This window comes from Barbus barbus (assembly GCF_936440315.1).
Source record: "Barbus barbus genome assembly, chromosome: 24".
Classification (NCBI taxonomy): domain Eukaryota; kingdom Metazoa; phylum Chordata; class Actinopteri; order Cypriniformes; family Cyprinidae; genus Barbus; species Barbus barbus.
Genome location: NC_136752.1, coordinates 6,675,931 through 6,739,474, shown reverse-complemented (window position 1 = coordinate 6,739,474; position 63,544 = coordinate 6,675,931). Strand labels below are relative to the sequence as shown.

The 63,544-nt window shown below is 38.2% G+C and overlaps 2 protein-coding genes across 2 annotated transcripts; both read left to right on the top strand.

The window, feature by feature from the left end:
* Nucleotides 1-13,491: 13,491 nt before the first annotated feature.
* tiam2b (TIAM Rac1 associated GEF 2b) lies at nucleotides 13,492-40,375 on the top strand. Its single transcript, XM_079375309.1, has 25 exons — nucleotides 13,492-13,627; nucleotides 13,771-14,904; nucleotides 15,530-15,965; nucleotides 16,089-16,261; nucleotides 16,356-16,580; nucleotides 16,960-17,145; nucleotides 17,300-17,449; nucleotides 21,188-21,247; nucleotides 24,458-24,625; nucleotides 24,898-24,999; nucleotides 25,249-25,327; nucleotides 25,910-25,999; nucleotides 26,092-26,322; nucleotides 27,902-27,984; nucleotides 34,994-35,182; nucleotides 35,300-35,368; nucleotides 35,474-35,599; nucleotides 35,812-35,920; nucleotides 36,019-36,198; nucleotides 36,346-36,464; nucleotides 36,573-36,681; nucleotides 36,793-36,848; nucleotides 37,522-37,612; nucleotides 38,082-38,169; nucleotides 39,024-40,375. Exons 2-25 carry the CDS (start codon nucleotides 13,777-13,779, stop codon nucleotides 39,577-39,579), a joined length of 4,803 nt encoding a protein of 1,600 aa, XP_079231435.1. The 5' UTR covers nucleotides 13,492-13,627; nucleotides 13,771-13,776; the 3' UTR covers nucleotides 39,580-40,375.
* An 8,872-nt stretch (nucleotides 40,376-49,247) lies between these two features.
* Nucleotides 49,248-50,126, top strand: cldn20 (claudin 20; the record flags this gene model as incomplete). Its single annotated transcript, XM_079375004.1, has 1 exon — nucleotides 49,248-50,126. One exon carries the CDS (start codon nucleotides 49,248-49,250, stop codon nucleotides 50,124-50,126), a length of 879 nt encoding a protein of 292 aa, XP_079231130.1.
* Nucleotides 50,127-63,544: the final 13,418 nt, after the last annotated feature.

Here is a 63,544-nt window from a genome sequence, read left to right as displayed (position 1 = left end):
ACTTTAAAGCATAAAAAAGATTATTAAAACAGAATTATTTAAAAGTATTTTATTAAATATGGTATTAACACAGAGTGCTATTTTTAAAAGTGTTAAAAATAAGCATAACCTCTTTAAGTACACTTAAGTCACCTTTTATTTTAATATTACTGTATTTTGTCTGCAAGTAACGTTTTTTAAATAATACTTAATAGAAATTAAATTTAAATATAAATGTTACAATAGATCACATCAAAACAAAACAAACAAAGAACTGTTTAGCAGTGGGACAGATCAAATCACTCAATAATTCATGATAAGTCATGTTTTATGGGAAGACACAACACAGATTTTTATCATAGTAACACTTTTTAAAATTAATTTTATTGTTTTGTGAATGTAGTGGAGTCTTTGTTATAATAATTATAATAATGTAGGATCTCAATGAAACACAACTAAATATGATGCCCAACAACAACTACTTTATTAATATTTTAGTAAGTAATAATTATCTTACCTTTTTGATGTGTTTTGTATAATTGCATGCATGCACACTTGCGCTATGAAGTCTATGAAGTTTAATAGCTGTTAGGATTACTTATATATGTAAGAAAAAATATATAAATAAAATGTGCATGCACTTTTTCCACCACAGTTCGCTTTCTGTCCCTGTGTTGAAGATACTGAAGGTATAATTTATAGATTTTTCTTGTCAAGCAACATTTATTTTGTTGATGTGAAGGATAATTAACTTACTGCTCAGACTAAATTGCCAAATGTCCATCAAACAAACATTTGACTTTTTGTGCGAATTGTTTGCTAACTAGGTTAGCCAGCTGTTTGCATTTGTTTTGCTTTGGAAAAGGTACTTATTGCCATGCCGTTTAGCCTTTATCGGAGAAAAGGAGAGAGGAGAGTAACAGAGAGAGAATAGAGACTGGACCTGGCATGCGTCACGTGTCTCTCCTGTTTTCATTTTTCCACTGCTAGTCATTGCGGGCTCTCAGCCCTAATCCACCCTCTAAAGTGCCTTGATGCCTTCGTGCTGCGGGCTGGAAGAAGGACCCTCTGTTCCCAGCTGTCAGAACTGCTGCCGTAAGGAATTTTTGCTGGATTTTCTCCCTAATTAACCCCATTTTCGTGTGCAGAGACCCAATTTCTTTGTGATGGAGGAATGCAATAGGCATTGGTGCTCCTTGAGTTCTGTTGTTTTTCGCTAAGCCTGGCTCAAACTCAACATTGGGCCGCTTGTTGAGGCCCAGCAGAAGCATGTAATTGCACAAAGGCCATGGAGACGGTACAACACTGGAGAAGGTGTGATAACATCTTCACAGCTTATTTTAACCCAGCTCAACTCAATTAGTGTCACCACATGCCCTCAGACCAGCGCTGCCAAAATTTATAGAGGCCGGTTACTAGAACACACTGGCTTTTTAAACTTGTGACTAAAAGATTGTGTACATGAGTTAAATGCATCATGATAATTTGATGTTTGCACATAACATCTAATATATCTTAATTTGTGTTTCCTGAAGGAATGTGTCTCCTGCAGGTCCTTAAAATGTAATAAAATATCTAAAATGCACTTTTTAAGGCTGAAAATAGTCTGAAATATTGTAAATGGTATAACAAATTGTGTTAATTGTCATATAACAGTTTTCAAAGCAGCTTTACAGTTTTAAACAGGAAAGTAACTGAATCAATGATGCAAACGTCATCAAATATGAGGCAAGTCCAAAATTGAAGCCAAAGTAAATCTGTATTCAGTAGAAAGTCTGACATCTTATCCCTTCTTCTCGTTCAACACCAGTATGAAACCATATCCAGCTCAAGCACGTGCCCGACCGCTCAGCTGAACACCCGCAGCTCTGGAAGCCAAAGAGCCATTGAGCATCCAGCAGGGATCTTATGTGGAAAGTCAACACATGGTGAAAGGGAATTCATATTAGTCCAAATCAAACAGGGCCGACATTGTCCTTGGCAAACCTGAGCCCCCTTTTTAATTTGTTGGCATGTGCGGATTAAGGTGAATTTGCTGATTCTGGAGTCTGGAGCAAACCCAGTCTAACCACTTAAGTGAAAAGGTGCAAATGTGACAGAATGCAAGAATAGTTTGCGTTTAAGTAGTCGATACCTTTGCTTCTGTTTAACCTCGTAGTTATGCAAGTCCATGTGTTCTTCTTTTTAAAGGGGACTAAGTTTCCTTGAACACAATTAAATCAACAAAAACAAACAAATAACACAACTAGTATAGTCAGTTTCTGAACAAATGAACAAATGACTCTTATGGGCTAATTCTTTTTAACAGTCACAATGTGGCCTGATTCTGAATGCAACTCACTGTTTGTTGCAGAAAATACGTTCTATGAACAACAAAAATGCATGATTCTTACATGTTCTTCATGCTAAACTTCACATATGTACACAACATTTATTAGTTTTGAATACAATCGTCTGAAGAAAAAAAATAAAATTTTACAAACTACACCATGGTTGCACAACTTCAATATCAACTCCCAAAAACTCTTTCAGTCTTTATTTAAAAACATTTTCCCTGAAAGTTTGAGTTAGAATAGTTTACAACATCACAATTATAATTACAATGAGACTGTGAAAGCAATAATGTTTAATATCGTTTAATATTGACAGCAACTTGTTAACAACCATCTTTTTCAACAAGTAAAGACTTAAACAAAAACACTAGGCAGAATTACAGCTATATGTTTTGTTTAATAGAATAAAATGTGAAAATATATTGAGGTTGGCTTAACCACAGACCTTATTTCATGCATTTAATCAATAACCTATTGAAAAAAATCCATTGAATTCAGGATAATGTAAGAAGTAGAAGTAGTGCTGTCAAATGATTAATCGCAATTAATCGTAAAAATCGTAATCGCAATTAATCGTAAAAAACAAAAGTTTTTGTTTACATAATATATGTGTGTACTGTGTGTATTTATCATGTATATTTAAATACACACATATAGAGCATATATTTTGAAAATATTTACATATACATATTTATATTCATGTAATTTATATTATATATAAATATATTTAATATATAAATATAACATTTCTATTAAATATATATACGTGTTTAATAAATATACACAGCACACACATATATATTACGTAAACAAAAACCTTTATTTTGGATGCGATTAATCGCGATTAATCGTTTGACAGCACTAACTGGAAGTGCTAAAATGCTGGTTTCCCAGGTTTTGGCCTACAGAAATACTTCATCCCTGATGCACTTTCTTGAACAGGTCTGTTTTTCTCATACAAACTTTGTCAAATTGACTGCTTTTGGCAAACTCAGGAAATAGAATGCTTTCTGGATAGAAATGTCTTTTCTTTTTTTTTACCTAACTTGAAAACCGTAACTAAAGCAACATTTCTTGTTACGCTGCCTGCTGTACCATCGCTATGCTTCTAGAACTTTTTGATTGAAATAATAGTTATTAGTTTAAATACTGCTGGCATCTAATCTTATTTCAGAAAATGTAATCAATAAAGTATGATCTTCACCTTAAATATTTCCTTTCCTTAACTATAAACATCATATTCTAAATATACATTTAGGGCTAGATTTACTCACAGCTTCCTATAGCATAAACCTTCTTTTTGCATTAGAAAAAAAAAAAAATACTGTCAGGATTTACTAAAAACACACAGTAAAAAAATTAGCGATGAAAAGCATGGACACAGTTATTTTTGTGGATGACTTTATTTTTTTTGTAGGAGTTTTCCCTTTCAGATGCAAATTTTAAATGAGGAGAGTATTGTCACCTGTCAGCACTGATCAGCAGCTCGTTACACTCCTTATATCGTTGCACTCCTCCTGCTCACTCACTGTCTGGTCTCTAACATAGCATGCTTGATTTACCTGACCCTTACCTGTGTTTACTCACCTACCAGTTATCCTGAGATTCTGTTCCTTGTTCTCCACTGCTCCTGGACTCCGTTGCACACTCGCTCCATCGCTCCCTTGGACTCCCTGGAAAGGAAAAGGACATTACCCCATAGATAAGACCAACTGAGACTTTCCCATTCCCTGCCCGCTTACCTGGATTCACTACACCACTTCTCCACCTCTGTGTCATTTCAAGGTTCAATTTCGATGTTTGTATTTCACCTACCTCAGTGTCCCGTGTATATCTGCTGACAGTTGGTAGGTTACCTGCACCTGATCATCATCAGCTCTGCTTGTTTGTGACCTTAAAGTAATTTTTGCACTGCTCTTGGTAGGTTGTGTTGGTCTTTATGGAAATGAGCCGGCTGTGTCTGTTCTTTATGTTGTGCATTTGTGAGCAGATCACCAACAGAACTTTCCACTCCCATCAGTGCTTTTATGCCATGCTTAGTGAATCTGGCCCTTAATCTCATAGATGCACATATCCAGACAGGAGACACTAGCACCTTAGTAAAAATCCCAAACCCGAGAGTTTTCTCATCTGATGCATGGATGTCTTTACATCAGCCTGTATAGTTATGGTTTAACATGCTATTAGTATTATTGTCTCATGTGGACACACAAGTTTCCAAGAAATGGTGAGTTTTAGTCATGTAGCACATAGTAATGAGGAGTGCTGTGTGCCCATGGCTGTAATTTTGGGAGCCGTAGGGCGGTTAGTCTAGGCGTCCGTTTGGGTGAGGGGGGCACTGAGCGGTTCGGGGGCTTACTGTGGTCACACCACACTGGAAACTCAAGGACCATGTCTTTGTGCCCCTCATTATCAAATGATTTGCTGTAAACTCTGAGACGACTACGACTTCTAAGAGAAATGCTTCTGTTTCCAGTCGGAGAAAAGGAACAGGCCGTCACTATTTAAGTTTGTTTTCTCTGGGATCTCTATTCTCTAATGAGATTTACCACAGACTAAGAGATGGTTTTATCCCCAGTGTGCTCCAACCCTCTGGTGATAAACAGAAATGTTTTCCCATCTCTTACTGGACTGCTAAGTAAAACACAGAACACTACATATAGTATAAGCATTTTAAGATGGGCTCCTCATGACATCATTCACTTTTCCCAGACCTTCCCCCCAGTATAATGATCAGCTTTAGCCACAGCTGCTTTTAATTACACATGCAGTGTTTCTCTTCAGTTTCCAAGACCGACAACTTCTATTCTCTTCCTCATCCAGACAACTGTTTATCAGGGCATCAGCCAGCCTGCGGAAATATGCTGGAAGTACAGGGTGTGAATAAGGAAGTTTGCAACAGTATTTTCAAACTAACCACAAACGTTTGGTTACAAGTTCGACAGACTGCATATTTTAACTCTGTGCTAAAAAGAGTCTTGTTTGCCTACCACAGTAATCACAGAAATGGTTATAATGGTATTTTGAATTAGAATTGATATTGAACAGTACATTGACAAAAAATATTATTAATCACTTCATTATAGTTTTTCATAGCACAGATATATCATTAGCATGTTTTAAATCTAAGAGAAATGCGGTTTTAAGGCCAACTCAGCTAAGCAATAGAGTCTTGAGTAGTGAAATGATAAACTGGGAGCTCTGAAATCCTGTGAGATTAAGGATTTAATGTGCATTAAACACAGCCCTTTTTTCCATAAAGACTTTCTGTGTACCTCTATGACCCAAAATGCATGGTTAAACTAGAAATATGAGTGCTGGTTGCTCATATAGAAGTTGCTAGGGTGTTGTAGGTGGTTGCCAGGGTGTTACTAATTGGTTGTGAGGGTGTTCTGGGTGTTTACTTAATGGCATCAAATTTGGCTGAGAAATTACTCCCAAAAGATACGTTCTCTAGGCTCCATCATGCAGTGAGTTGTTGCCCTGCCTCATACACCGCCCGTCCAAACAAAAGTCACCACCCGGATTTAACTAAGCAAATAGGTAAGATCCTCCCATTGGATAATTACTGCATGGATAATTATATTATGTCCCCAAAGAATGAGGTCAGCTGACTACCTGAATGTACTGAATGACCAGATTATTCATCAATGGATTTTTTCTTCCCTGATGGCACGGGCATATTCCAAGGTGACAATGCCAGGATTTCATCGGGCTCAAATTGTGAAAGAGTGGTTCAGGGAGCATGAGACATCATTTTCACACATGGATTGGCCACCACGGAGTCCAGAGTCAGACCTTAGCCCCATTGAGAATCTTTGGGATGTGCTGGAGAAGACTTTGTGCAGTGGTCCGACTCTATCAATACAAGATCTTGGTGAAAAATTAATGCAACTCTGGACGGGAATATATGTTGTGACATTGCAGAAGCTTATCGAAATGATGCCAGGGCGAATGTGGTCCAACAAAATATTAGAGTGTGTGACTTTTTTTTTGGACGGGCATTGTATTTGTCATCGATCAACTGTATGAAATGTCAGATGACCCACGTAGGCCTGGGGCGGGGCAAGTGCGTTAAATGCATTAATAATTTTAACACGTTATTTTTCATAATTAATAATCTAATTAGCATGTTAAATCTCCAGCCCTAGTATTTATGTAATGTGTGGAAGGCTTAGGACCAATCAAAATGTTTGGCCCGAACATTACGATAGGCTGTCCTGCCTGCCTGTCAAATATGTATTTTCATACCTCTGCTCACCCTATATGCGCAGACATCATATGTCATCATGTCATGAGCACATTCCAGCGAGAATGAAAGGTGCTTTTATTATAGTATTATGCGCTTTGTGCTCTAATGTTTTCTCACCGGTGAATGAGATATGAGGTCATCTGACCGTTGCATCTGTCTCTCATCGCGTCGCAGGTTAGATTCTGGTCTATTTGAGGCGTGGATTTGCAAAGTGATTACGCAGGGAGGGTGGAGATCTTCCTTTCAAAGCTAGCTTGCTATCGCTAGCCTTTCTGAAATCGCCTACCCTACCTTTAACTGTAGTTGATGCATAATGTGCACGTGTGTGTGTACATGTAGACACTCAATCAATATGAGCTCATAAAAAGCTGTATTTTTAATAAATGGAGTATAGTGTGTCACACTGCAATAGAAGTCAAAGTATGTCACAATTGTGAATATGCTGTGTAATTGTGACTTTATTTCGTCATTATGACTTTTTATTTCACAAAGTGAATATATCTTCAAACTGCAACTTTCTTGTAATTACCACTTTTTCTCATCATTGCGATTGTATCTCACAACATTTACTTTAATTAATATAATTGCAACTTTATTTCTTGTCATTATGACTTGTCAAGTGACTTAGAATTAGAACTTTATTTCTTGTCATTATTTCTTCTAATTGCCATTTTTCTCATCATTTTGACTTTATCTGACAACATTGCTATGGAAGTCATCATATCTCACAGCTGTAACTTTATCTCATGTAGTTGCAACTTTATTACTCATCATTAGGACGTTTTGTTTCACAAGGTGGCTATATCTCAGAATTACAACTTTATTTCTTGTAATTGCAACTTTTTTCATCATTGTGGCTATATCTTACAATAAGACTTTATATTGGGCTTCCACGCATTGCAAGAGATGTCAGCTTCTCAAAAATATGTCAGTTGCGATGCTTGCTTTAGCAAACAAAAGTAGTATTGCATTCAGATGTGTACAGGGTAGTTGAAATCTGTTCTGATTCAACGTGTTCTTCTCTGATTATGCCTATGAGTGTTTCTCCAACAATATTTTCCATTCTGTCCAGCGCTCGTGCTGTGTTGTGTAAGAGGCACGCCTCTTAAATTCCCGGTGGTGAGATCAGATTTTTGATGTAGACAGGAACCACAATCTGCAGCCCTGTTATGTAAGAGCGAAGGGTCCTTTTGGGTTTGTTTACATGTTCCTTTCAGCCCAGATGAGGTTCTTTTGCAGAAGAGGATGACTGAATGTGAAAACAACTTCAGCAAACGTTAGAAACGAAGCATTTAATGAGCACCAGCCGACAAGGGTGCGGCTGACTCTACAGACATCCATGTGACTCAGAAGATGAGTTTTCTTCAGCCCAAAGTATACTTCCCTTGTCTGTATTTTGCTCACTAATAGTCTGTGTGATGTAATTTACATCATCATTGTACTTTTTATTGATGTTTGGTCTAAACGTGCATCAATAACCTCACATAAATTATGTATGTACTAATGAAATCAGAGACCTCTTTGAAATTGTATCACCAGGAGATACATCTGAGACCCATGTCACTACCAGATTTAAACAGCAAAATGTTTTGCTTGATCAATCGTGATCGGATTACTTAAGAGGGATGTACATACCAGCTGTACACAGAAACAACCAGTGAAAACAAATCATTGTTATTGCTAATTGTTAATTGACATTGTTAACATAAGCAATGAAGTCTAAGCAAATAATAAAACACTTGATTTTTTTGACGAAAGATGCATTGGGAGCTTATTGATTGTGTGTGTTAGGTGTGTTGCAGTGTGTTTAAGGTGTAGGATTGCCGTGTTTACTTGGTTTTAGCTGTGACCGCAGCATCCTGCCCATTAGTGGGCAGCAACTGTGTGTTTGTGTGGTTAGCTGGTGGGAGTCAGGTGCTAAAACATTGCACTGGTCAAATGTTAGTCTTCCAGTGTAAAGCGCACTGTCCCAATGAATACAGCCTAGCAGTGTAAATCTACAAAACATTAAAACACTTCAAAAACTGCGGAACAAACTAGTCATCTTATTGCGTTTACTTACATTGCCATTTTTAAGTATACATCATCTGAGCATCATCATAAAACAGAATGCTGTGTGGTCAGAAGTCAGAGATGCCTTGTGAAAAAGAAGTCTACGTAACTGAAATGAATGTGCACTTATAGTAATTTAGTCATAAAAGTATATTCATAAAACACGTAGTACTTAAAGGTACATTTTAATCATATTTTAATAATCTTTTGTCATGCTTTAAAGAAGTACTGTACACTTATTTGTTGACTAGCATACTAAAGCTCATGGAATGTACTAGATTATAATTTTACTAGTCAATCAGTCTAGTACAATCAATAATTTACAATCGGTCTGTGCAAGAAACTGAATAGTATTTATATTGTTTTTTACCTCTGATCCCAACATCCGGTGCATGACGCGCCTTCTTCTTCTTGCTTTACGGTGGATCGCAGACTTATAAGTGCATTACAGCTATCTATCTCTCAAATGGACCATTGACACTCTTAATTGAGATTGTAGATAGAGTGTCAATGGTCCATTTGAGAGATAGGTGGCGATAATGCACTTATAAGTCTGCGATCCACTGCAAAGCAAGAAGAAGAAGAAGACGCGTCACGCGCTGGATGTTGTGAACGCGCTCAGTTGGACAGTGCGGCAGATCAGAGGTAAAAAATGATATAAATACTGTTCAGTTTCTTGCACAGACGGATCGTTTCGTGTCTTTAGACCTCAATGTATCGTCACGAGCCGCAGGGTTTAATTTGGTTTTGTCTGTGTATGTTTTTTTGTCTCTAAAAGCCGTGGGTCCCATTGACTGACATTATATGACTGACAGACTGCAACAATTTGAGTTAAAAATCTTTGTTTGGGTTCTACTGAAGAAACAAAGTCACCTACATATTGGAGTAAGACAACATCAAATTTTCATTTTTGGGTGAACTATCCCTTTAAAGATATACACAGAATTCAAGCAAGTCATGTAATTCAGAAAAGATGAATCAAAACCAAGACAAATTCCTCATAGACATTTAGTTTGGTTGGTTCTGAGTGATGAATGTTCATTACAAAGCAGAAGTACAGCGGAAGCAGCTGGAAGAACACACCCATCCCAGTGCTGACCCAATGCAGCGCTCTGCCTTTCTGCACACAGGCAGGCTATAAGAGTCTCTGTCTCAGGAAGTGGGAGGAAACAGGTCGAGCCTGGCTTCCTGTGTCCAAGTGCTGTTCCCTCCAGACCTGTCTTTTCCAAGCATCCCTGCATTTGCCCTTGAGAAATAGCCCAGTGCACACAGACATGGTCCCCTACCCATATTTACCCTCTTTTGGCATGGTTTTCCTGTGAACTTGCTCACAGTCGCCTGCAGTGCTTTCCTTCCTCTATGGATTGTTCTGTGACGCACACAACTGCTTTCCTGTCAGGAAAAGGCATGCGACACACCTTCTAGCATTTATTCCTTTTTTTCTTTAATTTCCATTGTATCACATGTATATGGATTTAAAAAAATAATAATTAATCGTTTAAAGAAATTGTGTGACTTTTAGTCCTAGTCTGTTAGCTCTGAGACCATCTGTATGCTTGCATACACTTAAAAGTTGACAGCTCTAACTTTTTACACTTTCACACATCTCTTCCTTTCTCTTTCAGGAAATTAGAACAAAAATAGCGATGACTTGCGCTTATGAGAATAACATGATTTCTAGAATTAGAATTAGAATGTCCCTCTCGCTAATACCACCTGCTGTGACTAGCAATAGAAAGTAGCAAAAGGTTCACAGCTGTGGTGTGAACTAAAGGATTTTGGTGCAATGAGTCATTTGATATGTCCACTTTAACATTTAGGTAGAAATAATATGTTATGTTTGCTAAGCGGTAGTTTTCAAAAACCCTAAGCATAAGTATTAAACTCATAGCTACAGACCTGAAAGGTACATCAAATTGTGTGGCTTGTTGACATTAGCAACCACCTATAATATAAAGGTGGTGAGTTTTATATGGGCAAGCACCATTCACATTGTCATCTTAAAATGTAAGTAACTTAGTGAACCTTTAACTTCAAAGCTAAACAAATTCTTTACTAGTATGAAATCAGCAAAATCTCGGTCATCCTTGCTTTTGCGCAGTATTCTCACAAATTACTTTTGACTGGGCTGCTGTCTAGCACCAACAAAAACAGTTTACTGGAAATTGGCAGCAGTTTGATGCAGTTACAGTATATTCAGTTAGTATTGATGGTGGTGCTGTTTTAGGGAATCGCTATGTCTGATAGCACACAGACCTTGGCCCGTCACATCTCTTTTCAGTTATTGTTGACATTATTATCGTAACAGCAGCCAAAGCAAATGGAAAAGCTATTTCCTGTATTGCCTAGTGTTGTATTATGCTATGATTTCCCCTGTGAAAAAGACGTACACTTTTGCGTACTTCTTAAAAACAGTACTTATTACAGAAATAATATACTTTAAAAGAACTGAATGTAAAGTCTTTGGACACTTGATTGCATGTTATTTACATTTAAATTAAAATGTACTATAGTTTACGTTTAAATTAAATTAGTTGAACTTAAGAGTGCTTTTTTGGCCATTTAAGCACATCTTTAAATATAACTGCATAATTACATTCATGGTTAAAGTGCACTGCTGAATGTACTGACAGAGATTTTTGGTAAACTAAAATATACTTGCAATTTCTATACTCTCTAAAAGTACATTTTTATTTTTTTTGTATTTTTTTTGTCATTAACGTTATATTATCTACATGGCAAAATGCAGTAACACTTTATTTTAAGGTGTCCTTGTTGGACATGTTACATGTACTTACTATTATAATGACAATAAATTATGCATAATTGCATGCAAGTAACCCTAAGCCAAACCCTTATCTTAACCCTAACCATATAAGTACATATAGTTAATTAATATTACTCAGTACTTAAAGATATAAGTACACTGTAACACTGTGACACATTAAAATGAAGTGGAACCCAATATACTTACTCAACAAGTGCACATTGAGTGCACTTCTTTTTCACTCTGCTATGAGCTGTGAAATACCCCTGTGTTTCAGAGAAAATATCTTGGAAGTGAGTGTGTGCTTTCTATGTGTGCAGGGGCAACTCCACACTTCCTGTCTGTTACTTTGATCCAACCTATTACTTTTATCAAGCGATCGCACCCTAACACCTGGATCCAACAATGGTTTCTCTCTCTCCCTTCTCCTTGGTGCTGTGTGTTGCCTTTGGTGTGGTAGTTTGTCTTAAACGTGGTGTGCTGGTAGTTATAGCATGCTGGATCAAACAAGAGGCCCAGTCATAATGGTCTTCAGGGCGGCCAGCTGCCTCCACCACCCAAAACCACCCCTCCCAAAACCGCTTGAGTTGTTCTTTATAAAAATACATACTTTTATAATGCCCTCATTCTTCGAGCCATGAAGACATAATCACTGTTTGCTGGGTGTAATGTGTTTGTAGATGTGCACGTGTTTTATATCAGGCTGTAGAACTGTGATCTCTTATTGGTTTGGAGCAGCAAGACTGCATTCACTGTGTGTCTTAGGCTGTTAAAGTATGCTTATGTGAATGTGCACCTGGTAGCCTTTAAACTGAAAACAATAAATCAATAAAACTGTCCTGCTTTAACTGGTAACTATACTTTTATAGTTTCTAAATTAAATGTGAATGGAACTTGCCTGTGCCAGTGTCAAGAGCAGATGGAAAATACCTATACATAACAAAACACACACATGCATCCTTCAACAAGTGCCTTTGACTTATCACACCGTAGCTCTTGGCTTAGTCTGTTGAATTATAGAAAAATTTGGCACTGCACAGTCTTGTGCTTCTTTTGGGATGAGTGAATTGTGCGGGTCGAGGGTGACTGATCTCACTTCTTGGGGCAGCAGATGGCCAGTGAGACACACAAAGAAGCTCACAATGTAAGCGACTGCCATTCAGATCATCTTTTCTGAATGGGATGGGACACACATCCCACAATGCCCTGGTTCAGCCCTCTGCGGCCCGGTGTCTGGAACCGACAAAGCTCGTTGGCTGCTTCTGTGCTCCGGCTCTTAGAAAGCCACAGTGTTGGAAGCATAACATCACACCGTTTGCTGGTACTTTTCATAATGAAGCAGCCATCCGCCTCCCTGCTGCATCTCGAGCGCACTGTTCCTTGCTTCATTGAAGCTTGGTAGTGTGAAAGAAGATGGTGTTGGCGGCATTCACTGCTCACTCCAGGGCTAGAAGTCATGGTTAGGGTGGTGTGTTTTTAGTCCTTCCCCAACCCCACTCCCCAAACCCATCCATATCCTCTTGAGCTGCTTTGGCAGGATGATTATTCTACCTCTAAATCCCAAAGTCCCTTCTCACCCCTAAATCTCAGTAAAGTTCACAGGATATGAGAATTCCCAAGCACAGGAGCATTTCATCCTGCCACTAATAAAATTCTCATTACAGATCTTTTCCAAATCCTCTTCTGGCTTTAAGACAAAACAATGCTACCCCAGATATATTCAAAAGATTTTGTGTACAGTCCAAACACATTGCTTGGAGAGATTGAGTTACTTAAGCATTATGGTTCAGACAAAAAATAAAGAAAATTGTGAAGAATTTCCTAGTCCGAAAATAAACAGTGAGGTTGTATGAAGTCTGTCCTTGTAAAAGCTTGCGACGGTACGTCATGGAATGTGGCAGCAGGACAGAAGCGTGAGGTCTGTTTAGATTTGGGGTTGGGGGTTGGAGTGGGGCTTCCCACTGCAGACTGCACACACAAGAGCCGACTGTGTGCTACTGACGCATGCCCCTCCCTTCCTCTGTTTCTCCACAGATGAGCGATGGAGAGAGAGAGAGAGAGAGAGAGGAACAGCTGTGGTAGCGAGACAGTGAAGGGAGAAGGATCTCAGTGAGAGTCAGATGCTGCACCAGGCAGGAGCAGACAGAACCGTAGACTACGTTAGGAAAAGAGGATGACAATTGCAAAGGAATACGAAATATGAAGGAACATCTTTGTGTGCTCTTACAACTGGCGTAATAACAGGTAAATAGAAACTCTATTACTATATAATACTGTTGTTTTAAAGTGTGTGTAGGTGTGTAAATGGGTGGTTAAGTGGATAGTTGAATGGATGGATAGAAAGTTAGATCATCACGAGTGATATTTCTTTATCATTTTTCTCACAGATCACAATGGGAAATACAGATAGTCAGTATAGCAATTTCATCATCCCTGGTAAGGGGAAGTCTAGCTCTCTGAAGCTGCACACTTCTAAAGAGGAGGCACTCTCTCCACACTCTTGGTGGAGGAGCTCACAGAGCACCTCTGGATACAAGGCCAAAAATGTTTTTTCACCACACAAGAACAGCCAACCTTACATCTCCCGCCATTATGACTGCATTAAGGGGGAATCTAGTGACAAAGTACATCCAGACAGCCACAGAGACTATGACAACCTTTTATTCCAGGGAAATGGATTCTTTGTAGGCTACAGACAACAGACTGGAGGCCTCCAGGCCCCAATGAGGAGCACCAGTTCTGAACTTAAAGACAATAAGAGCAGTCCCAAAGTTCTTTTTCGTGAGGATGGAAGTCTGAGGGTTGAGTTTACCAATGCACGGCGGGAGCCGGATGTTGAGCTGTCTTTGGGCAGCTGTCTCAGTGGACCTGTTGATGCTATCCAAAGGGCCAGTAATGGGAGCTCTCTTAGCTCTGAGGGTTCATGGTATGATTCACCATGGGGGAATGGGACAGAAGATCTGTGTGATAACGTCTTCACCACCGGCCAACCTTCGGACAACAGTAGTGGATATACCACACTCTCATCCACACGTACTGTGGACTTTGCATGTTTTAATGGTTACAATACAGAGCAATCTGAGAACCATATGGGTAACCTCACCTGCCAACCCACAGTTCATGCCAGTCAGTATGCAAGCAGTGATTGCAATAGTAATGGGTACAATGCTAACCGTGCTGAGGAGGACAGTGGCATTGGAGACTCTGTGCTACTTCATTTGGAACATAATGGACTACCTGACCTTTACACAAACCCCAAAATGACTGTGCCATTCCCTACCGTGGGCATCCTTGCAGCGGATCAACTCGAGGACGCTCCTCACCTCCAAGCCTCACTGACCTCTTCCCTGGATGGGAACTCCCAGGATGAGAGTCAGAAAACCCAGAATTACACCTCACAAACCCTGCCATGCAGAAAAGCAGTTCCAGATGGGAACACAAGGAAAGACTCGCTCAAGAGTCGCATCCGTCGCCTCAGCGATTGGACAGGAAGTCTGAGCAGGAAGAAGCGAAGGCTGCAGGTGAGAAAATGATTTTTTTTTGGTGTATTGGGGATTAGTATGAATCTGTCAGCATTGCAGGCCTTCCTGTTTGAATTATCACGCAGATGCTATCATATTCAAATTCCATTTCCGGTTCAGTCTTCTGGGTGTAAAATTATGTTTTAGTTGAACTTGACATTCTTCCATGTTGAAAAAAACTGCATATGCTGGTTAGTTATGTTTTGAAGCATGGCAGCTGGTTATAAGTTGGTTATGAGCTGGTCCTGAGCAGTTGCTTAGGACCAGCTTAGGACCATTTTAGGACCAGCGCATGACCAGCTTAAACCAGCTCATAACCAGCTTATAACCAGTTTAAACCAGCTCAAACCAGCTGCCATGCTTCAAAACATACCTAATCAGCATATGCTGTTTTTTTCAGCAGGGTTCAGTGCTGTAAAGCATTCTTAGATGTTTAGACATTCCTCTCTAAAACAACAAATTACATGTTTTGAAATGGTATGCTTGTTGGCCTGACCATAATTTGCAGAGTTTTTAGGAAGAGTAAAGACTGAGCAAAGGGTGTGAAAAGCTTCACAGCATTGTGCCAACCTTGTAAAACATGTACATGCCATTCTCTTCTCACTTCATGTCTACCCAACCTCAGGAACCTAGTACTCTGGACTTTACAGAGGTTGTCAGCTGTGGAACTGGGGTAACACTACAGGAGTCCAGACCGTTTTGGAATCCAGTGTCCTCCCAGACACAGTTGGACTGCTCTGGTTCCTCAACGGGCCCATTTGGGCAACAGAACCAAAGTGCGGCCTTGAGGCAGAACATCTATGAGAACTTTATGCAGGGCTTAGAGACTGGCAGCAGCAGTGGAACTGCTGATGGACTCCAGGTCTGGGAGGGTGAAGGAGAAAGCAGCAGTGGCTCAATGGGCTCCTTGGAGCAAATGGACTTCCTGTTTGAGAAGGAGCAAGGTGTTGTGCGGAGGGCTGGTTGGTTGGCTTTTAAGCCCCTCATTACCCTCCACAAGGACCGCAAACTGGAGCTGGTAGCAAGACGCAAGTGGAGGCAGTATTGGGTCACGCTCAAAGGTAAGATGGTAAAACATGCACAGCCAATTCAATTTTTCAGTTATAAGTCTTCAGAATTTAGCCGCAATGGATAATGTTTCTTCATTGTTAGAAGCTCTATCTTTGTTGTCCTGTCTTCTGTAGGCTGTACACTTTTGTTGGGTGAATCCAATGGAAAGACCTCGCCTGAGCAGGAATGCACACCACGTTACGCAGTGCTTGCTGAAGATAGTATTGTGCAGGCAGTTCCTGAGCATCCCAAGAAAGAGCATGTCTTCTGCCTCAGCAATGCCTATGGAGATGTCTATCTCTTTCAGGCATGTGGCCTTTATCATAATATATAATTCACAGTTCAGTATTTCCACACTCTTGGCTATAAGTTGTCTCTTATCTCTCGCCTCTTACTTGCAGGCTGCAAACCAAACAGACCTTGAGAACTGGGTGACGGCCATCCATTCTGCCAGCGCTTCGCATTTAGCTAAACGTCAGGGGAAGGAGGACACTCTGCGTTTGCTGAAGAGCCAGAGCAGAGCTCTCCTGCAGAAGATCGACATGGATGGCAAAATGAAGAAGATGGCAGAGCTGCAGCTGTCCGTCATCAGCGACCAGAAGAACAGGAAGGCTATTGAGAGCCAGGTGAGGAACAAAACAGATGTGTGTGTGGATGTTTATGCATATGTATGTGGTTTGTTTCAAAAATTAAAGACCAGGTAGTTCAGATGAGTGGTTTGCTAAATTGGGCAATTATGTCATTGATGTTGGTGTTTGAACAGAAACCACACTACAGGGCCTTCAGAGCATCCAATTATATAGTACATGCACTCAGACTTGACCCCCCATATCCTTCTGATTCGCATTATCTACATTTTATCTGAAATTTTAGGTTTTCAAAAGAAAATTTGATGGGTGTGGGTGCTTAAATTATCTGAGTCACTGCCAATGTTTTGGGTTGTTGTAACTATAATATTTATGTCTATTAATGCATTTCTCTCTCTTCTTCATCTCTGACCGACAGATTCTGCAATGGGAACAGAACCTGGAAAAGTTTAACCTAGAGCTCTTCCGCATGCGCTGTTACCTGGCTAGCCTGCAGGGCACAGAGCTGCCCAATCCAAAAAGCCTGCTAGCCACTGCTGGACGCCCATCTAAAATGGCTCTAGGTCGTCTGGGAATTATTTCTGTCTCGTCCTTTCATGCGCTGGTGAGGATCTGTCACGTGCTTTGAGGGAATTTTGTAAGATACCAAAAAAGGACCTCATTAAAACAATCTACCTTTGAGAAACGCAACAGAAATTAAATTAAGATGATGCAGCATTAAGATGGAAAATGTTTTAAATGAGCTTGTGTTTATGCAGATATGCACTCGTGATGAGGCCACCCTGAAGAGACGATCTCGCTCTCATCCTCGAGGTATGCGGAACAAACGAGGACTACTCTTTTCTTCACAGAAGGGATTAGACAGTCTGCCCAAACGTAACCGGGAAAAGAGACAGTCCTTGTCCCAGGTAAGAGTTAGAGCATGATGTGCTCTTATGCCACAACTACAAAGACATAAACTAATTTGTAAACTGTATATAGATCTAATCTGTCACAGGTGCTATAATGTGATTCCTTCCACTTTCAGAACTTTAATATTGTATAATACATTGTACAATACTGTTTTGTAGTAGGAAAAAAATGGTACACGGGCATTTTTCTTTCTTTTTTCCCCCTTGTCACATCAATAAACATGCTGTCTAAACAGGAGCACAGAGTCCAATTTCAGAAATATTACAGAAAGGCCAGATTGCATAGAGTAAAATTAGGGCAATTTTAGCCACTCGCCCAATTATTGCCAGATCAGTTTATTTATCTTTGACCGTTATCAGTCACATCGATCATTCACGGGAACTGCATTTTAACAATGATTGCCAAATGCTTTGTATTTATTATTACAAATTAAGTCAAGTATCAACTGAAGGAAAATCAACAGCCTGTAAAAGAATTTAATAATTCTAAATATTTTATTGGGAAAAAGAATATTATAGAATTTTAAAATGTCATGGAAATTTCTATAGCCAATATAAATCTTTGTGTGTGCAACCTAAATAAAAATAGTTAGTTCATTTATCCAGTAATCAGTAACAACTGAAAAATAATGGAAATTCTTTGGCTAGACAGCTATATATTTTGCGACCTGCCAAACCCTAACAATAAGGAATACACTTAGGGAAAATAAAAATAAAAGCAGCAGTTTTCCTTTAATTAGTGTTAATCCTAATTGACATGAATGAGTACATACTAAAAGAGCTGTGATTTCAAATTAGGAGTCTTACTCTGAGGTTCACCGGCCAGTGTTTATGACTGCAGCACTGAATAGTCATTTCAGACAAGGGCCTGTTTTACTCATTTAGTCTCAGTAGTGTGTTAATGCTGTCTACAGGTGTCAGGGTGGGAAACACCGTCACACTCGCCGGATAAAACAAACAACCACTGACTCACTCATCAAAGCGTTCTCTGGAGGTCAAATGGCAGGAAAACACTCAGCAGTCCTGTTCCTTTCTCTCGTCAAAGTGTTCGGGGGCTGTTTTGGAAATGCTGTTTCTGGATCAGTTCTTGTAATTAAGCCCAGATCAGCATTCCTTCTCTGAAGGGCTTTTGTGTTAACACAGAGCATGAGCTCTAAATCCACATGTATGATTATGTAGACGACCTCACGTGAGTTTGGAGCCAATCGCTCAGCGTTTCCAGCCTCATAATCATCCATCCTTAAATGGACCAAATCTGGTCAAAACAGCCCCTAATAGTGCATGATTCCAAAGACGGGAATTACCATGAGCTGCATGCGGTTAATTGCTGCAAGCTGGAAGCAGTCTGAGAGGAGCGACAGCTTCTACTGCACAGATGTAGATTCTGATGCTGTGTGATTCAACAGGGTTACGGGGGGCAGTGTGATTGTTTCCAGAGGGCTTAGATGAAGTCAGAGTTGCTGTCCCCAGATAAACCGCTCAGTTGTGGTGTTGCTACTGCTCTGTTGATGTCTACCTCTGTACTTTTGTACAACCTCAGCTCTCCTACAGAATAGTCAGTGTTGGGGAGTAACGGAATTACGGAATTTAATTGCAAAATAAATGTAACTGTAATCAATGTGTAATTAAATTAGAGTTACTTGGACAACGTTAATGATTACAAAGTGGGTTACATCTGTACATTTTCATACACAACCACATACAGATTTAATTGATTTCTTTCCCAAATTTCAATGATTGAAAGTGTTGAGTAAATGTTTGAAAACTATTATCAGTTGAAAACATTCATTAGAGATTTAAAAAAGTAATCAAAAAGTAATCAAACGTAATCAGTTACATTACTTTAATAAAGCAATTAAAATAGTTTCACTACTTATTACATATAACTTAGGGTGATCTGTAACCTATTACATTTGTGACCCTGGACCACAAAACCTGTCTTAAGTGTCAATTTTTTTTCAAAATTGAGATTCATACATTATCGGAAAGCTGAATAAATAAGCTTTCCACTGACGTATGGTTTGTTAGGATAGGACAATATTTAGCCAAGATACAACTATTTGAAAATCTGGAATCTGAGGGTGCAAAAAAATCTAAATACTGAGAAAATTGCTTTTAAAGTTGTCCAAGTCCAAGTTCTTAGCAATGCATATTACTAATCAAAAATGAAGTTTTGATATATTTACGGTACGAAATTGACTAAATATCTTCATGGAACATGATATTTACTTAATATCCTAATGATTTTTGGCATAGAAGAAAAATGGATAATTTTGACCCATACAATGTATTTTTGGCTATTGCTACAAATATAGCCCAGCGACTTAAGACTGGTTTTGTGGTCCAGGGTCACATTCTCAAAGTTACCTTCCCAACATCGAGAATAGTTCACTTTGCAACTACATGATTAGTCATTAGAGAATTAGTAGACTGTTTAATATCTTCTAACATTTTATTTTGATGGTCCCCAACATTATAAGTAGCTTTGTTGGTTGCTTGTTTTCCATGGTGTAGTGCTAAGTCAGCCAACCAATAGCGAAATTCCAGTTTATTGCATTCATTACTATAAGGCAGGGGTGCCCAATCCTGCTCCTGGCAATCGACTGTTCTGCAAAGTTCAACTCCAACTCTAATCAAACACACCTGAAGCAACTAATTAAGGTCTTCATGATTGCTTGAAAATTAAAGGCAGGTGTGTTTGATTAGAGTTGGAGCTGAACTTTGCAGGACAGTCGATTGCCAGGAGCAGGATTGGGTACCCCTGCTATAAGGGATTGTTAAAATAATAGGTTCATCTAATTAAAATGAATGGGCTTCTCAATTTTTGTCTTTTCACTGCTGAAAAACACCAAACAAAACAGCTAAAACCAGCCTAAGATGGTTGGCTGGTCTTAGCTAGTTTAAGATGGAAGAAGCTGGTTTTGGCTGGTCTCCCATCCTAGCCAAGCTAGCTTTTAACTGGTTGTTTCCAGCCTGGCCAGATAAATAAGTGGTTAAAACCCCTCTAAGACCAGCTATGTATGACCAGGCTTGAAGACCAGCTAAAACAGCTTATGCTGGTTTTAGCTGTTTCTTTTTCAACAGGGGTTGTTGTGTTGTTAGCTTAGCAACATGATAATCATATTCTATAGTAACCATAAGTCGAGTTTCTTGTGCGCGTCACATGAGTAGCACTGTTAGTGACGGTAACTGCATTGTTGCTCATAAAAAATGTTTCCATTCTGTCATGATTTAACTCGCTGTAAGATAGGATGCTGCTTTAGCTAGCTGCCTGTTTACAGTGAGGAGTCCGCCTCACTGCAGGAACAAAGCTTATGTCAGTTTTTGGTATTTTGGGTTTTGCCTTTTCAGTTAATTGTAGAGGACACACCATACCCTTGTCTGTTTGCAAAGACTATATCCATGTAATGAGTATGTTCATGAGTTAGGAGGACGTTGAGTGCACTGGTGTCTTGGGTGAGGGGAGGCCTTGTCTGATTAGGGCTGATCCATCTGTCTGCTTTTATAGACCTATAATTTTAGCATCTTCCAGACCTCTCATTATTTCCCAGCAAACCTCAGGGTTATTTCTGCTGTGATCTACAATCAGAATAGTATCAAAGCTGGTGCCTCAGATCGATGGTTTCTAATTAAGGCACATGGATAGAAACATGTTGCTTTTTTTTGAGCCTGGATGCAGCTCTGCAATTCTTACGAAGCACGTTTAATGTTTCTGTATGTGTGTTTGTGATGCAGATATTTGAAGGATATTCCTCTGGATCATTTGGTCATCCATCCACGCAAAGCAGCTCAGAGGTAATTACACCACTCTAAAATGACTACATATCATAATGTAACAAGTAGTGCTGTCAAACGATTAACTGCGCTTACTCATCCAAAATGAGTTTTTGTTCAGATAATGTGTTCAAGTTTTTGTGTAGTGCTTTTTACGATACAAATTGTAAAAAGCTCTACAGGAAATGAAGTTTCCACAATATATTTATATATTGCAGAACCTTAATATATTTAACTTATGGCAAAATTTGGTAATTCTGTATGTTTTCTGAGCGTTGGCATCCTCTGAGGTCCTCTGAGGGGTTGGCATCATCTTTTCTCAGGTGTTCGGTCATCTCAGATAATTTAAGGGTTGGATCCAGACTGAAGCTTCTGTAATTCCTAGTTACCACGGGATGTTAATCAGAAACAGAGAAACAAATAGAGACATAATTAGCGTAGCTGCTGTTCCATCTAAGCAAAAATGATTTGTTCAACCCAAGCTAAAGAATAATAATAATGTACGTTTGATCAGATATAACTGCAGTACAAGATTATAAGATGCATTATGTGAATGTTTGGCTAAAGAGATGTGTCTTTAATCTAGATTTAAACAGAGAGAGTGTGTCTGAACCCCGAACGTTATCAGGAAGGCTATTCCAGAGTTTGGGAGCCAAATGTGAAAAAGCTCTACCTCCTTTAGTGGACTTTGCTATCCTAGGTACTACCAAAAGTCCAGAGTTTTGCTTAATTCATTTAGGGCCTTATAGGCAAGTAATAATATTTTGTAAATGATACGGAACTTAATAGGTAGCCAGTGCAGAGACTGTAAAATTGGGGTAATATGATCATATTTTCTTGACCTGGTAAGAACTCTAGCCGCTGCATTTTGGACTATCTGTAGCTTGTTTATTGAAGACGCAGGACAACCAGCTAGCAGTGCATTACAATAGTCCAGTCTAGAGGTCATGAATGCATGAACTAGCTTTTCTGCATCAGAAACAGGTCGCATGTTTCGAAGCTTGGCAATGTTTCTAAGATGGAAGAATGCTGTTTTTGTAACATGGGAAATATGATTTTCAAAGGACAAGTTGCTGTCTAAAATAACACCCTGTGTACACTTGTGTGTACTGTGTATATTTATTATGTGTGTATATATAAGTACAAACACATTAATGTGTTTATATTTAAGAAAAATATGTAATGTTTATATTTATACATGTAAATATTTTCAGAATATGTACTGTATGTGTGTGCTCATATATATATATATATATATATATATATATATATATATATATATATATATATATATATGTGTGTGTACATAATAAGCACAGTACACATGTGTAAACACACTTTTATTTTGGATGCGATTAATCCTTTGACCGCACTAAAATCACGTCCTCTTCCATGTTAGCTCTTGTGAAAAAGTGAACTTAATTGTATTGTGAGCACTTTAAATCCAAAAAGTATATTGAGTATTATTGCAGATAATATGAAGTAATTAAGTAAAGTACACTTGTTGTTTTACGACTATTTCTTAACACGCTTAAGTGCAGTTTCAAAAAGTGGACATTATAATGTGAAATTAAAAATCGTGTATTAATATTTTGTTAATATTTTTTAAATGTTTTGTTCTTAATGTTTTTGTCCATTTTAAAATCCTTTTTTTTTTTTTTTTTTATAAACAAACAAATGGCAATAATTAATTGTATCATTGCATACTTATGTCATCTTAAATTAGCTGCATTTTGAATAACTGCTCTTAAAAACAATAGCTTGACTATTATAAATTTATCAGTAGATTGTCCTTAGCAACCTACAGTTTAAAAATAGCTTCCTAAAGTCTGCTAAGACATCTTATATTGTTCAGCAGCTTTTGCAATGTCAAATCCCCATATTGAGGATGCAGCTGAAGGACAATAGAATTGCACTGAACGAACCTCCCCCATTCTGGCCATTTCTCCACCCCTTGTTCTGTTTGCGCTGCATAATGTCAACAGATCAGCAGGTTGTTGTGACAGCTGTGTGAATTGAGTCAGTGAAAAGGGACATGAACCCCCTCCCACACACACACACAGAATAAGGAGCGTGCTAAAGATTCATATTAGTGTTGCTGGCACCTGGCTTTGGCTCAGAACAAGAGCAGAGGAAAGACTGAGTGGATTTTTTCCTCACGTTTTGTTTGCTAAAAAGGCAGCTGAAAAATTAAATGTCATGTTCCAGCATCAAGTACTTTAAATGTGCTTTATGTTAGTCACACATCAAAATAATTGTACTTTAAAATGTGACGGTGTTTAAAAAGTGCACACTTTAAAAGTGTACTTAAGTGTGTTAGTGTGAAAGTAATCTCAATCTCTCAAAGTACACTTAATTCATGAATATTACATTATTTTCAAGTACAGTTTTAAAAATGTACTTAATGGTTCTGAACGTGCACTTGTAGTGTACTTCAAATCTTAAGCATACACTTCTCTCTTTTTTTCTTTTTCACAAGGGAAAACAATATACATTAAAAGAATACTGTAGTGATATCATACTGTTATTGGAGAAAATGCTATTTTGATGCTGTCAAATTGATAGCACTGCTTCTTTCAGGTACTTCCCAAAACTATATCCTACTAATTTGTGTATTAATTGCATTACATGTAGATGCAGAAACTGAATAGAGTTGAAAATAAGATTGACAGCATTATTTTTCAAGTGTTTGTTTTGCAACACACTGCAGTTTAAACATTTATAATTTCTGGTTGTATATCTATGCTAGTAGCATGTATGTGTAGCAGGGAAAAAAACATGGTTCTGATTTACATAATGAATGCACAGAGACTTTATTTTACCATTTGCAGTGTTAAATAATTATGCTAAGTTATATAAAGCAACTAATATTATAAAGTAAATGATCAATGTACGGTAGCTGAAAGAGCTCAACGTGCTGCAAATAGAAAAAACAACTGCAAATTAAGAAAACAACTTCCTGAGTTTTACAATGCACACATTTTACAATGCAGAAATGCTGCTTTTTGTTTGTGTTGTGAGCATTTGCAGCACCTACTGTCAAATTGATGTTTTCTTGATTTGCTGGTGCTTTTTCTATTTGCATGTGTTTTCTGAAGTTGCAGCGCGTAGAGCTCTCTCGGCCAATGTCATATTTCATACAGAGTAAAATACATAATTATAGCCTACTTGAACTATAGGCTAAACAATTTTTGGTCTTTCTTAATTTCTGTTCTTGCCTGGTGTTAGCAGAAGCTGGACGGATTTATCAAATTGCATGTAACAGCGCCACCTGAAGGTAACCCATGGGACTGCAGTCTGGAAAGCTGGGTGTTTGTGCTCATGCCAGACACTCAGGTCATCAGTGTGCCAGTCAAACAGGACTCTCTGGTTGCTGATGTTCTCTCACTGGCCTGCAAGGTAATTCAGCAGTCACCTCTCGCACACCTACTGACCTGAATTGGGAATAACCAGAAACGTATCAACAACTAAAGTTCATGCATTTGCATGTTCTGTCCTTTTGTGGTCTCTTGTGGCTAGTTCAGACCTCATGAAATGTCAGCGTGCACAATAGCTTGAGGTTGTCACAGGATGCATCTGCTTTAAGATCATTCAGTAACTCATTACACATTTTGTACACCATATTGATTTACATATGAATGTGATTGTGGATATATCACTGTTTTTTGTAGATAAAGCAGCTTGACCCAGCTCTGCACTGCCTGCACCTGAGACATTTGGGACAAGATGTGGAGAGAAGCACTCCAGCACCCACAGACCTCCTAAAGACCCTGGTGAGACAAACACTTTATAAAGCCAATTGTTCAAGCTAAACTCTATTTAGATCAGTATTGCCTGTATAATAACCATCTTAACCAGTTTGTTCTATTAACCTACTAACATTGCTCATATAAAATTAGTTGGATTGGAATTTAAGCACGTCTAAGCAGTTTTTTTTTATTTTTAATTTTTTTTCCCACACTTATTTCACTAAAACTTGCTTTATCATACAGCAACAATGATGCTCTGCTCTTGTTTAACAGGTCTATGATGAACTGGAAGTTTGGCCTGTCAATGTGTTGACCATAAACATGTCACGACCAGACACAACCGTAGACTTTGGTGAGTTACTATACAACAGGATCAGCAAGAAAATAAATGGTTAATTGACAAGTGAATATTTATACACTCATCATTTACATAATTTCCTCACTCTTGAATTGTTCAGAAACTGAACCTGATTATGTTTTTCAGAGGAACAACAAAGTTTCACAGAATATCCAAGCTGCTCTATTTCATAGTGTATTTATGTGTATAGTATATTTTTAAAAACTGTACTTTCATGTAATATTAATGAAAAAAGGACACTTGCGTGTATAGTGGGAGGGTCAGAGAGCTCTTGGATTTCATCAAAAATATCTTAATTTGTGTTCTGAAGATGAATGAAGGTCTTACGGGTTTGGAACGACAGGAGGATGAGTAATTAATGACAGAACTTTAATTTTGGGTGAACTATCCCTTTAAAGAAAGTACAATTGAGTTGTAGGTGCTAAGATGACTCATTGTCTGGAAAAGTGCAGCTTGGGCATCCTGCTGAACATCTGCTTTTGTGTTCCCCAGAAAAAATAAAAACTTCCTTAAAATTTGCCAACATGTTGAAAGAATTCTGGCAATGATTGATTTGAATTTTACATCTCTCTGCAGGTTTTGCGGTCACCGGTTATGTGGATGGTGCCAGGAGAAGTCATGTGTTTGTGAGTGAGGTGAATCCTGAAGGCCTGGCGTCTATTGAAGGTAACATTTCAATATTTCTTATGCTTCGATTTGAAGTGTTATGATCGATTGAATGTGTTGATGCATTTGTATAATGTGTATTGTTTTTGTAGGTCTGAAAGCTGGAGATGAGATCTTAACTCTAAATGGCGTGAGTGTGGCCTCTCTTGACCTCGGCCTCATGCAGAGCTTCTTCAACCAACAAGAACTCCATCTTGTCCTCCGACGTGAGGATAACAGCATAGATGACCAGAGCTCTGTCTGGCCAGACTGTGACCCCAGTGAACCTGATCAACCCCAACCTCCTCGGGCCAACATCATTCACATGGAGCAGTGGACCACAGGTAGAAAAGCATAAAGTGTTTATATTGCTCTACTATTAAACACAACCATTCAAAAGTCTGGGGTCAGACAAGATTTTTAAAGTTTAAAATTCTGATTTTTTTTTTTTTTTTTAATTAAAGATTATTTAAATGTAAAGCTTAATGTTAAAAATTTGCATTATTTTTGAAGTGTCATCAGGGCTGCATTTATTTGATTAAAAATACAGTAAAAACGGTATTACTGTGAAATATTATTACACTTATAAATGGCTGTTTTCAATTTTGATATTTTAAAATGAAATGTATACCAGTGATGGCATAGTTGAATTTTCAGCATCAGTCTTCAGTGTCGCACAATCCTTCAGAAATCATTCTAATAAGCCAATTTGGTTCTCAAGAAACATTTCTTATTATCAATGTTGAAAACAGTCGAGGCGCTTAATATTTTTGTGGAAACCGTTACTTTTTTTTTTTTTTTTTTTTCAGGATTCTTCGTCCAATTGAAACTTCAAGCATTTATTTGAAATAGAAATGTTTGCAACAATGTAAAAGCCTTTACTGTAACTCTTGAGTAATTTAATGCGTTCATACTGAAAAGTATTAGTTTCTTAAACAAACATTCAAATAAATCTTACTGACCCCAAACTTTTGAGTAGTATTATATTTTACCATATCTTTGCACAAAATTGGATGTGCCCTGCTTTTTCTGCATTAACCCTACATACCCTGCAGAGGGCAACAAACTTTGTGTTTGACTCTTATTGGTGGTCTGGGTATATATTTCTGCATGCTATTTCCAGGGGTGTCATGTGGCTATTTTCTTTGAAGGGGCACCAGTGGTCCTGGCTCATACAGTGCCCTTTTTATGAAAAACAAAAACGCATTAAATGAATGAAAGTTAGAGTTTACTTTTTTTGTGTGTTTTAGCACATTTTTGCATAATCATGCATTTACCCACAGTAGACATAAGAAAACATTAATCAACTTAAAAAAAAAAAAACTCTTATTTTGTAAATGGCATTCATACCACCCATCAGTTTGAACGGGCAGTAGTGAAGAAACTGCCTACAGGGTTACAGAGGGCCGCGACTGCAGGCGGCCCCTGGCTCTTTAGACATACTGCAAACAATTAAACGACTCCCGCTGTTTTTATGATGAGAACCAAATGAAGGACAGCTTGTTTCACAGCATGACGCTGTCAAAATGCACAGAAACTATTACACCACAGGGCCCTTTGCAGACAAGACTGTTATTCCCTACAGGACGGTGTTTCCTGTAGAGGGGTTTGTAACATTATTCTAACGGTAAACCTAGTACATATTAGGTTTTATATTTGATGCAATGCCAAGCTTTGTAGAATCAGAGACTGGAGGCCTGCTGAAGTGGACCTGCATGCAGAGCTGGTGAGATCAGATCGATGGCGGTTAATAAAGGTCAAATGCTCGCACGGGTCAGTTTATGGTGAGCCATTTCTGGAGAGACCGCTAATGAGCCTTGAGTGTGTTTATTTCACTCTCTATCACCGTGACTTAACATGTCTTTCTTTAGTGATCAGCCCACACTTTCAATAACATCTTTTCCACCTCTTTCTCTCCCTCAGCTCCAGCTCAGGAGCAGGAATTTCCTGAGGGCTCCGTGGCGCCTGCTTTGGAGCTGAACGATAAGGCCGAACGGGGCAGAAAGGTAAGCCGAGGGAATGAGCGGCTGTGCTGTGAGAGATTTAGGAGGTGTGAGCTACTTGTGTTGAGAGACTGGCTGGTGTGATCAGGATTATGCTGGGTCTTGTGAGGTCGTGCTCAACAGAATTCCACAGTCTTACTGCAAACAATAATATTTGACTTTAACTGCTTTGGCAAGTTTAAAATGTAAAATGCATGGCACTTAGGGCTAGGCAGTATAGTATGTATTCAATCTATATCATTTTCAATATTCAAGTTTACACAATGTTTTTTTTTTTCTAGTCAGCAATTTGTTTTTTAATGAATACTTTTAATTACCAAGGATGTATTAAATTGATCACAATTTTTTTTACTTTATAATCACCAAAGAATACTGAAAAGTGTATCACGATTTCCACAAACAAACCATGAAAACCAAAAATGTTTTCATCACTGATAAGAATAAATGTTTCTTCATCAATAAATCCGCATATTAGAATGATTTCTGAAAGATCATGTTACACTGAAGACTGCAGTACTGATGCTGAAAATTCAGTGTTTTCTTAACATTTTACAATATTAAAATTATTTTAAATTGGAAAAATATTTAACAATTAGCTATTGCTGTATTTTGGATCAAATGAATACAGCTTTGGTGAGCGTAAGAGATTTTAAGAACCATAAAAATGTGTTATGGTGTTCAATCAAATTGAATTTGTATGCCTCAAAAGAACTATGCATGGTAATAAAACACTGTTTACAAATATCATTTAAACACTATGGAAACATGTCTTGCATTAAACATTTTCAGTCTAGTTTGGTCAAATTTATTTCATCCAATTGAAGCGATCACCATTGTAGGGAACTTCAGGGCAAGTACACTTAAAAATATTTTATATACTTCTGTTTTTAATGCTTAAGTCTCAAAATAGTTAAAAGATCACAGCTCTGATCTTTGCTATTTTTTTTTTTATTTTATAAGTTTTCTGTAGGATGTCATCTCGGTGAACAAAATGTGTAATTAGCTTTCGCTGCTGCTTTAAGGGAGGTCAGTAACGGTTCCGCGTGTGTTCATTTAGACTTAATCCAGGCTTACAGACACTGGGGGGGGGGGTTAGCATTTACCTGCAGTAGACAGTGTTTCAGTGTCTATAGTTTAGTGCATGTATAGAGGAGAGGTCATGTGTCGGGTGGTGGGACAGAACCGTGCAGGAGAAGATGAAGAGGAATTCTGTGTGCTCTTCCCGCTGTCATCGCTCCATCAGACCCTCAAAGAGATGTTGGTGGGACTGCTGGATGACGTGAGCGCGTGTGGGATCTGTGAGTGCGTCTCACTGGTACTGACATTTTCTCAGGCTTTTTTTTTTTTTTTTATGTGTGGTTATATAGTGATTGTTTACATGTATTTATAGTAACGCTTTTGTAGCCATTTGTAGATTGCATGCAGCTGGGGCAGGACTATCCGCTTTACCGACCGACGGCAGATCTTTGAAAATTTTATATTTTCATATTTCATCGGATGTATATAATCAGAAATATAATTTCATCAGATATAATCATAATCTGATTTAAATGTCATGATTATAATGTTTATTTTATAAAACTTTAATATTTAATAACATTAACTTGCCCCTTTAGGTTGTACATTGAGGGGGGGTTTCACTGTGCCTTAACAATTTTTGAGAATATATGGCATTACAATTTCAAATAATTTATATAAACTACTTTTTATATTATATACTATATGCTATATATTATGTATTACTATCATATGAATGCATATAATCTTGTTAACAACTTGTTTAATATGACTTTACATAAGAACTTTAACACTTACCCGTATCTAAATATTTAATATTTGGTACAAAACATATTATTCCTGGAATATTCGCCTATTTGCATTGATTCAATATTGTACATTAAGTTTCACTGCGCTTAACTATTTTACAGAAAATATGTAGCCTATTTATTATATAAACAAACAGTTGTATATAATTATGTAAGCTACTTTTTATTTGTCCTTTTCTGGCAGAAAGAGTTCATTGAAGTTATTTAAATAAAAACATTTAGCTTCATATTTAAAACTTTGTGGTGTTTTTACGATGTACAATCTGAGGTGCAAGACATTGTGTGCAATTAAACATTCGATTCATACATTTTGTACAGAATAGTGTCATCCTTAAATGATATTTTCAGTATGAAATAAAGTAGTTCCACATTTACCACCTCATATTTTTTTATTTATTTTCTGAGAGATTACGTGCCCTGAATCACTGTCCTTCAAATGACCTCCTAGAAAGCAGAGTAATTATTACAAGTTATAATGGTGTTACCTCTATGGTTGTATAACTACTGGATGCGCACCGAGTCTGCGGGCTGCTTTATCTCATGCTGTTGTGTTCTAGTGGTCTATAATTACTGTGGACATTTGAAATGTTCTTACTTGATTGTGCATTGTCAAAATGGGAGATTTGTTCAGAAATGCGCACTTATCTATGACCTTCAAACACTCAATTGCACTTCATTATGATTGTACACACTATGATTGTACGGAGTTAAAAAAAAAAAAAATAAATCATATTGGTTTTTATAGGGATTTTTTTTTTTTTTTTTCATCCTGTGTTGAAAGCAGCTCTGCAAAGCCGCCCAGAGGGATTTATCAGTTTGTCAGCACTTTATTACCCTCTGACAGCATAGATTACGATGACAAATGGCTTGAATTTTCAACAGTGATGCTGTTTTTAATGCAGCCCGGTGAAAGCGCACCACATGCACTCTGGAGATAAAGCCTTTCGGAGAGCGTTTGCATTTGAATCAAGCTTTGAGTCAACATTTCTTGCCCTCGAGCACCGCCGGAGCCTGTTTCTAATGGTTCGGTTGTTTTATCCAGCAGCGCTGGATTGTATTGATTAAGAAGCAGGTCATTGATTCAGCATTCAGTGAGTGAATGTGGGTGAGAGCAGCATTCATAAGGCACAGGCAATGCGTTAATCCCTTTGATTCCAATAGAGTTTGATTCGGTCAATGTGTAAAGTTTGAAACGCACTTTAAATGTGGTGAAAAACACTTTTTAAACATTTACTTCTGGTGTTTGTAATATTCTTAAAGACAAACAATGTGCTGTCAGTCAACACCATTGTACAGCATTTTCTACTTAAAATTTGATGTATTTCAGAGTCTCAAACTTGGTTTGAAACTGCCTCCTGTCACAAACATGTAACCTTGAGCATTGTTAGTATATTTATGGATCCACATACTATATGTATATGTGACCCTGGACCACAAAACCAGTCTTAAGTTGTTGGGGTACAGTGGGGCAAATAAGTATTTGATACACTGCCGATTTTTTTTTTTTTTCCAAGTTTTCCCACTTACAAAGAAGGGAGAGATCTGTAATTTTCATCGTAGGTACACCTCAACTGTGAGACAAAATATAAAAATAAAATCCAGAAAATCACATTGTATGATTTTTGAATAATTAATTTCCATTTTATTGCATAAGTAAGAAATAAGTATTTGATCACCTACCAACCAGCAAGAATTCTGGCTCTCACAGACCTGTTAGTTTGTCTTTTAAGAAGCCTTCCTATCCTCCACTCATTACTTGTATTAATAGCACCTATTTGAACTTGTTACCTGTATAAAAGACACCTGTTCACACACTCAATCAATCAGACTCCAACCTCTCCCCTATGGGCAAGACCAAAGAGAGTCTAAGGACACTATAGGGACAAAATTGTAGACCTGCACAAGGCTGGGATAGAATACAGGACAATAGGCAAACAGCTTGGTGAGAAGGCAACTGTTGGCACAATTATTAGAAAATGGAAGAAATTCAAGATGACTGTCAGTCTCCCTCGGACTGGGGCTCCATGCAAGATCTCGCCTCGTGGAGTATTAATGATCCTGAGAAAGGTGAGGGATCAGCCTAGAACTACACGGGAGGACCTGGTCAATGACCTGAAGAGAACTGGGACCAGTCTCAACGGTTACCATTAGTAACACTATTGAGGGGAGGATGGATGGGGCCATGTATCGTGAGATTTTGGGCAACAACATGCTTCCATCAGTAAGGGCATTGAAGATGGGTCGTGGCTGGGTCTTTCAGCATGACAATGACCCCAAACACACAGCAAGGGCAACTAAGGAGTGGCTCCGTAAGAAGCATTTCAAGGTCCTGGAGTGGCCTAGTGTAATGAAGTGAACAAGATGTGAGATGTGCTGATCCATGTGTAAACTTTTAATTATACAAGCAGAGTCCAAAGTGGCAAGGCAGAGAGATAATCCAGGTACACGAGCAGTAGTCCAAGAGGGGTACAAACAGAGTCCAAAGGGGCTAGGCAAAGGGTGAATCCAGGAAACACGGGCAGAAAACAGGAAAGGAGACATAAACAAAAACTAAACTTAAGACTTCCAAAACACAGAATGGCTCGGTGAGGCAGCTAACACGTGGAGAGTGTTATACGCAAGACAAGACTCAGAGCTAGACATACACACAGAAAACACAGGACAATACACAGGCAGGATAAAACACTGGTAAACAGAAATGGCACGGGCAAGACACGAGAGAGATCAAAACACAGAAGGGTGAACAGCATACGCAGGACAATGCTCTGCAGAGAGGAAGAGGAAGTCCATGGTTTAAGTAGAGTGTGTGATTGTGTGATAGTTCTCAGGTGTGAGCGTGATGCAATCAGCTGTATGTGTCCTCAGTGCAATGGATGATGGGAATTGTAGTTCAGTGTGCTGTGTGGTGTGAGAGTCAATATGATGGAGAGGCGACCTCTGGTGGCTATCGGGTGGAAGGTCACAGACCGGATTCGTGACACCTAGCCAGTCTCCAGACCAGAATCCAATAGAAAATTTATGGAGGGAGCTGAAACTCCATGTTGCCCAGCGACAGCCCCAAAACCTGAAAGATCTGGAGAAGACCTGTATGGAGGAGTGGGCCAAAATCCCTTCTGCAGTGTGTGCAAACCTGGTCAAGAACTACAGGAAACGTCTGACCTCTGTAATTGTAAACAGGTTTCTGTACCAAATATTAAGTTCTATTTTTCTATTGTATCAAATGCTTATTTCATGCAATAAAATGGAAATTTTTCAAATCATACAATGTGATTTCTGTATTTTATTTTTATTGTCTCTCACAGTTGAGGTGTACCTATGATGAAAATTACAGATCTCTCCATTCTTTGCAAGTGGGAAAACTTGAAAAATCGGCAGTGTATCAAATACTTATTTGCCCCACTGTATATTTGTAGCAATAGCCAAAAATACATTGTATGGGTCAAAATTATAGATTTTTCTTTTTATGCCAAAAATCATTAGAATATTAAGTAAAAATCATGTTCCATGAAGATATTTAGCAAATTTCTTACTGTAAATATCAAAACTTAATTTAATTAGTAATATGCACTGCTAAGAACTTAATTTGGACCACTTTAAAGGCGATTTTTCTCAATATCTTTAATTTTTATGTGTATCCTCAGATTCCAGATTTTCAAATAGTTATATCTCGACCAAATATTGTCCTAACAAACCATACATCAATGGAAAGCTTATTTATTCAGCTTTCAGATGATGTATAAATCTCAATTTTGAAAAATTGACACTTAAGACTGGTTTAGTGGTCCAGGGTCATGTGCATGTTGTTATATGCAAGCCATTTTAAGATACTTAACTTAAACTTTTAATGGGGGAAAGTCATTTTGATGATCAAAGATGAGTTTTAAGGGATAAAATTAGTGACTGCAAAGGTACTTTAACATTAAAAGGAATTCTTTGTGTTTTTTTTCAATACAACAAAACTAGATAGAGACTGAGGCAGTGTATTTCCAAAAGTGTCATTAAAGCACCATAATAAATAGTCTATAAGGCTTGTGCACTGTCATACTACAGGTTTATGAGAGGAATAGACTGAAAGTGTAATTATTTGCTGAAAATCTTCCCTTTTGCCATAGCTCTCAAATTTGATTCTCCCTTTAGTATATTCAAACTTGATTTGTTGCTTGTCATTTTGTCATTTACATAACATCTTGCCATTTTTAGAATGAGATTTGTAAGGTGCAGTTTGAATGATTTTCAGTGAAAGACAAAAACACCATTTAAAATAAGTTTGTTAGAGCAGTGTGAAGATGCTTCAAAACATTTACATAGAATAATTCAGGAGAGTTCAGAGCAGTATATGGTTAAACTATTCTTGACAAACCAAAATATTACTGATGAATGACGGTGTCACTAATAATTTAGTTTCTTGGCGGTTTATGCACTTGTTTATTTTTCTTCAGTAGCCGCTATCTTCAAAACTGACTGAAATTATATTTTAGTTGGGGAAAAAAAACTCTTGTCACTTTAATTTAAATGACAATAGAGTGCCGAGTCCTAAAAAACCTGGAAATGTTTTTGGTTTGGTATGAAGTCGGTGGGTTTTGTGAATGAAACTTTCCAACTTGTAGATTTTAAATGAAGACCGAAACACTTGTGGAAAGCTAAATGACAGTAACATTAAGTCATGCAACTGTGTTGTAGTTTGTTTATAACCTTGATAAATGTTGTTCATTTGCAAAGATTATCTTTAGTGCTGTCAAACAATCGTGATTAATCGCATCCAAAATAAGTTTTTGTTTACATAATGTGTACTGTGTATATAAAGACACACACAAACGGCATATATTTTGAAAATATTTACATTTTATATTCATATAATTTTATATACTTAACATTTTTCTTAAATGTATACATGCGTGTGTGTATATACATAATATATTGTGTATATTTATTATGCAAACAAACTTTTATTTTGGATGCAATTAATCATTTGACACCACTAATTATCTTGATCAACAAAAGCTTATGATTCTTAAACATCTGTTTGTCACTGAGCTTATTTTCTGCAATCCTAAAGGCGGTGGAAAAATCCTGTTGGCTTTGTCGAGGGAACCTGTTGGCCTATACAAAAATGTGTCATCCCTGCAGCACTCTTTTGAAAAACAGAACTAGAAGACATTGATCTTCTGCTTTCATTAACCTTGCAGAACCCAGAGACTGTGTGTAATCCCTACCAGACGTTCCCTGAAAGCTCCATACTCGTGCCGGAGTGCCACAGGAACCCTTACTCCACTGAAAATGCCCTTGCCAGATCCTCTCCTCGTCACATGTCCGTCACGGAGCGCCTGCTCATGGTCATTCAAGAGCTGGTGGAAACGGAGAAATCTTACGTCAAGGTACCAATCCACAACTGTGGTATTTAAAATGTGTTCATTGTTTGTATGGAGACATTAATGCATAATACCTTCTTTATTATATTTACACTGTCATTTCACTTGTGTCCAATTGTTTAGGACCTTGGATCTCTGTTTGAGATCTATCTGAAGCCATTACAAAGAGAAACCTTCCTCAGTCATGATGAGGTATGTTTTGCGAAGTAAAATTATGTCTTGTGGAGTTCACATAAACTGAGTCAGACTCGAGCTAATTTTTGCACGTCCATAATTGTAGTTTTCCTTTTCCTGTAGATGGAGTCTCTGTTCGGCAGCCTGCCAGAGATGTTGGACTTTCAGAGGGTTTTCCTACAAACTCTAGTGGAGAGGACAACTTCCTCACCGGAGTACCATGCACTAGAGACTCCAGAGAAACTCAAGGTAAAATATGGTTGTGAAATTATAGATTCGTATGATTAACCCTCAGATGCAATAAATATTCAATACCTAGTCTGGATCACCGGTAATAAAAGACGGCATTAGATATTCCAGAAGTACTTTGTCAACCTTTTTTGCTTTTTTGTTTTATATCTGATAAATAGTTTTTCAGTTTGAGGCATATTCTGAGTCTTTTCTTTGAATCTCACATCCAGAAACTCCTCTTCTCCCTGGGCGGATCGTTCTTATACTATGCAGATCACTTCAAGCTTTACAGCGGCTTCTGTGCCAATCACATTAAGGTGCAGAAAGTTCTGGAAAGAGGTAAAACATAAACACAAGCCTCATCTGACATGTCTCATGGCATTTTGAGCTGAAAGATGAGCCTGGTTTATATCATTCTTTGGTTTGTCTGATGGCAGCAAAAACAGACCGGGCGTTCAAAGAGTTCCTGGAGGCGAGGAACCCCACCAAACAGCACTCGTCCACTCTGGAGTCGTACCTCATTAAACCCGTGCAGAGAGTTCTGAAGTACCCGCTGCTGCTGAGGGAGCTGGTGTCTCTCACCGACCCCGAGAGCGACGAGCACAGCCACCTCACAGGTGGGGGACCACCTAAAACCAAAATTCTGTCATGATTTACTCATTTGACTTTCTTTTAAATTCAGTCAGCCATTAGTGATTCAACATGAATTCAGTGGGTCAGTTGACATAAATGGTCTCTTTTTTTTTTTTTTTTTTCTGGTGCAGAGGCATTAAGGGCTATGGAGAAGGTTGCCAGTCACATAAATGAGATGCAGAAGATCTACGAGGACTACGGCACAGTGTTCGACCAATTAGTGGCAGAGCAGAGCGGCCCTGAGAAGGAGGTGCATACAATTTTAGAATTACTTTTAAAAGCATGCAAGGATCGTATTATAAGCAGTATATTTTCCCTTTATGATTTCAACATCAAGCCTGTGTGTTGTGTGTTTCAGGTTACTGAGATCTCCATGGGAGAGTTCATCTTTCACAGTTCGGCACTCTGGCAAAACCCTCGGCCCTCTTTGGGCCGCATGAGAAAAGACCCTGAACTCACCCTCTTCCGTAAGTCTGATCTGATTTACTGTAACTTTAAAAACCTTGCCGTTTATGCGGTGCAATATATGTATAATATTAAAGGGTCAGTGCACTAAGTCAGTGTTTTTATTCCTCTAGTCTTCAAGGGAGCACTCATTTTGGTGTATCGGGAAAGCAAGTTAAAGAAAAGAATGGTGAGTTGTTGAATGTAGCACATGGTGTATTTTTATTAGGTCTGTCATTATTAATGTACATCAGTATTTGCAGAAAGAAGTCCCCTAATTTAAAAACATTACATTATTAGATGGGTCTATTCATTAACAAAATAGACGATAAACAATTTAGATATCAAAATATACATTACGGCATAAAATTTGGGGTCTGTAAGATGTCTTTGTGCTCACCAAGGCTTTATTTGACTAAAAACAGCAATATTGTAAAATATTACAATTTAAAATAACTTTTATATTTTAAAACGTAATTTATTCATGTGACACACAGCTGCATTTTCAGCATCATTTACTCCAGTCTTCAGTGTCACATGATCGTTCAGAAATCATTATAATATGCTAATTTGATGCTCAAGAAATATCTCTTCTTATCAGTGTCTGTTTGTGGAAATCATGATCTTTTTTACAAAAGTTATTTTTAAACTTTCTATTCTTTCTCAATGTAAATGCCTTTGAATAGAGGGCATGTATGAATATATGTGTATATGTTTTCTTATACTTCATGCATAAATTACAGAATTTACATACAGGTTTGAGGGCATGATTAATAGTATTAGTAACATTAACAGCTGGTTTGGCTGCTGTTCATAAGTTTTATACTGACAGCTAACAGAAATTTCTCTGTTTTTCCAACTAGACTTCTTCACGGCCCGGGGATCTGGATCCTTTTAAATTCCGCTGGCTCATTCCCGTTTCATCCCTTCAGGTCCGACCTGGAAATTCAGCAGGTGTGTGTAACATGACCTTCCTGTGTAAACTAAGAGATTGAACATGAGTCTGACATGGATTAAATAAGAGCTTGGTTTCTGTCAGAGTGTAGACCAGGGGTGTCCAAACTCGGTCCTGGAGGGCTGGTGTCCTGCAGAGTTTGGCTCCAACTTGCCTCAACACACCTGCATGGAAGCTTCTAGTATGCCTAGTAAAGAGCTTGATTAGCTGCTTCAGGTGTGTTTAATTAGGGTTGGAGCTACACTCTGCAGGACACTGGCCCTCCAGAACCGAGTTTGGACACCCCTGGTGTAGACGGACCAAGAGAAATGGTTTTCAAATGGAGGAGTTTAAGAACCACTTGAACATGTCACATCAGAGCTTATCATTTACAAAATATATATCATCGCAAAGCTCTTTTAAAAGACCAATTGACAATTAAAATCCAGTCCATAACTTGCTTAAACTCCCTACTCTTGCCTCTTTCAGGGTCAGAAAACCCTTGTGTTTGGGAAGTTGTTCACACCAAGTCTGAAGTGGAGGGACGACCAGAAATGTCCTTTCAGCTCTGCAGCAGGTAAAAAGTACTAGCCATTCAACATTACAGTATAACTGAGAGCTATCAATTTTAACATTTATTAGACTTTAAAAAATAACTAATTAGTGAACTTAAAACAATCTTCACATAAACCCATTGTAATAAAAAATATTTACCTGTGCCCTTCAGCAAGTAGGAAATATACAGAAATTGAATAAACTTATCAAACATTAAATTCTAAATTAAATGTAGATGAATCAGAGGAAATCAGTAACTTTTGTAGCTCTTTTTTTTTTCTTCTTTGATTAACAGACATCACAGCAGCTGGGTTATAAGTTTATTTTGGCAGCTATTACTTTAAGAGCTGCCGCTGCTGAACATGACGCGGATCTGACAAGCATGCTCATAGTTCCATTCGCGCTTCTAATACGAAATGCTACAGTGTGCACCATCGTATTTGTGTGTGCAATTTGAAGAGCATGTGCTACGAGCACAGTATATAACGGCTGACAGGACAAGAAAATTTGATTTTATTGACACATGCCCTGACAACATCTCATCTGTCCGCAGTTCACTGAAGCTCCTTGTCACCTTTTTCCACGTCTGAAGAGTCTCCCATTCGATGTGGTCGTAAAGACGTTCTGCATCTAAATAAATGCAATTCATGTCAAGAAACCCTAGCTCCGCATCTGCCTTAAATATTTTTAACGCCGTTTAACTGGAAAAATCAATCGCCTGCGTTAACGCGCTAATTTTGACAGCACTAACTGAAAGTCAAAAAAGTGCACTTATTAAAAGTGTCTTTGAAAGCAAGCCTTTTATTGAATATCTGCAAGTACCATTATTTGCGTTATTTTGTTTTTAAATGTTTTTGCATGTTGTTTTGTGTGCAGTAACCTGGAGAACAAGGCTAATGCGGTGAGGGCAATCCGCACTCTTCTGAGAGAGAACGCCAAGCGGACGGCTCCAGTCGAGCGACGATTTAAAGATCTAAATTCTAACTTCACCTTCCCCAGGAGAAGCCACCCAGGAGTGCTTAGAACAAACTCATGGCAGCGGCTTCCGCCACAGTCTGACGAGCCTAAAACTTCAGACTCCGATGAGGGCAGACTGCTTGACGGATACGCTCACTCCGAACCTCCCCTCAGACCCTCTAGAGACCAGAGCTCTACTTTGAGCAAGAGATCCACGTTGTGCTCTCTGACCAGCGCCTTGGAAGCTCAACTCCAGAGACTGAACTTCATAGAGGAGCCACAAGGAATGAGCAAGAGCAGTACCAGCAGCCTTCAGGGCAGTCAGGTGACTCTGCTGGACGACACTCCAGGTCTGGACCTCAACACCCTGCTGGGCAGGGACTACAGCGTGCAGAGTTTTGGTTCGGTGGTTAATGAGGATTGTTTTTACGATACGGTCATGGGCATCCAAAAAGCTGCCATCCCCACCGTGTAGAGGAAGCTGGTGCTATAAAGATTAAATGCACTACAACATGATTATTGTGCCTTGACATGAAGAGCTTTTACACAGCCAGTTTTATCAGTTCTGTCACAAAATCTAGTGAGCTGCCTACCTGAAAGCCATTTTAAAACCTATTGTTGTGGACAATTGGGGCCTTTTTTTTTTTTTTTTTTTTTTTTGTGCGACAGTGTCTCAAAACGGTCCCTTAGGTGAATTTCATCTGGGTAGCCAGCTCGCTAGGGTTTGGGACAGAGCTGCTATGTAGATGAACAAATGGATGATTCGGCCTTAAATTCAGAGCACATTTTACTTAACCAGAGCATTCCATATGAGCTGACACATGTATTATTAATACACGAGCAAAGACTGTTTCACTGTAAGTGAATACTGTAGCTTTACATTTGTATTTGCTTGTTTGACACAGGCTTTTATCAGCTCAAGACTAAAGTAGCTTGATTTCAATGAGCTGGGCAAGTTTTGATAAACCTGAAGTTTGAATATAAAATATTTTGTCTAAATTATGCTTGTATATGTTTCTTACAGAATTGTTGTTTTGTTTTTTAATTCTTATTCAAAGGCATGTTTTACATTGCTCAAGTTAAAAACTTAAGATTTCTTTGTAGTTTAAGCTTGAAAATACTGTTGTTACTGTTAAGATATGAATGTTGATATGCTGTTTTCAGTTATGGCTATTGTAATTTATTTGTAAAAATATACTGTATGACTTAACTAAACATACTTTGTGAAAATAATTGTTTTAATATTTAATAAAGACTGTTCTATAATATGTACTGATATCTCTAAAATCTTGCAAATATCGATCTCCTACTACATAAACCATATCCAACCAGATGGACCGAAACAAGATTTCAGTCACAACTACTTTTTCTGTCCATAAATGAAAGCAAATGCGGTGACAACACATTTGCAGCCAATCAAAACATTTTTAATATGCAGTTATGTGGAGCTGAATTTTTTTTTTTTTTTTTTTGATCACCCTATATATATATATATATATATATATATATTGCCATGTCTTTGGAAAGGTTTAGAGATTATTCTTTCAGTCGTTTCTTTCTGATACACCAACTTTATTTGAAAAGTATTCGGTAGAGAGACAGAAATTAAATAGAAAAAAAATATGCTCAACTGAGTCGTAATTACGAGTCTTTTTCTCTAGCTTTCTTTGTTGAGGATTTTTGTGGGCGATGTTCATTGTGTCTTTCGTAGCACATTTCTTTGTCTCTTAGATTGAAAAGAGATGGGGGGGGGGGTGTTCTGTACTACAAAAAGAGCTTGATTTACATTCTCAGAAGCTGTACCAGTGCTTGCCAGGCAGCTGAGGAATAGTGGTACAGTTTTAGGTAAGCTTAGGTTTTGATCTTTGGTTCTGCGTAAATGAAAAGCAGTTGTTTTGATGCAAAACCTTTATTTCTGTTGACTGTATGAGCGTCGAACAAGAAAAACAACCTGTTAGCATGTTACATGGAGTCGGTCACACTGGCGGCGATTTGCGGCAACTGGAAGTCATTCATTTTCAATACAAATTGCCAATTTTCAGAGGCGTGAAGTTTGACTTTATGCAAATGAGCACTGGGTCTGTGGTGGCCACCAATGGGAGTAAAGTAGGCAGAGCTCATATGATCCATTTCCTTCAAAATAATGTCAAGTTGACTGCAGGATGCAAATGTTATTGTGAGGCAAGGGCTTATTTGTTAGCATTCACAATACACAATTTCAAAGTTATTCTGCTACTTGTAATAGCTTCATGCTTTAACACTGAGCAGCTTTAAGGCTCAGTAATTCCAACATGACATTATACATAATTATAAACCATGATAAAACACAGTTTTAGAACTAGCTATATTGCATTTATTCTTTTAGCAGTTATATCAGTACCACTTTAGTGAATGAGACTGAACACTATGTAATGAATATTTGCAGCGTCTCGGACACACAACTGAACAATTTTTTATTTAAATAAATTTACATATTCAATTTTACGCAAGCTGTCTTCCAAAAATGATTCCTATAAAACGACTGTCTTTTTTTTTTTGGGTGATGTGTTTGTTTACAGTGTTTGCTCCTGAGCGTTTCCTAAAATAAGCCGACCGTTACCCAGAAGGCAACACACTGTGATGTAGATTTCCCACTCTCTATCATGTTCTGGCAACTGAGTGTAAATGTGTAATCAGGTTGACTATAGACAGTTAAATATATGGAAGAAAGAAAAGTTCAAGCGCGAGTCAATGTGCGAAGAACGCAAAAAAGTTGAAAAAATGCAAGTAGTACACAAATATAAAAGTGGTGCCGACCCTGTTGATTAGATCAATGGAAGATTTTTTTTAATCTTAAAATCTAGAAAAATCACATGTATCATCTTTTTATATTGTCATTGCCCAGCCTTTAAACTTAAAGCAGTGGTGCGTTATTGACACAAGCTTACAAAATACTTTCTGTTAGGCTTCTTTAAAATAATTTGTATTGCAAAAAGCGCTATACAAATAAACTTGACTTGACTAGGTCATTATTACTAATACGTACCATAAGTAAACCATTTGTAGATTTCTAAATAAGCCTGGCATTATACACTATGAATATTGCTGGCTTTGTAATGAACTGCTAAAGCTCCTCTTTCTTAAGTCTAAATGTATAAACATAAAAGTCAATTTTATTAAAAACTACTGTACTTTGTATCTACAAATGGTGTGAGCTGGGATTTGTTTGCCAACCAATAGCAAGGGGAAATTTGAACATTTTCAGGAAAAATTTTATTTTATTTAAAAGAAGTTTACATGGAAATCTCTCAAGCCGTTAGTTTAATTAAATGCAGAAAATTGTGGGAACACTGAGTAAACCTTTCTTTCCATGATACATTTGAAATGTGTTTTAAAATCTAACAAACTGAAATGCCAAAGTGTGCCTTTTAAGAATCATGAATATACTGTATGTTCGAAGAGCAAACAGAAAACAAATGTTGGGGAAATGGCAAAGCAGCCCAAGCTCCTGTTGCCACAGTAACACCTGTGTGGAGGACCATAAAGACGGCCCACCTCTCCAGCACATAAACTGTGAATGAGACTCCATCCTTATCAACAGAAGCAGCCAGAGGAAGGCAGCAAACACTACTCTGGGGGATGGATCTTTACAAGCGTGGGAAGTGGCTGTATCTCGCAGTACACAGACCCCAAAGCTGGGCTTTCCCTGCCCTCTGTTTGCTCTGAAATCAACTGACAGAGTGTTGAAGTAATCAGAGCAGACTCGGTACTGCCTAGAGCCTGTTTTCCTCTCTCAAAACCATTCTGAGAGCCCACCGTTGGGTTTCCAGCCCCATCGTTCTCCGAATCAGCTGGTTTGGATCTCAGTCACAGTTTTTGGACCTTCTGGACTCAAGGAGCAAAGACATGACACAGGTTGCATCCAGAACTGGAGATATCCGAGGAAAGTGTTAGTCCAGACTCTGGCTTTGGCGCGGTCTTGACAGGGGCAGTGAAAGGAGTGGGAACAGTCAGGCTGGGCACTATGACTGCCTGCGCGGAGCTCGTGGAATGTGCTGTGCTCAGCCTGAAGTCCACCCTGTGTCACGCTTAGGGCGCTCCTCTCGCCCACTACCTGGACGTCACACACTTTGTGTGTGTTCTTGCTGACTACACATGTGTAAGTGTGTTGACATATTCTGGCTTTAGCGGTCAAGACCAACAGGTTAGTGAGATTTTATCCTTCTTTCTTATTATACAGCAATTTATTGGACACATCTTACAGTATATTAGTTGAAGTAATGCTGAATAAAATAGTTTTTAAGCTATCAGTTTTTTTTTTTTTTTTGGTGGATAAAACATACAAAAACAAAAACAAATTAAAGGAGGGGCCTGACTCGAATTTAGGGAGTGTAGGGCAGTGGTTTTCAAACTAGATCCTGGGGACCCACAGCTCTGCACATTTTGCACATCTGCACAGTGCCCCTAATTTACACACTTGATTCAGATCATCAGCTCATTAGGAAAGGGCTCCATGAACTCAAACGAGTGTGTCAGATAAGGGAGACATGCAAAATGTGCAGAGCTGTGGGTCCCGAGGAACAGGATTGAAAACCACTGCTGTAGGGGCATAATAAGGTGGAATCAAAAGCAAAAATGTACTCATCTCAATAGGAATCTGTGCAATTTGGAATTTCGCATTGGATTCAAGTTTGATATAATTGTAACTAATTTTACACGTTGAAGAAAAAAAACTAAACAACAACAACAACACTATAGACTAAAGTCACTTTGTCTCTTTTGCTCATCAAGGCTGCATTTAAAAAAAAATTAAAAGTACAACGAAAACATTGTAAAATATTAATCCAATTTAAAAAAATATATTAAAATGCATTTTAAAATGTAATTTATTCCTGTATAGCCACAAACAAAAATCCACTTAAACCACATATAAGTTAGGTCCATGTATTTGGACACTAACACAATTTTCATAATTTCGGCTCTGCATGCCACCAGAACAGAATTAAAAATGAAACAATCAAGATGAAATTGAAGTGCAGACTTTAAGCTTTAATTCAAGGGGTTAAACAAAAATATAACAAAATGCTTAGGAATTACAACCATTACACAGTCCCCCCATTTTCAGGGGCTCAAATGTAATTGGACAAATAAATATAATCATAAATAAAAATATTAATTTTTAATATTTTGTTGAGAATCCTTTGCAGGAAATGACTGCCTTAAGTCTGGATCTCATGGACATCACCAGAGACTGGGTTTCCTACTTTGTGATGCTTTGCCAGGCCTTTACTGCCGCTGACTTCAGTTGTTGTTCCTTTCAGTCTTTAGTTTTGTCTTAGGCAAGTGAAATGCTGCTCAATCGGGTTGAGATCAGGAGATTGACATGGCCATTGCAGAATATTCCACTTTTTTACCTTCACATACTCCTGGGTTGTTTTTGCTGTATGTTTTGGATCATTGTCTATTTGTACTATGAAACGCCATCCAATCAACGTTGCTGCATTTGACTGAATCTGGGCAGACAGTATATCCCTGTACACTTCAGAATTCATCCGGCTGCTTCTGTCTTCTGTCACGTCATCACTAAACTCCAGTAACCCAGTGCCACTGGAAGCCATGCATGCTCATGCATCACACTGCTCCATGCTTCACAGATGATGTTGTATGCTTTAGATCATGAGCTGTTCCAAGCCTTCTCCATGTACTTTTTTCTTCCTGTCATTCTGGTACAGGTTGATCTTAATTTTTAATTTTTCAAAGAATGCTTTTCCAGAAGTGGTCTGGCTTTTTTAGATGTTTTTTTGGCTAAATCTAATCTGGCGTTGTTTGCACCTTTATTGCCCTCTTTATTTGCTCTTGTGAAGTCTTCTCTTGATTGTAGACTTTGGCAGTGACACATCTGCCTCGTGGAGACGGAGAGTGTTCTTCACTTGGCTGGATACTGTGAAAGGGTTTTTCTTTACCATGGAGAGGATCCTCCGATCATCCACCACTGTTATCCTCCGTGGACGTCCAGTGCTCACCAATGCGTTCTTTTTTTTCTCAGAATGTACCAAACTGTTGATTTGGCCACTCCTAATGTTCCCACTATCTCTCTGATGGATTTGTTTTGTTTCTGAAGCCTAACAATTGACTGTTTCACTTGTATGGAGAGATCCTTTGACCGCATGATGTGGGTTCACAGCAACAGCTTCCAAATGCAAATGAAACACTTAGAATCAACTTCAGACCTTTTACCTGCTTAATTGATGTAGAAATAACGAAGGAATGGCCCATGAAACAACTTGTCCATGAAACAGCTTTTGAGTCAACTCCAATTACTTATGGTCCCTTGAAAAGGGGGGGGGGGGGGGGGGGGGGGGCGGTACATATTAAAGAGCTGTAGGCTAATTCCTTAATCTTTCCTCCAATTTTGATGAGAATACCCTAAAATCAAAGCTCAGAGTGTGCACTTTAAGCCCATATTCATTATATAACTGTACTCAGAGTACCTTTTCTACAACACATCCGTGTACTAAAAGCCACTGTGAACACGGCAGCAACTGCACAGCGGCGTGCTAAAAAGAACACCTTATTTCTGCACAATGTTGTGTCAAAAACCACTCAGACCACTTTAGAAACCACATAGCAACTCGTTAAAAAAATAACAACACCTTTAGCAACCACATTATGTGCTAAAAACCCACTCAGATGAACTCTACATGCATTGTGATGCCAATTCACTTTTGCATGGGCAAGCAACACTCATGTTTTCTTTAGAAAGTGTAGAAATAAAGTTGGAGTGATTTTTTGAATTCACTACAATGATTTGAAGTTTGTCAGATGTCAAATCAAATTATTTGTGCACAAGCAGCTTTACAGAAAACCATGATGTTAATGTCAATACTATAAAAATGCTGTATAGTTGCATTTAGGATACAAGCATTTAAGGAGTTGAGATTGTCTCTATATAATAACTACAGCTTAACCGGAGTGTACTGTATGTATCTGGGTAAGATGTCTTAATTGTAACCATCTCAAAGAATTTTGTAGGTCTATATCACATTTTAGACATTTAAACAATGCTGCTTCTCATTTGATGGTGGGTGACAGTGACAGCAGCATTGACAGTGGTAAATGTGTCGTTTTTACTGAAATACGTCTGTGACTGTGGAGAAGCAGTGATGGTGCAGGGCTGTGCAGATGTGCTTCCACCACCGGCTGGAACAAGCAGCCCTCATTGTTTAATGACAGATATACAGTCTCTGCCTGTGCCACTGCTCTGTGGGCCGCTATTGTGAGACGTTCTTTCATTACTGACCCTGTTCACCTTGGATTTCAAGATGTTTAAAAAGCTCTAAAAAACTAATTTAGGTTTATTACTTGTATGAGATGTGACAAGTAGTAAGTAGACAAGAAAATAAAACAGCTTACAAATGTCCATTTTCATTTATTGTATTCTATAACAGTGAGAAAGGAAAACCTACAACACACATAATACAAACAAACACATTCTGGACAATCAAAGCCTTTATATCTTGTTTTGCTGAGTGTTTAAACTGCACTTAAAAAGAATAATGAAAAATCAATAGGTACGTATATAGAGACCAATATGAAAACTTTTGCCACCCCTGCTAAAGACTGAATTGAGAAAATGTATCAGCTATAAAATTTTTGAAAACAAACAAAAAAACATGATAAAAAATGTTATGCATGCTAGATTAACTTTGGAAGACAAATCTGTCACTGAGGTGTACAAGTCATGACAGATATGTTTGTTCACAACACTACAGATAAGAAAGGTTCAGAATATTCTTACAAGTAAATATGAAACACAATCTTAAAACTACCAGCTGACTGGTGAGTATTTGTTTTATTTACTCACCAAAGTCATTTTTAGCTTCTTTTTTTAACAGCTATTTCTTTAGCTTTAAAAATGTAAATTTAAACTTTAATAAGTGTGTCGAAAATACAGATTATATAATGACCATAAAAAGAAAAGAGGCAATTATGAGCAGTAACAAGTGAGTTGTGGTGAGTGAAAAACATCCCCATGAGAAAAGTACATTTCCATTTTCTCTTCCCATGCTCTGCAAACAGCCAGAGGCTAAACATGCTGCTAGTGCACATGCTCAATGCTGTGACTCAAAAGAGACTCTGACAATTTGCATGTGCTTATAAACTCTAAACATTTCTAAACTAACTAACTAAGTGTGAGAAGGACTTCTGCAGCGATTTCTGCAATGTCACATTTACTATAAGATGCTTGTTTGCTGAATGCCACAAATCTAAATGTCCCACTGTTTCTCTTTTTAAACATTTGTTTGCCAGCAAAATTTTATTAAAAATTGAAATTCGGTGCATTATAAACATTATAAACTTCTGCTGCTGTGCTCTTTGTACAGTGTTCAGTTGTAAGGAATGAGACACATAAATAGTACAATGACAACAGTAGCATGAACACATTAATTGTAGCCTATTGTTTTGGAGGGTACACATAGTAGAGTGCATAAAGTATAATCATATAGACAACTTTATAATTTACTTATATGAGATACTAGTGGAGTACAGACATGATTCATCTACATGATTCGTACTTAAAAAGGTAGGCTACATAAAAGTCATGGGCATTCTGTGTGAGTTCATGCATTAATAATCATTCATCTTGTTCATGATATGATGGATTATGCAATGCTGCAATTTACATACAAACTGCATACATTTCCCCTGCATTGTCATTATTACGTCATTGTTAGTATAAAAATGACACATTATCAAAAGCGAATGATATCTCGTTTTTTTACAGGCAATACATCTCATTTGTCATCAGATCTTTAAAAGCCAGTTGTGCAGCCCACCAATAACACTAGAGAACCCAGCAGTAAGAGCACCTACTAGTAAATAACAAAGCGGTGACCTCCAGCTATAAAATTGCTGCTGGTGTGAACGCCGCCTTGCACAAGACTTAAACAACATAAATGTTTATTGTAGGTTATACTTGAAAAACTGTCTTTGTCCATTTAGCAGCTTTCTCTTACAGCGGGCAGAAAGAGTGACAGAAAGCAGGTTTCTTTGTAGCAGTCCCATATGCAATTTCCTCCTTTGCTACTTATCAAAAATGAATCACACCAGTGCAGCCATAGATAATTGCCTGCCACATGTAATAAGAATTGATTTCCAGCAGCAGATTGTGTTTATTTATGCCAAAAAAAGTATTTATTATATTCATCACCTCCTTGCATGACATTCCCTCTACTCCGTGTTCTCTGAATGAATGACCTTCAAGTGAGGAGTCCAGTGGTACAGTGATTACTGATCACATGGTGAAACATCCAGTCACTCACAACGGGAAGGTGTGGGGGTTCTTTTATAGGACACTGAATAGCTTTCAGACTTGTGCTGGGTTGCTAATGAGATGTTATTTGACAAAGAAAGAGGCAGTTTTACAGTAGTTTTTGCTTGTTTTAACAGTTTTAACATCCCTTTTCTTCAGAAGCTAGAGGAAATCTCTTCATAACATCACCATAGCGCACCAGTGAAAGGGTAAGTTAAGGTTTTTGTTTGTTCTGAAATGAATGAAACAGAATGCACACTCACAATGCAATTGTCTTGATCAATTCATGAGATTCATCACCGTTTGAAGGACAACAAAAGATAGTAATTTTCATTCCCTTTCTAATTTCCAAGCTGTCAAATGGTTTGCACTGATAAGGAAAAAAATCAATTAACTCAGACAAAACAGCCCAGATAATTGGCTAAATTTCTACCTTGCAGCGCTTGTGTGCCATTTTTATGCATTCTTGTAACAGCATAACCCATGCCAAAGGGTGTTTCTGCAGTGGCGAAGTCAAAAAACAATTAGCCTTTCAACAGCGCTTCAAAGTCACTTCCCCCCAAAACGCTGACTGGTTCAGGGTGTACTAAAACATAAACGTCCCAAATAAGTATAGGGTGGGAAAAAAATTGCAGCTTTCCCTTTCAGTCATCAGACCCCGTGCCTCATCTGTCAGACCGTCACGCTTGTTCGCTCAGTTCAATTCTCATTCTGTTTTTTATCGCAGCCTTGCAGAGCCAGTGCGGAGGAATTATCTGCTGTCAGGTCCTGCGCCGGGCTGATAGGGAAACGCAGCGCACCGAGGGCCACTGCAAGGTGAGAGGGACGGCCGCAGGGGGAAGGGACCGACGATGCCGTCTTCCACCATGCAAATGTTTGCCTTCATTCTGGCGGTACTGGGAGTTGTGAGTGCCACGGTGGCCACTCTGCTACCAAACTGGAAGGTGAGCGCAGATGTGGGCTCCAACATCATGACTGCCATCTCGCAGATGCAGGGACTGTGGATGGACTGCACCTGGTACAGCACCGGAGTCTTCAGCTGCTCGCTTAAGTACTCGGTGTTGGCGTTGCCGGCTTATCTCCAGACTGCACGCACCACTATGGTGCTTTCCTGCATGATGGCGACAATGGGACTCTGCCTGGCCGCCCTAGGGCTGAAATGTACTCGCTGGGGTGGCAGTTATCGCTCTAAGGGACATACGGCGATTTCCGCAGGGGCTTGCTTCATCATAGCAGGGGTCCTGTGTCTGGTGCCCGCATCCTGGTTCACCAATGAGGTCATCACTACGTTTATGGACTCCAAAGTGCCCAAAAGCAGCAAGTACGAGCCAGGCGCAGCGGTGTACGTGGCATTTGTGTCGGCAGGATTCCTTTTAGCTGCAGGCGTAATCTTTTGCTTATCGTGTCCTGGAAGAAGAGGCGGTCCATTGGATTCGGGCTCGTCCCACCCCGACAAGCCAAAACAGCAGAAGCTGCGCCAGGAGCAGCCGACCCGCGACCAACAGAAACAGCAGCACCGCGAACAGCAAAGTCAGACTGAACCGCCGGAACGAGAGGAGTCGCATCGAGAGAAACTACATCAGGAAAAGCTACAAGCGGACGATTGTCAACAAGAGAAGTCTGTGAACCTGGAGAGGTTGAACCTGGAGAAAGACAAGCAGTACCACTCTCCATCCCGAACCCGAAATCAAGACGCCAAGGCCGTCTATATTCTGCATGACTACGTGTAAACAACAATCGAGTATTTAGAGTGTTCTTGCTTATCAGACTGCCTTTCTTTGTGAGCAGCAAAAAGAGGAGGGGAAAAGCAGTGGAGCAGCAGGAGGAATAATGACTTTGATGCCGTTATCAACCCTTCTCATCTGTGCTTTCGCTCACAGCAAGCAAGGCAGTGGAGGTATTTCCAAAGCCCCGGAACAGACAAAGTAAGGATTGTGAATCCTCGGGTACATGGTTTTTATTGCAACTACAAGTAAAAAAGGGAGCCAAATGGTGACGTATCATAAAAATGCAACATAAGTAAGGGGAATTTATCAAGATATTAATGTAAGGAAACTTCTGAAGGTGCATTGGTTTGAAAAAAATTAGCATTTTATAGTTGCCCCATCATTTCATTACCTTGTCAAACTAAAACGCAAACTCTCAAGAGCAATTTTAGCAACCCTTTGGTAACTGGAACCATGTGAGATTAGCAAGTTCTAATTCTGAATCTTGTAGATGATACATTAGGCAGTATGTGCATGTTGTTCGTAGATAATGCTGTTAATAATGCCGCAAAATAGCTTGCAGTTGTGAACGGGATAATCAAGCTTGCACCTGAGGATGCTTCACCCCATCAGCTGTCCATTAAATGGTGCGTGTCCTTTAGAAAAGGGATTTTGACATGTCCAGTCCATATTTTTCAAAGAATGGTGATGGGGGAGAGGCACAGCGCCAGAGATCGTCAGAGGTAATGATGCTCTTTGCTTTTCCATTAGGTTCGCTACGGATGGGTGCACAGTGCTCATTTATTGCGAGCGGGTACAGATACACCAACACACACACATAAGCTTTCCTTCCCTCCCTCGTACTCCTGCTAGAAGGGTAATGGGGGCTTGCACCCAATCATCATGATGCTGTGCGTCAGTGTGTCGTGCCTGCAGGAAGTGCAGTCGGTCCTGTTCTAGGGCAAACAGGACGCAGTAACATGCTGTTCACACTTTTGTCGAAAAGTAGAACCAAGGTGACAGAAATCTCAGCGGTGGCTTCAGACTCCCCCGCTGGGCAACAATTACACCTTTGGTCTGCGTCTCAATTCGGTCAAACCATCCATAGATTTTCTGATTGCTAAGCTGTTTTCACTTACAGTCAAGCCGTTGAATGTTTTTTCAAAGAGTCAGTGGAAGACAGCAATGTATGATATAATGTACCGCATTTGACTCAAGCTAATACTAAATGTCATTGTCTGTGCTGTTTCCATCGTAACGATGGTCAAGGGCTCCTATTGTCTCCAGAGAGACGCCATAGCAAGACATTTTCTGCCTTTCATTTCTGTCTCACATATAAGCACACATACTGCTCTTTGTGTTTGATACGCATGTACAGAATGCTTTAGAAATTGACACAATGGTTGAAAGTGACAATGAAAGAGAGCAACAAGACCATTTTTTAAACAGTGTCAATGGATCATGTCTTGCTTTATTGTGCATGTACGGTCAAATCAAGTCACCTTTATTTATATAAGGCTTTTGTTTTACTGTAAGCTTGGTATAGTTATTGGGGTCCAAAAATCTGAGACCACTGTTGAAAATTATGCTATTTTGCATTATTTTCTAAATTAATATATTTTTTCATTATAAATTAAATTATATCAACAAATTATTATATAGCACAACAATTTAAGTGTAATTTAGAAATAGTGCAGAATAAATATTCCTTCTCAGGATTTTTATTCTGATGTTTCTTTGTTTTAAATGTCATATTTTTACTTTGACAAAAAATCTCAGATTTCCATTATGGTCTCAGACTTTTGGACTGCACTGTAAACATTAGACTATGTTCACACTGAAGTTGAATGTGGCCCAAATTTAATTATCATCATGTGACATATATGGTTTTTTATAAATAGAGCCATTGTATAACTATCACATTGATTCATACATTTTCAACTCCTCTCTTGCGTATGTTTGTATGTGAATTTTAATGATTTTTTTCCCCCACGTGATTTTGTTGTAAACAGATTGGGATTGTGCTTCTTGTGATTTTTAATCAAAAACACCATTTTTATTTATCTTATGTTATTTTATCGACCTTTGCAGTAAATAATAAAATAATTAATTTAATTATACAAAGTAATATACAGCAGAGTGCAAAAATATTTTTTAAATATATTTTGATGATAGAAGTCAAAACTGTTCTAATGTCCTATTAAATCAAAATATGATATATTCATTTATATTATAAAATGTGTTGCTGTTACAATGAACGTGTCAGGTTTTCCAGTGTTTTCCACAGGAGTCACCTATTCAGTCCAGGTCACATGCAAAAAGTCATGTGACAACTGCACAAAAATTAAGAATTGGGTTTGGTTTGTTGTGTGAACGCAGCCCCATGAGTGTGTTTATATCAGCACATGTACATTATTTTTGAGAGACAACAATGGAGAAATACTATTGACGGAGAAATCTGCTGCTAAAACTCTTCATCATGACACAGTGAATGCTGACTACATTGAATGTTGCTTTGTGTTAAATTTGTCATTTTGAATTTTCTATTTTGGCTTGACAAAATAAGGGCTTTATTTAGTGCATTTATAAACTGATGTGTGGCCAGTAATGATGTGAAACTATCAAATCCAATTAAAGCACATGCCTGTACAGTACAGCAGAACATGTATGTTTGTTTGACTCTGGAAAACACAAGTATAACACACTGTTCTCTAATTTCTGCCCATTCTGAGCTAATGCTCACATCAATGACTTTTTGCACAACTGGCTCCTCTATTTCACATCATTCCCTCTTTGTTGTGAGTTCGTGATCTGACTGCAAACGCTCTTCATAATGGGGGTGTGTGGTACGAGGTGTCTTGGTTGGCTGCGTCGGCCAGGAGTCAGGCCTGTCCAAATGAGAATCTGCATACTCCTCCGTGAGTGAATCGAAGCATCAAATAAGCTCCATTTACACAGCTGACTGCCCATCACACAGTGCAGCCACTTTTTCACTCAGCATTCATGATTAAGCCAGGCACACTTCACACACCCCCTCTTACTGATCAGACTAAGGTTAAATCAGCTCATATTCATCTGCTACTTTACATGTGCTTTGTTTACACAGATGTAGACATTGTTTATTCTCGATCACGACACTGAAAATGATTCTACAATTCAAATGCTCAGAATAAGAGACTCATCAAAAGAACAGAAGCTGTGCCGCATTGTGTTCATGAGCTCTTGGGATCAGCAACAGTGACGCATCCATGTTCCTAATATATGTCTTTATTCTTCTTACATGGCACTTTCCATGAATGCAATCCATCCAAGTTCAGTGTTTCATACTTCATGCATTTTTAATACATGCATCCTGCTCTATTATTATTAAAATATTGTTGTTTTCACTGTTTTATATATACATTGTTAATACAAATGTTTTGACTACCAAAGTAAAATGCACCTTTATGACAAAAAAAAAAAAAAATAAGATTAGTAAATTACCACATTACCTGATGCATCATATATGTGAAAAAATGTCTGTTTTTTATGTCTAAATGTTTGATTGAAACATCAATAGTTCAATCAGTAGTTTAACTGCTGAATTGAATGAATTATCTATTTATTTATTGCATTGTTTTTAAGCCAACCATTATGAACCTATCATGAAACAATGCAAACACATGTTATTTTTTAAGATATGAAAATCATTTAATTAGTGACCTCTGCTGTGAACAGTTGATCTCACCGTCTGCCAAACCTCCTAAAGCACAGTTATTTCAGACGGGCTGCATATGAGAACTGCTCCAGCGAGGCTGAACACAAAGGCTTCTCCATCTGTCTCCCATAATGAGCTAAATGATCTAACACATTTAAAAGGGGTCACTTTGCAGGTGTGCCATGTTGAAGTGGTGTATTTTTAGTGCTCAACTTGACATTATGAAAAATGGAGTTCGACTTCCCTGCAGGCAATAACAGAATCAATTCCTGCGTGTATTATGCCACCTTGTGACAGTTTTCCCTCCTTTTTTCATCTATTGCTTTATTGCTATGGGCAACAACTAACACCAAAAACTAGAATGAGTCTAGAACAGAAATTATATTTAGAACTACAGTATTTGAAACCAACATTAATAACAAGTGACCCCTCTTCTCCACATAGGTTGTATAAAATATACACTGTAAAAAAAATCTGTAAAATCTACGGTAAAAAAACGGCAGCTGTTGTTGCCAGAATTCTAGGGTAAAAAAATATGGTAACATTTGAGGTTTAACGGTTTTAACTTAAAATTACAGTTAAATACCGTAGTTTCCTTAACTAATATAATGTTAATATACCAACCTATTGAAGTACTGAAATCTGTTTTGTACTTTTGAAATGCACTGATAACCACCAAATGCAGGTGGTGATGAGAAAGTCACATGATGAACCAAAGCCCATCACCTTCTATATATGTTATTAACATATATAGAAGGTGCACAGTATCATTCACACAAACACTAAACACCATCATGGTGAGACTCATTAAACTGAAATATGCAATAAACATTAATTTAACATACAACCCTAATAAATATAACTGATAAGAAAAAAACTACGAAGAAATACTGTATAGTTATTTCAAAGAAAAAACATCAAATTCAAACAAAATTTGAAATGCAACAAGGTTTTTTCCCCTGTAAATTTTACAGGAATTTACCGTTAACAATTTAACAGACTTTTACTGTAGCATTTTCACAGTTTTTTACTGTTAAAATCAGTCATTTTTTACTGTGTAACTGACTACATACAGTACATACACATGTATGTGTACCACACATGTGTTTTTGCATGTTCCTGCCAGTAACATATGTTTTTTTTTTCTCAAAGATTAAGCCATGCAGGTGCAAGTGCTTACAGACAGCACACTGAAGCTGTAAATGCTTCATTAAATCAGTAGGGTATAGAAGGTAGACCATGAAGCATCAATACTTTCAAGAGGATCAATCCTCAATTTAAAATATCAATCCTAGGTTTTAACTAGTGATTTTTAAGGCATCAAAATGAATGCATAAAAAGCTCAAGTACACCAATTTATTACAGAACTCTAATACCTAAAACCTAAAAAACCTATATGATTAAACCTATATAAAAAAGTAAACATACATAGAAATGTAAAGTTGAATAGCTGTGATTACTCATTTTATTCTCAGAAGCTGAAAACAAAATTTAGGTGATAATAAACAAGTATTGTTTAAAATATACATTGTTTGTGCTGTATCTATATTAATTTCTGTAAAAGTAACAGTATGGAATGGAATGAATTATTATGATGTTAAAGAAATAAAATGGTCACCAATAATGTTAGGGGATCCAGCAGTAAGACTTGCTTGCTAAAAGTAGACCCTAGTGAAAAATAAATATACTAAGATGTATTTGAAATACATGTATTTAATGTTAAGTATACTACAAATACATTTACATATATATATGCGTAATAACAATACCCTGCAACTGTACTTTTAGTGTTCTAAAATGACATACTTAAAGTCTGCTAAATTGGAACAACTAATTTTGTACTTTACTTGTGCAGTAGAGCTGGTAAAGATACACTGAAGTATATTTGATTGTGCTAAAGAGGAACTACTGCAAGTATACTTCAGATAGACTACACTTTAAATATCTCGCATTTTATAGGTCAATATTATCCAAAGATCATACAATACTCATCAATAGTGATATTAAAACACTTTTTAGGCTTAATATTAAGAAATGTGCATTGTACACACAAGTAGTACTGCAAATAAAGTTTACTTATAATTTTATATCAGAAAGTCTCGAGCGATTTTTCAGTAAATGTTACTGGATTTGAACTATACTTAGTATTATGAAATACATTTTCTGATGTAGTCGATGAGCGGCGCCGTGATGGATTTTAGGTGCTTTCATGCTCCATAGAAATCCATGTTAAAACAGGGTAAAAAAGATTTTTCCATTTAACTGAATATAAAAATGTGTGTAGGGTTAAGCTGTACTGTTGTTGGCTGCCACAGTATGGGAATAAGCTTAAGAAATTCCTGTAAAATACTTGTTTTGCATAACTTACCAGCAAATCTGTCTGTGTCCGGCGCTGTATGCATGGCTTGCAGATCTTAAGTTAAAATACTCTGTGTGAAATAATAAAATAAGGTGATGAAACTATGGTGCCATGTGCTTTTTAAAACATTTTCATAGGTTTTACGTTATATTATCGGCTCGGAAAATGTTAATTTGACTAGAAATACCAGAGACCAGAAATATAAAGTACCGTTCCAGTCGGGCGAGACTTCCGAGTTCAGAAAAAGGTGGATATACTGCATATTACTTTCTTCTAGGGGTGCAAGAATGACATTTATTTTAATGAAAAACTGTGATATTATATTTTAGCCTCATTTTACCCTACTTAAAGGTCTTCCATGACAAATTGGTCCCTGCAATTACAAGATAAGATGTACCTTCAACCTCATGCACCTTGTTTCTTGATCAGTCTCGCTTCAAGTCAGTGAATGGTGGAGATGGAGGTGTAGATGAATCCACTAGAGGGCTTAACTGACTGTGATTTCAACGGTCCTCTTCAGTTCACTGTGAACATGACAAACTATGTCAAGACCAATAACCAAAAATATCAACAGGTGTACTTTCTACGTAGCTGATTTAAAACAGATATTTAGTTTCTGCTGAGTTTACAGTAAGTCCAATAAATCAAACTCATGAACTATTTGATAACTTAATTACGTCTCTTTTGCTGAATAATTCATTAATCTTTGTTATAACAAATTTAAACAGAAAGTGAATTATATTCAGTAAGTATTGCCTGTTTGTGGGCATTAATTGTACATATATGTGACCCTGGACCAGAAAACCAGTCTTAAGTCGCTGGGGTATATTTGTAGCAATAGCCAAAAATACACTGTAGGGGTCAAAATTATCCATTTTTCTTTCATGCCAAAAATCATTAGGATATTAAGAAAAGATAATGTTACATGAAGATATTTTATAAATTTCCAACCATAAATATATTAAAACTTAATTTTTAATTAGTAATATGCATTGCTAAGAACTTCATTTGGAACGTTTTAAAGGTGATTTTCTCAATATTTTGATTTTTTGATTTTCAAATAGTTGTATCTCGGTCAAATATTGTCGACCCTAACAAACCATAGTGGAAAGCATTTTTATTCAGTTTTCAGATGATGCATAAATCTCAATTTTGAAAAATTGACACTTAAGACTGGTTTAGTGGTCCAGGGTCACAAATATTGTTTAAAGTCACTCTCAAGAAAGTGCAAAACATTTAAATTTTTAAGAAATGTTTGTTTTTATCAGAATATTAAGCAACATCACTATTCATCACCTTTTAAATGGATTATATGAAAAATCTAACGCTAACTGAACCTGCTTCCACTGACATATTGTGATATTAAATATTTAATAAAACTATTGTGTCTGTATGTTTTTCTTCTTTTTTTTATAACTTGTGACAAAATGCAGAATTTTCACTTATTCTCTCTTCAAACCTGTTATTGTCACAGTCTGTTATTTTCAACAACCATGTTGCTGTGACATTTCCTAGAATGAAATAACCTAATGCCTTGAAGCCTAAGATGCTGTCACTGTTTTAAAATCGCTGTATACTGTATAGGTGACCCTGGACCACAAAATCAGTCATAAGTGTAAATTTTTTTTAAAACTGAGATTTAAACATCATCTCAAACTGAATAAATAAGCTTTCCATTGATGTATGGTTTGTTAGGATCGGACAATATTTGGCCGAGAGACAACTTTTTGAAAATCTGGAATCTGAGGGTGCAAAAAAAATCAGTATATTGAGAAAATCGCCTTTAAAGTTGTTCAAATGAAGTTCTTAGCAATGCATATTACTAATCAAAAATTAAGTTTTTATATATAATTACGGTAGGAAATTTACAAAATATCTTCATGGAACATATTAATGGAACATTAATATGTTATTGATTTCTGGTATAAAAGAAAAATCTATAATTTTGCACAAGAAAATATTAAAAGTATTACTCGCTGCTAGTGATGGTTGAAGCTCTTAAACCTCGATCTGGTCAATCCACGAATGAGTGTCTAAATCTTTCAGATTTTGGTCACATTTTTAACGTGGGTTAATTTTAATGTTTTTATTGTGTGTCTAAAAAGGGACAGTAATCTTTAATTGGCAAAGTTGGCAAAGGCCTACCCTGCTAAGAGCACTACACTGTAAACTGCATTTGTAAATGGTTGGGATTAATTTGTCAAATGTATTTACTCAGGTTTGACCAGCAGTACATGCACCCGCCAGCCACATGCAACTTCGAAAGAGTGAATAGTTTTGAGAAGCATTCGGTTCAGTTAATGCAGAGCTTTGAAACGTTTCGTTTGTCCCATCAATACTGACTGCTGATAAACCGGTGCTCAGTTTTTATGGAGCACAAGTGTTGTTGGTGTTGTGTTACTAAAACAGTACAATGATAGCCCATGGCTGTTAGATGCAGGGGCATAGATTTGAACTTTGGTGGGTTAAAGTGGGTATATGTTTCTTTTAATAATAATAATCAAAAAAACATAAATATATTAAAACAGCTTTGTTATATGTGTAGTGTTATTGGATAATTTCTCAGTTTTTCTATCTGTTTTTCTATTCACAAATGTGATCCTGGACCACAAAAAATAAGCAGCAAGGGTATATTTGTAGCAATAGCCAACATTGTATGGGTCAAAATTATTATTATTTTTTTGTTATTTAAAGCCAAAATTCAGTAGGATATTAAGTAAAGATATTGGTCCATAAAGATATTTTGTAAATGTCCTACCGTAAATAAATATCAAACCTTTACTTTTGATTAGTAATACGCATTGCTAAGAACTTAATTTTGGACAACTTTAAAGGCGATTTCTTTTTTTTTTCTTTTTTTGCACCCTCAGATTCCAGCTTCGTCTCATAACCTTATCAAACTTATGCATAATCTTTTCTCAAATTCTTGTATCATAACTGTGAATTTATTTAAATAAAAGAAAATATATTATATACGTTGCATAATTAAAACCGTCAGTAGGCGGCAGAGAGTCACTGGCTGTGCATTAAGTAAGAGATGCACTGAGAGTCACTGACCCTGAATTTGGACACAGCCACTGTCTTAATGAGCGAGTGACCGTTCAATCAGCCGATTCGTTACGCAAATTAATTAACTTAAGTGTTCAATATGACACGTATTGAGATAACATTCTTGCATGTAATACAGTTTAACTATTTGTAACACTTCCAACGTGAACAACAGAATTAACATAACAAAAGGCTATTTTCGCCAACTTGTTATATCGTTAGCTGTTTGCTAGCTACAATATATGAGGTGTTATATTATTATACTTTCTCATCCTGTTTTATTCTTTTTACTGTCCTCGTTGACCATAAATGCAAAATGTCTGCTGGGTAGCGATTTTCGTGGTGTTTTCCGAGATAACATTAGCAGAGTTGGTGAAAGTGCGACGCATTTGGCCGTTATCAATTTGTGCAATGGTGGGATTTTAGTATTTTTGCTTGATTTCACATTCATAATGCTATATTTTTTATTAACCACCAATAGTTACTGTTGCCATGATTGGCAAACACTCACTACACTCACGCAGTGAAAAACACATCGCAGAGCAAAGAGGAAACACACACCGACAGAGAAGACAGAGCAGGTTACTGCTGATATGAAACAAGTTCTCAGGACTCTCGGCTTTTAAATTGAGTAATTTTTAAAGAAATTCAAACAATAAATACCTTTTTGTGGCTCTTCAATGTGTCCTGACAGATCACTGTATTGCCTCAGTTCAAACACGTGAACCGATCGTCTTTTCATATTTACTTAATGCACGAAATGAACATGAATAAACATCAGAAAGGGTTTAATTTCAACCGCGGAACACACCATTTTAAGTCCATCGAAGTTAATCTACTCTCCTGTCTGATTCGTGGTTAAGGCTAGAAGGGATACAGCTGCGGCTACTGGGCATGCGCATTTACATATTTTCCGAGCCGACAATATAACGTGAAACCTATGAAAATGGTTTTAAAAAGCACATAACGCCATAGTTTCATCACTTTGCGAGTGTCGCAGTGACGGTCTTTAATTCAGTCGATCTTTTCACCCCGTTTTAACATGTATTTCTATGAAGACTGGCCAGCTGTCGGGCAAGATGGCTGATAGCAGCGGTTCTGATTGGTCAGATCACCTCTCAATCAAGCTCTTTGCCAACAGTCAATTCTCGCGTGTTTTCATGACAAAACCTGGTTTAGGGACCGAATCGAGTAGTTGGGTGACAGAGTTGTTGTCAGCTCGTGTAGTGTGTAACCCCTGGTTGCGAATAATTTACATAAAGTCGTGTAGTGTGTGAACGCCACCACAACGACTAAAAGACAGACAATCAAGTCATGTAGTCTGAACGGCACAGCGATCTGCCTAAAGTCGTGTAGTGTGAACTTGGCTTTAATGTACTTAATGTGAGTAGTCTATAATGATCGTGAATATGCTCTTTACATCTGAATTAGATTTTTCTTTTTTTCTTTTTTATTAATATTTTCTGCTTTGCACTTTGAGATAAATAAACAGGCATGCTATAGTGGAGGTCCTTGTGTAAATTAATGGAGGCTGATATGTAAATTAATAATGATGAAAGCAATGACTGATTTGAGTAATTAGATTTTTTTAACATATAGTTGTTAATAATTATGCTTCCATAGATGATATCCTCCTATATTTTTGATATTTAATGAAGCATAACCTCTGCATTAACACAACATTTTGCAGAAATTCAACGGAACATATCTTGCAGTGCCAAATACAGGCTATGCCCATTTTAAACATTTATTCATAAATACAGAGCCCTGCAGACGTTGTCTTGTGTATATGAGAAACTCAATCCACCACTCCTTTATTATGATAAATTCCGAAAGCTGATACTGAAAGCTTTAATAGATTAATAGTCATCTCTTACAAGGATCAAAAGGAAGTATAGTTGGTAAAATAATAATAATAAAACCTCCACTTTTGGACCCCCACTGGGCATGGGCATACACTGTAAAACTGTACCTGTAAAAGAAAAAGAAAAAAAAACTAACATCACCAACTTCCAGGCTCTTAAATGTTTACTATTATATGTCATCTCTTGCCTTTCTCTTTCTGCCACAATGTTTTACAGATATAAAGACAAAGGCAGTATTGTTCATTTCTTTGATCATCTTTCACCATCGAATCAAATATCAACATGACTATGTCAACCAGTTTTCCTGAGAGTGCAGTCCTCATCTTCTAAGCTCTCAGATGGGCTCACCACTGCCCTTGCCGCAGGACGGTGGTGGGTAATAATGGAGGTCTCCTCTCCTATATCTGAGGAGCCTGAATATGGGGACCTCACCTCAGTGCAGTGGTGGGGAACAATAGAGGCAGGAGAAAATTAATTCCCCCCATCCCTGGTCTTCAGATGAATCTGAAAAGGCTGAGTCCCCGCACTCAGGCTTCTTGGATGCAACACTGAATACCAAGGAACCATGGAGGCAGAAGAAGACACAGACTGCACCTATGCCTCCCAGGTCCCAAAAGGGAGCACCTATGCCTGCCTAATATACTGAAAAGAGGGACCACACCTCATCCCTGGTTTTCAACAATGCATCAGAGAAGGCTGAGTCTCTTCGCTCAAGCTTCTCAGATGCAACGCTGAAGACCACGGAGCAACAGAGGAAGAGGAGACCACCTGTGCTTGCTGTGTCTGAGAAGGCTGAGTGTGGGAACTCACTGAAGACCACTAAGCAGGTGAGGCAAGAGTGGAGGCAGAAGAAGTCTCAGGTAACACCTGTCCCTGCAGGGTCCTCTCAGGGAGAACCTGTGCATGGTGGCTCCCCCAAGGGACATCTTGTGCCCACTGGGTCCCAACAATGTGGAAAACTCAGGATCCCTGAGCATCTGAGGCAGCACCTGCTACGGGCTGCTAATGAACTGGGAGCACCTGTGCCTGCTAGGTCCCCACAGGGAGCACCAGTGCCTACAAAGTCTCTACAGAGAGAACCTGTGCCTGCCTCAAAGGTGCAAAAATTAAAGATCCCCGAGCCAGTAAGGCAGGAGCTGCAGCAGCAGAAGCTTCAAGCCTCTTCCGAAAAGGGTGTACCTGTACCCAACAAGACCCCAGAAAGGCAAAGGCTCAAAATCCCTGAGCCACTGAGACAGGAACTGCTGCAGCTGTCGCACCGAGCCTCATCTATGAAGGGAGAACTTGTGCCTCAAAAGACCCAGGAGAAGCGGAGGCTTAAAATACCTGAGCCGCTGAGGCAGGAGCTGCTGCAGGTTTCACCCAGAGCTTCTTCTGAGAAGGGAGCACCTGTGCCCCAAAAGACCCAGGAGAGGCAGAGGCTCAAGATACCTGAGCCGCTGAGGCAGGAGCTGCTGCAGCTGTCGAACCGAGCCTCATCTATGAAGGGAGAACTTGTGCCTCAAAAGACCCAGGAGAGGCAGAGGCTTAAGCTGCTGAGGCAGGAACTGCTGCAGGTGTCACCCAGAGCCAATTCTGAGAAGGGAGCACCCGTGCCCATAAAGACTGCCGAGAGGCAAAGGCTCAAAATAGCAAAGCCACTGAAGAAGGAACTGCTCCAGCAGAAGCCTCAAGCCTCTCCTGCACAGGGTAAAGCCATGTCTTCCAAGTCCCCAGCACCTTTACCTGACAGGAACCCTGTACATACCGGGACCTCACAGGGAGCAGGTTTGCTTGCCAGTTCTCCACTGCCCACTGGCAGCAGTGCCCACCAGAACCAAGAAGGCAGGAAAACGAAGGCTTGCTGAGCATCTGAGTATGCCTGTCTCTTCCACCCAGGGATAACCTATGCCCTCCAGGACCTCAAAAGTGGTGCCTGTGTATCCTGGGACCTTAGAGGGAGCACTTGTGCCAAACAAACTGCTTGGCCAGAGGAGAATTGGCCCCCCGACTGAGCCTGGTTTCTCCGAAGGTTTTTTTCTCTATTCTGTCACCGATGGAGTTTTGGTTCCTTGCCGCTGTCGCCTCTGGCTTGCTTAGTTGGGGACGCTTCATTTCCAGCGATATCGCTGACCTTATTGCAAAGACACTATTCAACTTATTGACACTTTATTTTCCTTTTTTTTGATATTGTGCAGTGCTTTGACACAATTTGCATTGTAAAAAGCGCTATATAAGTAAGGTGACTTGACTTGACTTGACTTGTGACCAGAAGCACCCCACGACAGGGAACAAACTCTAGAATCACAGAGCAGCAGAATCAGAAGCGGAGGGAGCAGTGGAGACGGCAGCAGAGACAGCGGAGGCAGCAGAAGGTATCAGTAAGTTCTTTCCATTTCTGATTTTTATTTATTTTCAGATTTATTCGATAAATTAAACACTGTCTTCACCTATGCTACTATGTTATCTAGGCCATTTATTTAAAATCTCATGG

Bases quoted from the DNA above. Each gene is read 5' to 3' on its own strand.
- tiam2b (XM_079375309.1), top strand. From the start codon at position 13,777: ATGGGAAATACAGATAGTCAGTATAGCAATTTCATCATCCCTGGTAAG. The intron at 24,626-24,897 runs GTAATTCAGCAG...TGTTTTTTGTAG, and splicing joins TTCTCTCACTGGCCTGCAAG to ATAAAGCAGCTTGACCCAGC. The intron at 35,921-36,018 runs GTAAAACATAAA...GTCTGATGGCAG, and splicing joins GCAGAAAGTTCTGGAAAGAG to CAAAAACAGACCGGGCGTTC.